The sequence below is a fragment of the Acinonyx jubatus genome, chromosome B2 (genome assembly GCF_027475565.1).
Source record: "Acinonyx jubatus isolate Ajub_Pintada_27869175 chromosome B2, VMU_Ajub_asm_v1.0, whole genome shotgun sequence".
Lineage (NCBI taxonomy): Eukaryota > Metazoa > Chordata > Mammalia > Carnivora > Felidae > Acinonyx > Acinonyx jubatus.
The window spans coordinates 125,081,629-125,153,411 of record NC_069385.1 but is presented as its reverse complement, the minus strand read 5'-3'; the positions used below and the strand labels follow the sequence as shown (position 1 = coordinate 125,153,411).

The window sequence follows — 71,783 nt, the reverse complement described above, 5'->3', positions numbered from 1 at the left end:
GCTATCATGTAAACCTTGGATGTTTGCCCAAAGCATGCCCACACAGCCACCCCTGGTTGGCCAGCTCTCTCAGACAGACTGCCTTTAAGTAAGGCCCTCTTACAGCATGGTCTGAGAAGGAGCCATGTGGGCTGTGCCACAGCAGCTGCTTTGGTGATGAGTCTGTTTCTCAAATGCCGTGCATCAGCAAACCAAGGAAACGATCTCACTTACCATCACACTGTCATCTGCTGACACTGAACTTGGAGATTCAGGAGTATAGTCAGAATCAAAGGAGATCCCGGTCTGCTAAACTTTAAAATAGGTTAGTAACAAAAAGCAAAACCTACCAGAGTAGTCTGCAATGGCTTAGCTTCTGGACTATAGCTGCAGCCCAAAATTGGTCTTCAGAACTAGCCTTGGTTCCTTGGAACATACTTAATTTGGGGGTCTGATGGTGGATAGTCCCTCAATAGTAAACTTCCCACACATACATGATCTTCTCATTCGGAAGTTTAATGTAAATGTCATAACAATTTAACAAAAACTTCAGTAAGGAGGAAGCAAACTTTCCAGTTATTCTCAGCTCCTCTTCCATCACTGGCCCGAACAGGAGGTTTTTGGAAAGCAGTGTTTTGTCCATCCCTTTAAAAATATATTTACATGTTTTTTCAGGCTTATGACTTCTGCTCTGGGCTTACTGAAGCCAGGTCATTTTGAATGTTTGAGTTAAACAGCCCTTGGGAAAAGAAACTTCAATTATTTTCCTGTCTGGATAAGTGTCAGAACAATTCATCATAACAACTAATACAAACGTACTTACTTCTATGAAAGTCAACTCCTTGAACCAAGACACTGGTATTTGTTCCATTGCCTTGAGCTTTTTTCTGATTTCAGTTCACTGAGCCCTTTATGCCTGGGCAGAATTTAAGCCCCATTGGTGAGGTCTGCATAGTCACGAGATAACATATAGCAGAAATTTGACAATTAGCTGAAATACTTGGGCTGTGCAGACAAGTAATTTGGGCTGCTACTTAAAAAATACATATTCAGGCCAACTAGAGAGAAGGAGAGAGGGGTAAAAGTAGAAGCTTTCATTAACATGGACATATCTGCATTGAACATATCTGGGGATGAAAATACAAATAGGCACAAAAGCCAAAAAGAAAATCAGCATGTGATGATTTACCTTAGAAAGGAAGGTCACCCAAGACTCTCTAAAATTCTCTTGATTTGCAGTAAGCTATCTTCAAACATTATCTTGATGTAAATTTTCCCTTATTTTCTTAGACTGACCCTCAAGAAGAGCTAGAATGTTTGTGTCAAAAAGGCAAAGAGAAAAAACAAGAGTGTTCCACCCTAGAATGGTTATCTTGAGATTCCAAAAGGAAAGCCACAGTGGTGCAGGAAATAAGAGATTATGTCCTGGAAGGAGAGGAAAGGAAGAACCCAAGTCACATGGGGTGTATGGCAGGGAACATGGCAGCAAAGGTGCTGTTGGCAGCGGGTGGGAAGAAAATTGGGACAGAAGAGGACCATCTGGCAGGCAGCACAGCTGCTGCCTGGAAGACAAATCACACAGGCAGATCCTGACATTGTGAGTGGTGAAGAGCTGTTCTACCTGTCCTCATTGGGCCAGGACCCTCATGGACACCTGCCTGCCCACTGCCAATGGACAGGGTGCTCATTTCTCCAAACATCTGCTGAGCCCTAGAACTGCCTCTTGTTTCCTCCCTTGAATGGCCTAAACAGAATTCCCCCCAAAGTAGAGTGGGTCTTTGCTACTCAGTCACGCTGTTGGAGACAAATCCAAGGCCCTCAACCGTGTGGGTGAGATTGAGTGGAAAAATATAGCTCCCATTACAAATTCCTGCTCATTCTAATCAAATTTATGGAAATTGAGTCAATCCATATCTTTTCAGAAGCATATCTTCTCCATAAAGAGAGGGGTCCTGGAAGTAACCTTGGTCTTCTTGACTAGGAGCCCTTGTTCACCTCACCTATATGGCTGATGGGTGATGTGTTAGTTTGAGAAGGCACTAAATGGACAATATTTGGGGTATACAGATATGAGCAGATATCAAATGGAGTAAACATGACCCAAATGTTTCCCCATAATTTCCTAAAGAAGCCTGAAGTGCCTCACTCTCCTTTTCATTCACTCATAGAAGAAAACGTTTGCCAGGTACTAATCTAGAGTCCCTCTGTTATATCATGCAACTAATGCAGGTACATTCAGGGAAATAGCTGTACCTTCAGGAGCATTACTAATTGTACAGCCAACATTGACTACAGTGAAATGATCATTAAAGTCCCATCTAGCTAGCAGGTGAAATGATTCTATTAAACTTTAGTTGAATATCTAACTTGGGGAAATTGGGTATAAAATGCAATGTCCTGGACTTAATTTGGGGGAGGGGGGTTCTTGTGTCCTACAGTGATGATGGTGTGCAATAAACCTGGGTATCTCAGGACCAAGGACCCTTGAAATATGGCTGTCCCCACATTCTTTATTGCCTTGTGCACAGCTACAAGTTACACACAAGAAGCAGTATTGTTTGATTTAGCTTTTTCCGTGACTTTTAACTCAGTGAATAGGAATTCCTCTGGGACGAATTTTAACATGCTCGATAAAAATCCTTGCCCACTGATGCTTATACAGAATCTGAGCCTTAATACCACTTTAAGACTATCAGCAGAAATAAATGGCTTTCAAGGCAGAAAACAGGACTTTTCCCCTCTCTTCTTGCTGATTTATGACTTACTGATTTGAAATCACATTTAGATTATCTGCATACTATAAAGGAGTAGAAATAAAAATATATTCTCCCTCTACAATTTTTTCTTTCAAAAATTTTCAAATATTCAAAAGTTGAAAGAATAAAATAGTAATAAGGGACTGCAACCCTTTCCTTGGATTCCACAATTATTAACATTTTGCTATAATCACCTCACCTATCTATCTATTTATTTATTGTGAAGCCAATTGAAAGCTAATGTTTAACATTATGGCATGTCATTATAAGGACTTTGGCATGCAAAGCCTAAAAACAAGGACATTTTCAGTACAAAATATCATTATTACACTTATGAAAACAAAAATTCTGAAATGCCATTTAATATCTTGTTCATCGTCTTTTCCAATGGTCTAAAAATTATTCTTTATGCTGATTAATAGATTTACTTTGACGTACTAGGTGTGACTTCTCAACACTTGGTTTCCTCTATTGGCAGAAAGCATGACTTATGAGATTTGAGACTGTTGTAATATGCAGATTCTCATTTCTAGTAAATGTACTCCAAACTCAGTTACTTGAAGGCATATTTTATTTGACAATGAAGTTAGCCTGGTGGGATCACCAGTAATCTAAGTTGGTTATCTGTCTATGTGCATAGGCATGTGGCAACCAATTACTAAATGTTACTCTGACCTTTTCCTAGACGCACATCACCGTGGACCATCTTGAGGGTGGACAATACCAGGGCCTCGACTGTTGTTTTGTTCAGGCAGGAAAGCAGCTCCTGGGCTATGGGCAGTTTTAGGTGTAGATCCTCCTTGCCCTACAACCATATGTGCTGGATGTTCCTCAGACATCGCAGTTATGAGGATTAATCAGATCCAGACAAGAATCCTGTCCTAGTGATTGAGAGCACATCCATGCACTTTAAAAAAAAAAAACAACAGAAAAACAAAATAACAAAAAAACAAAAAAACACCAGCTGAGCATTCAGACAGCAGGATAGAGTTCTTTCATGCAAAAATGCCTGCACTCTCCCCTGGCCAGAGTCAAAGCCTTAGCCATTTGCTATCTCACAGAGTTTCCCTGCCAGTGAGGGGACAGATCATGCCTAGTCCTCTGAAGGAAAAGAAAACACGGGAAGGAGCTAGTGATGGGTGGAAGCATCATGCTCTTTTGGTAGGGGGGTTGGGAATGACTCTCTTGTGAAATGGTGGATTTGAGTAGAGACCAGGGAGGGCGGGAGCCATCCTGCCATCCAGTAGGACACCGGGCAGCTTTAAGCTCAGGCAAAGTAGCTGTGAAGGCCTGGGGTGGGTCTGCCTGACGTATCTGCAGGGGAGTAGACTGAGGGAGTGGAAGAATGGTAGGGGATAAGCTGCAGGCCTGGGAGGGCTGGGGGGAGAGGGTGACACAGCAGGTCATGTAAAAGTCTTGGAGGACAGGCTGGATTTGGGAGCTTAACTCTCAGATGGGAAGCCATTTACAATCTGCATTTAGTACCTGAATGCAGGTCTGTGGCCTGCATATCTATGTAGCAAATTTCCTTTGCTCCTCTTTCTCATCCCCTGTATTGTTTTAGACTTTCAGTTGTAAATTATGCATTTTTTATTGCATGTATAATTTGGCAAGTCACCTGAAATCTTTTGTGGAATCAAACAAGACATATCTGTATCTCTAAATCTATCTATCTAAACAGTAACAAAATTTTAAATTATATTACCTGTTTTGGCCTAACATTTCTGGTTAATATGAGCCGCTATGTTAGCTCAAAACACTAAAACCAAGTTCAGGCATGGAAATTTTATTTTGATTCAGAATAAGGAAATTCAGAATCCTAGTAGTAACCATGATCCTTTATTTAATCTAACTATTCAAAGAGGACTGATATCTGTCCTAATATAATAGATAGCCCTCATATAAATATTATGGGCAGTCACTGTGTCTCAAGCTACAATGCCAATTCCTTAATATTTCAATTTTGGTCTTGGGGTGCCTGGGTGGCTCAGTTGGTTGAGCATCCAAATCTTGGTTTCAGTTCAGGTCATGATATGGTTCTTGAGTTAGAGCCCTATGCTGGGCTCTGTGCTGAGCATAGGGCCTGCTTGGGATTCTCTGTCTCTCTCCCTCCGCCCTTCTCCCCTGCATGTGTGCTCTCTCTCTCTAAAATAAATAAAATGAAAAAAAAATTAAAAGTATTTCAACTTTGATCTTTAAAGTTTCCTTATTTTTCCTGTATAGTTTCCACAAACAAGCTTACTAATTCTGCTCATGGTGGCCAATAGAAAACAGCTTGACTGGATGTTTTGATGAGCTAATAAATGTGAAAACAATGTTTATCTTGAAACCAGAAAATTATGTTAAATCACCTCATATATTCATGCATTTGTACCATTAGAGGAAATGGAATGGGTGCGGGGAAGAACTACAAATGTTGTGTCTGTCCACAGGCTGTTTGCTGACTCACCTCACACAGGTTATACATTGAAGAATATTTATGGAATTCCAGAAACTAAACAGTGTGAACACCATCAGCCTTTCCCAGTGGGATTTTTAGGGCTGTGACTAATGCTGATAGTCTCAAACAGTCTTGGGTTTTCATTGAATTTTCAGAGTGTCATGCTAAAAAATGGCAACTTAAATTTAGGCAAACACCTTGGCTGCAGCGAAGGGTGAAGTCTGTTATCTGGGCATTAAGTAACAAAATTCCATCCTCAGAAAAGGGAGAGTGTGAAACAATACTCAGTTTGGCAGAAGCAAAGATGAGATTGGCGGTGTAGGGGCTGAGGGCAGGTCACCTCAACATGTGCCACTTTGGCATACTGATGATTTCAAAGAAAAGTTACCTAAGATACAGCAGTGCAAGAAGGACTTTCAGACTGTCCTCCCTTCCCCTAGAAGCAGGATATAAATATCACATGGAAAAGGGAGCCTCCTTGTACCAGGAGGTAAAGAGATATCCTTACCACCAGACAGAGGGAATTCAGAGCTTAGAAGGCCGTATAAACAACTTTTGCTACTTTTTACTAATTTACCACCCAGCCCAAATTCTGTTTAGAATTTTTTTTTAAGTTTTATTTATTTATTTTGAGAGAGAGAGAGAGAGAGAGAGAGGCAGGGAGGGACAGAACGAGATGGGGATACAGAGGGAATCCCAAGCAGGCTCCACACTGTCAGCACAGAGCAGGACGCAAGGCTTGAAATCAGGAACCATGATGAGATCGTGACCTGAGCTGAAGTTGGATGTTTAACAGACTGAGCCATCCAGGTACCCCTAGAATTTCTTACTGAACGAAGCTCTCAAAGTTAAGTTTTATTCGTTCTGTCAACTCCCTGTAGATTTACGGTCTCTTTGTCTAAAAAGTATGAAAACTGCCTGTTTGGTCATTTCCTTAGTTCTTAATTTCACTGTTGGGCCTTCATGCACATTTAATAAAACTTTGGGTTTTTTCTCCTGCCAATTTGTCTTATGTAAATTTAATTCTTCATCCAGCTAGAAGAATTCGAAAGATAGAGGAAGAATTTTTCCTTTCCCACAATAGGAATAGGGTTAGGATCCCTTGGGGATAAGAAGGACGAGAGGGATTATGTGGATAAAAAGACAGATTCAGGGAGAACTGATGTGTGAGTGAGTCTCAGTGGTCATCTACAGCCTGATCTTACTTCGTAGTCAGGAAACAGAGACATTAGGAGCACAAGTGGTTGACTACACAGCTAGCTGAATATCCTTAGTGACAAAGGAGAAGTGACCATGTAGACAGTATGAGAAAGAAGCTGCTTAGATGAACTTGAACTTTTAAGTTACCTTCGATTTACTGCAGTCATGCCTGATTATTGCATGAAATCTGGAAAATACAAAAGTGCACAAAAGAAAATAAAAACCCATCACTGAGAAATAGTCATCATGAACATTTTAGTCTGTCCCTTTTTAAAACGGTTCAATGCCTGGGGTTGGATGATAAATTATGAAACTTCCCCAATGTCTAATTGTTGGAAATCAAGGGATGTCATTTTGGCAGGAGAACAGTGTTGGCTCTCTGGCTCATTCAGCCATTCCGCAGTTATTCAGTGAGCATTCATCAGGCGCCAGGCCCTGTGTTGGGCATGAGGCATACAAATATGAATAAAACAGGTATAGTTAGTCCCTGACCTCATGGAGATTACATTTCTCTCCAGGAAAACACGATTAACACTTAGGTACAATTATGAATGAATGCAGGCATTATGAGATTGTACAATGGTGTCTCTTGACATATTCCAGAGTCACTTTCTCTGGTTGTTGCTACCCAGAGTGGACTGCAGGCCATGAGCATCAACATCTCCTAGGAACCTGTCAGAGATACAGACTCTCAGGCCCATCCAGACCTAATGAAACACGATCTGCTGTTCACCAAGCTTCCTGGGGACCCACAAGCACATGAGGGTTTGAGGAGCACTGGTCTAAAGTATGAGTGGGAATCAGCAGTCCATGGCAAGTGGTGGAGGGAATGGGGAAGGCCTGTCAGGCCCATAAGTGGGCTCTGGGTGGAGGTGCCTGCCACCTGGAGACAGTGGAGACAGGCCAGTGTGGCTGGAGCAAGACCAGATGGGGCTGGTGGGATGAGCAGGGAGGCCCTCAGTCTGGGGCTTGCCGTGGGTTGGAACCACTGTAGATCCTCTTGGAGCCTTCAGTGTCCTCACCTGCCAAGGGACAATTATCCTCCGCCCCATCCCCCCATCCCCAGGGGCTGTTGGGAGGCTCAGATTCGTTAATGTGCCACAGGTGTTCACAGCTGTGGGCCTCTCACTGCTCTTCTTTGGAAGAAAAACGAAGAGCTGTGGTTTCCAGGATGCTCACTGAATTACCTTACCATGTCTGGAACTGGTGAGGTAGGACTCAAAAGTAATTCCTGGTGCTCATACAAATAGTTTATCAAATGCATACTAAGCACAGGTAGACATTCTGCATATTGGTGGAGGTAGAGTGTTAGGAGAGGGGTTACAAATGGTGGAAGCTGTGAGGTTAGGGCTGCCCCTGGGGCTAGGACTACCTCCCCCATCCCCGGCTCACTGCCTGGCATCAGCCCCCTGCTTCCTATAGTGTTGTGTTGTCAGATACAGGAGGGGGGACACAGGATGACCTGGAGAAGTGACTATCAACCTTTGCACTGTCTTCCTCTTAACAGTGAGGCCTGGAGAGAAAGGGTAGAACTTAAAACAAAGCAAAACAAAACACCACCAACAATGACAAAGCCAAAACAAAACAACAAGAGAAGAAAAATAAACGGAGAAACCAACCTCCCTTCAAAAGTAAAGGCCTTGAAGCTCATTTGCTATTATGAATCCGACTGAAGTATCTGGTTTCCATGGCTCTTACCCAGAGCAGGGCTCTTCCTGCGTTGCACCTGTGTAACTCTGCACCAGGCTTGAAAGATGGACAAGGTGAGCCGGAGAGCTCCTCTTTGTTCTCCACTTTCACACGCTATTATGCAGGCTCAGGCACTGAGCTGGCTAATCAGCTTGATTTACAGCCTGAAACCACCCTACCTCCTGTGTATCTGGTCCTAACATTTATATACTACGGGCCTCAAAGGTGTTCACGGCTCACTTTCTGCCACCTACCATGTTATCTGTCCTAGTAACAGGCATGGGCTTTTCCAAATTCTTGTTTACAATTCCTAATTCACAGAAAGGCATATCCAGGCCAAGAAAGTTTAGGTGGGTTTGAGGTAAAACAGCTGGAATCAGTCAGTGGCTCCACAGGACCAGAACTCAGAAGTGCTAGTACTTATTTCAGAGATCCATTCATCACCATCAGATGATGATATTTAAGTAACAAAAAAATACTAAGACGGAAATCTCATTAGCAGTTATTCCCACCACTGAGACGCTAGCACTGGGGAACGCTCTGGCTATGTACTACCAGCCTCCTATAGCACCCTAGCCTTTTTAAAAATTACACAGTATATGGGGCACCTGTGTGGCTCAATCAGTTGAGCATCTGACTTCGGCTCAGGTCATGATCTCACAGTTCGTGAGCTCGAGCCCTGCGTCAGGCTCTGTGCTGACAGCCCGGAGTCTGGAGCCTACTTGGAATTCTGTGTCTCCTATCTCTCTGCCCCTCCTCTCCTTCAAAAAAATAAAAATAAATAAACATTTAAAAAAATTACATGGTATGTGAATTCCTCTAATTCAGAAATATACATAAGAACAGTATAGATAAAGCCAATATCCCTCTGACACCCTCCTATCTGGACTCATTCACCACCCCAAAGGTAGCTTTATGAATTTGCCGGTATCTTTCTAAATTTAGAATTGCTTTGTCATACATATCTTTATTACTACACTATACCCATCAGCCGTTTCCACTGACATTTTGTTTCTGGGATCTATCATACTTTTATAACTGATCCATTTTTTTGTAGCTGCATTGTATTCTATCACGTGTCACTAATTTATTCATTCCACTTTTGATGAATGTTGAAGCCCTTTCCAATTTCTTACTGTGACAAACACTGCAACAATGAGTGTCTTTGTACCTTTCTTTTCCTGCCCACATGTAAATACTTCTTTAGGATAGAATCCCAGGTGTTGTTGGTTGAAAAGTTACACACATTTTCAATTTTAACAACTACTGCTAAAGTGCCTTCCAAAGAGCCTGCCCCATCTGATGCAACCAAATCAGTGTATGAAGGTATGTGTCTGTCCATAATCTTGCAAAAATCCTTATTGTCAGACATGTCCAAGTATACTTTTCAAAAGTTAAATACAACTCTCAAATGTTTCTACAAATATGGCATGCACATGTGTCAAAATTTTTTTTACTTCATCAATTAATGAGAAAATTTGTAAGATGAAAAAGTTGATTTGAAGACCATTTGAAGAAACAGGTTTATACAATCCTTAAAATATATTAAAACAATATTGCTAGACTAGACATAAAGATGGTTAATGTCCAGGGTGCCTGGTTGGCTCAGTAGGTTAAGCATCTGACTCTTGATTTCTGCTCAGTTCATGATCTCATGGTTGCTGGGATCAAGCCTGATTAAGCCCCACGTGAGCTCTGTCAGCACAGAGCCTGCTTGCAATTCTTTCCCTCTCTCTCTCTGCCCCTACCCTGCATTGGCATGCACACGTGCATGCTCTCTCTCTGCGTCTGTCTCAAATAAATAAAATTTTAAAAAATGGTTAATGTCCTACAGGGCAATAAATTATAACCTGTGAAGTTATCTTTTCTCTGGGGCGAAAATTATCTGCATCTCTACCAAGCACAAATCTACAAGTTAATATATAACTTTACAGTCTTAGCCTTTCATTAATAGTAAATAGCAACATCAAACAATGGTGCATTCTGCTAGAAAATTAAGTAATCCTTAGGCTTTAAAACAATGCCCAATAACTATGAAAGAACATAGATTGAGAGGGTGACTATTCTCTTGGCCTTCTTTCTAGATATTGGATAAGTTTCTTAACAGATTTTTAGAAATCTGTATCAATGCAATGTATTAAAAAATGGTAGTTCATTGTGTTTTAATCTGAAGTTCTGTAATTACTAGTGGCTTTGGGGCAGTCATTACTTTTTAGTTAGCCCTGGTTTTCTCTCCTTCCAGGTCTCTTGAAACAAATATCACTGATAGGAAAACACTTTCTTCTCTTTAGTGACCAGGAATGCCCGCCACAGCCTGAGGGGCAACTTTACAAAGTTAGGTCTCCCTAGCAACAGGGGCCCAAAGACCTGATTGTTCCTAGGCAAGATTTTACAGAATGCTTAAAAGCACCTTAATTCTGGCCTTTAAAGTACTAGGGATGGCTGTTCAGCCCAGTGGCAGTAAGAGAAAAAGGGTGTGTGTCCTGGGAGGGTGACCATGGGGGGCGGCGGGGGGAGAATTGGGGGGCTCAGTGGGGCTTTGTTGAGGGAGGTCAAACTCCGCCCTGCTCCACTCCTTCAGCCTCTGCCCTCAGGCCCCTGGGTGCACAGAGCAGACTCCCTGGGGTCAGCCTATCAATCACACCACACTTACTGATTGCCACCACAGTGCCAGGAGGCCATGCCAAATTGTGGAAAACCCCTTCTCCTCCCAGTTTGCACAGCAAACGGGGACTATGACCAGCACGGGGGACCGGGCGGGGGTGGGGGGTGGTTTAAGATAAACCTAGATGGTGAACCATGAAGATAGGATACCTACAAGTCACTGGAGCAGTCTGAATAAAACCTGGTGGTGGTGATGGCGTGATGGTGGTGGGAAGGAGGACACGTCTGGGTCTGGACTCAGTCAAGTGACCAGCAACCTGCCCTCAACCTCTAAAGTTTTTGTGCACTAGCTGGCCTTTCGATACTTCCTAGAACTCTGTAAAGTGCTGAAGAGCCAACCCGGTCTCTCCCACCCCTGCCTAGGGCGATGTGAAGTCACTTGAGACACTTCAGGACCCAATTTCCAATTCTTAAACTATCCCTTGAAATTATCTACCAATGAGGAACAGCCTAAGAAATCAAGGCTGCTATAGATCCCAGTTTTCAATGTGGGCAGTTAACCCACTTAGACTTCCGAAATCCCAGTCTCACAAAGGGCTACCAGGCTCCGGGGGAGGCTCTTTCAGAGGAGACGCCTTTCCCACCACCAGTTTGTCCCACTTCTTAAAAAGATTTAGGGTCTTCTTTTCCTTTTGGGGGCGACCGCTTGGCTGGCTGGCCGGACGAGATCTTAAGAGACGCCCCTTCTCAGTCTGTCCATCCCGCCGCGTCCTGGTCTGCAGCAGGCGTCCGGGCTGCTGCAGCACGACTGGAATGCGCGGGGGGACGCGGGGCGGGGAGCGGACGCGGGGCGGGGTGGAGACGCTGGGCACGGGGAGAACGCGGGGCAGGCGGGTCTCTGCCCTAACCTCGGCTCCCGGCCCTGCCTGGGGTGGGTGGGCGACGGCTCAAGGACTAGGGCGAGACCAACAGTCCCGACGCCCGGCGCGACCGGACCTCTGGCACCGCAGCCTCGCCCGCGCTCCGCCCAACCCTCGTCCCGGCCCCGGCACACGTGCAGTTTCCTTCCCGGTCGCCGGCCGGGTGGGGCGCGTAGCCCCCCACCCACGAGTTCCCCAGGACCGAGAAACGGAAGAGAAGAAAGTCTGCACCGCGAGCCCCGGGAGTGCAGGCCCGTCCCCGCCCTCCCTTCCCAGCTTCTCGTCCAGTCACCGGCCGGCGGCTCAGGGGCCGGGAGGGGAAGGAAGCGGCGGGGGCGGTCCGGGTCCGGGCCCGGGCGGGGGGCGCGGGGGAGGGGCCCGGCGCTCGGGTTTCGGCCGGGCGCCCGGCCGCCAGGGTGCCGGCGGCCCCAGCAGCGCGGGCTTCGCGTGGGCGGCGCGGGGCGCGGCGGGCCAGGCCACCCCCTCCGCTTGCGGCCCGCGGCCCGCGGCGCGTCCGCTCACCCGGAGGCGGGAGGAAGGCGGCGGCGGCGGCCTCGACGTCGACGACCGCGCCGCCCGCGATGGGAAGTGCCTTATAAAGCCGCAACTCGGCCGGGCCCGACCGACTCGCCGCCGCGCTTCCCCTGGAGTGCGCGCAGAGGCCGGGGGCTGACCCCAGACAGACCGGGGTTACGACGGACTCCGGCCCTTGACAGCCGCCAGACGGACCGCGGCTCCGGACAGACCTCGGACGGCCGGCGGACTCCGGCCCCATCCCGGGTCCTAGCGGCCCACAGGCAGACCCCGGCCCCATCCCAGCTCCGGACAGACATCGGACGGACCCTGGCCCCGGATAGACCTCAATCCCGGGCAGACCGCAGGCACACGGCGGCCCGATCCCGGCTCCGGAGACCTCGGACCGACCCCGGCCCGGCAGGCGGGCGGGCGGGCGGGGGCCGAGGGCGCCCCCGGAGGCGGGGGCATGCGCGGCCCGCGGCATGGCCTCGGCGGTGTTTGAGGGCACCTCGCTCGTGAACATGTTCGTGCGCGGCTGCTGGGTGAACGGCATCCGCAGGCTCATCGTCAGCCGGCGCGGCGACGAGGAGGAGTTCTTCGAGATCCGCACCGAGTGGTCGGACCGCAGCGTGCTCTACCTGCACCGCAGCTTCGCAGACCTGGGCCGCCTCTGGCAGCGCCTCCGCGACGCCTTCCCCGAGGACCGGCCCGAGCTAGCGCGCGCGCCGCTGCGGCAAGGTTCGGGGGCCGCGGGCACTGGGGTGGGGCCGGGGGGCGCCTCGGATGGGATCTTAGCCGGAGATGTGGTTGCATGGTCGTCTTACAGCGCAATGAAGGGAGGAGGGGAAGTTACTTAAACCGAGATTGCGGCTTTCCCCTCCATCCCTGGCACGGGATAGGGGACGCTCAGATCCTCCGCTCCCAAATGAAGGGCGCCCGAGGCGGCAGTGGTCGGAGGACAAGGAGTCAGCCCGTGGAGCTCTGGGGCCTCTGGGCCGAGATTAGCAAAACAGGCGCCCTGACTGTCCCCAGGGACGAGTCACTGACCAGTACCAGTGCAGCGGCCAGTGTTGGGGTGAACCCAGCCCCTGCTCCGGCATGGCGGCCTCCCCACCTCCCAACCCCCGGGAGGGCGGGCTGCGACCCCCGCCTCGCCCGGAAGGGGACAGGAGAGAGTCGGTGAAACATTTGGGAAGAGTTAACCACAGTGTCCGGCTGGGGTCGCGTCGGCTCTGGCAGCCGCCCCTCCGAGGGCTCCGCTGGAAGGGGCTGTGTCTCCGGTCTCCTCCGGTGACGGAGGAGCCTGGGTGCGAGGTGCCACGCAGCCTTCTGTCACTCCTCCGGAGGGGCCTCCCTTCTGGCGACTACTAGGGAGAGCCCGGTCCCCACCCCAGGGGTGGGTCCAACATTTGGGTTTGATTAACCGCGGCAGCCTCCTCCCTGGCCTTGTGACTGCCCTGGCCCTTGGAGATTTGAGTTCTCAGAGGACTACCGCGGCTTCCTTTTGCCAGGCTGACGCCCTTCCAGGGGCTGCACTTGGGAGGCAGTAGGAGAGGCGGCCGGCCGCCAGAGGGAAGGAAGCGCCTGAGCGAGGCGAGCCTAGAAGTAGGAGGGGCTGGGGGAGAGGGGGCCAGGGAAGGCTGTAGGGCTCTGAGCAACCTTCCTCCACCACCGCTTGTGACCACCTGCAGCGCTTAGAATGGTCACACATCACCCAGAGGCCGTCCTGTCCACAGTCTTCTAAACATACCTGGGGGCTCCTTTGGGGGCATTTTACTGAAGCAGAGGGTGGCTGGGACGAGTCTCCTTAGCTGCTGGTCTGCCTGAGGTCTTATGATAACCTCTACTTCCCCGGGTCGATTCCCCTCCCCAGTGTGTGAATTATATGGATAATTAGCTCAGTTCTCATGACACATCCTTTGGAAAGGCTCCCAAAGCCAGCAAGTTTGAAGGCCCTGAGCCAGACGGCCTGCCTTTCAGGGTTCTCTTTGCCCCCCAGATTCTCACATTGATTTCGGATATGGAGATAGCTTTGTATTGTTTCAGCATGGCAGAGTTTTCCTTGGATTTGCTATTTGGGTGTGGATGTTGTTGTATTTTTTGATTTACCAAATGAATGCCTGAATCAGGAAAGCTTAGATGCAGGAACAGCAGTTTATTGTTGACTTACGTCCTTGCTGGAACAAGGCTGACCATTAACACATGAGAGCCCCTGAGAGCTGGCAGAGAGCTGGCCCTCCCCTCTGTGCTCCCCCCCCCGACACACCCCCTCCACCCCTGCTCTAGGTCTCACTCTGGTCAGGTGACACAGCTCAGGTGTGTGACCCCAAGCAGGTAGATTGGCTGGAATTGTTCCCCCCTGACCCCGCCCCGTAGCATAGTACTTTTCCTATTCTTGTCTTTTTCTTTTCCTTTTTTTTTTTTTTTTTTTTGGTGAGAATTACAATGCATAGTATAGTGTCCAGCAATAGTTAGTCCTTCCTATACTCTAGTTGTTACTGTTACCCTCAGCGTCAGCACTTCTGGCAAGGGTTGTAGCCAGCTGGGAGGCCCCAGGATATGGTAGTGAAAACACCTTGCCTGGAGCAGAGGCAGGGGTGAGTGTGAGGCACCAGACTTGCTTTACACACACAGCCAGGCTCTGTCCTCTCTGCACTCACGCTCTGGATCCGTTCTGGGTTCGTGATGCGGAGACACATAGCGTGCGTCTGAAGAGTGGAGCATCTACAAGTGAGAAAGGTTTAGGAAGAAAGTGATTATCAGGGAGAAAAGAAGATCCAGAAGGACAGGATGGCTGCTCAGGTATCTGAGGGGGACTAGAACTGGGTGTTAGCCAGGCTGCTGGTAGAGGTAGGGGCGGTGGGGGTGATCAGGACGGGGACCAGTGGTTGGCTTTATACTGGAACTGTTGGCACTACCTCCTGGGCTAGAGTCCTGTCCAGTGGAGACCTCCTGCCAGGGCTGGGCTGGCACCCCCTGGAGGGGAGGAGATGGGCACTGGGACCAGAGGAAGGCGTGACCTTAATTCTTTGTTCCGGTCCTAGATTCTCTGCCTGGGGGCAAGCTGGTACTGACCCTTCCTGCACTACCTGAGTTTTGGGGCGCAATCCCAGGGGAACCCCTTTTCCTTTCTTAGATCCTCTTAAGTCCAGGGAAATTGTTCACGGAATAAAACACATAACAGTAACGTAAGAGAAGATTCTACCTTATTTTTATGCAGGTTTATTATTTGCATAAAAACATTGTCTGGATATGCAAACTGTAAATACAAAAGGTAACCAGGTGCATGTATTCTATTGGAAACGCCAGGTTTTCTCAGTATAATTCCCCATCAAATTCCCTCGCTTGAAATTTATTAAAATAGTTCTGGGCTGGGCTAGATCTGGGCTCTCTACTTTTATTAAAAATCTTTGTGAGGAAATCTGGGTTTTGGAGCTCACGCTGGCAGCCGGCTGGTAGCTCTTATAAATGTCTGACTGAACACCCTCACGGGGTGTGAAAGCCTTGGCCCCTACTTGCATTTTTGAATCTGCATGCAATTAAAGGGATGTTGAGCCCTTTTTCTTAGTCCCCCAAGTGCTGCAGTGGAGGAAAATGTTTATGTAGAGAGAATGTGCTTTTTTCTCCCTTGTGCACATGCACTGTGGTGTTAAGCTCGGCAACCGTCCGTGGGCCTTGAATATTTCACAGAGACACATGCGCAGAGATACTTAAAGCCCTGCATGGGTAGAGGCACAGTGCTCACTAATTTACCTTCCTGGCCTCCTGTTTGGGCAGGGCTGACCACCCCGTCCTTTCTTGGGCCCCAGCCTGAGAAGATGGAGACAGCTGCTTCCTGTGGATATTATCTCTGGGTGACCAAGGGGTTCCTTTTGCCTTTTCTACACCTTCTACCCAGTGGGGCTGGGTCTTTAAGTTGAATTCCCTCTGCATAATACTTGTGTGGTTCAGAGTTTCCTGACCGTGGCCAAGGTTTCCTGCCTATTACATCCCTTACATCTGGGAAGGTTTAACATGTTAAAACATCAGCATGTAGAATCTCTGATTGACCATTTGGGGCTCTTGGACTATTCTGATTTTTGTTTTTTTAATAGCACCAATATCAGGCTTTGTGAAGTCATCTGGTCATCACTGCAGCAAGAAATTCTATTTCCAAAATAGTCAGGTGATCTTTGATTCCTGACTACCGTGAAGTCAACATTTTGATTTCACATCCATCCATTCAGTGAGTATCCGCTGAGTACCTACCATGTGCCAGGAATTAGTCTAGGTGGTGGGGACACAGCAGTGATCAAAAGAGACAAAAAAAAAAAAATCCCTGCCTTCATGACTCTCATTCTCTTGTTGGGATAAATCTAATAATAAACAAGAAAGACAAATAAATAATATGTTAGATAGTAATAAGTATTCAGAAGAAAAAAGTAAGCAAGGAAAGGGCCTATGACCTCTAAGGGGAAGAGTTCACTTTCAGATAAGGTTCTCCAGAAAATCTCAAAGGAAATGAACTTTGAGTCGAGACCTGAAGGAAGGGAGGGAACAAGCCATTTTGTCAATACCTGGGGAAGAAAGCATTCCAGACAGAGGTGAGAACAAGTGCAAAGGCCCTGAGGCCAGCATATGCCTGATGGCTTCAAGAAGTGAGGAGGCAGCCCTCATGGCTGGAGTGGAGAGTAGGCTATGGAGAGTAGGTGACCAGAGAGGAGGGAATGGGCAGATCTGGGAATACTCTGGCCGCTGAGAAAGAGTGGAGGTGGGCAAGGGGGAGTCAAGGAGATGGGAGACAGGTGCTAGGGCATCCTGCCAGGTGCAGCAGAGCAGGTGTAAGAAGTAGTCAAACACTGATGTGTGTGGCTGAATTTGGTTCTTGGTCCTGTGATCTTATCCCATCGGATCTCAGACTGTGCTGTGGGCCCCCGGTGACCTGACCTAACCTCTCAGCTGGAGAAGGAGCCAGCCAGAAACTTACACAGGTGGTTAGGTAGCTTGCTTCTAAGTCATGGTGACTTTCCGCCCAATTTCCAGGGAGAAATTTGGCCTGCTTCTTGAGCAGACAGCATTGTGAACCTACTGGTGGCATCTTGGCTGCCCTTGAACTAGCCCCCTGGAGACACAGGTCCCCTTCCCTTTTAAAACAAGTCTGGGCCTCCTGTGTCTCTGCTGTCTGTTTTTACAGACACTTTTCCAAACGGTGAAAGATGTTTCTGTGTTGTGAAAAGTCAAGTAAAAGGAAGATTCAAGTGCTAGTGGATGGTGACAGTGCCATGCAAAGTTACTGAAATAATGGGCATTTGATTGGGGTGCCTGGGTGGCTCAGTTGGTTAAGCGTCTGACTTCAGCTTGGGTCATGATCTCACAGCTCACGAGTTCGAGCCCCATGATGGGCTCTATATTGACAGCTCAGAGCCTGGAGCCTGCTTTGGATTCTGTGGTCTCCCTCTCTCTCTGCCCCTCCCCCACTCACACTCTGTCTCTGTCTCTCTCTCAAAATAAATATTTAAAAAATAAAAGAAATAATAATTTGATCAGTTTGCCACTTCTCACTGAAGCTCCGTGTGGAGGGGGGTGGGATTCGGGAGAGTGAGGACAGGCTAGGAGTATGAACCCAATATGCATTTTACCCTCATGGCCTCCCCGACAGACGTTGGCCGTGGCCCACTCTTTGTGTGTCCTTGGGAGGGAGTGGGAGAGACAGTAAACTGAAGTGAGTCCTCTTCAGTAGTTGGTTGCTGGTCCACTGAATCCATGGAAATAGCTTTTTATTGGTGTTTGTGTTCACGTTTACTTTTTTGGGTGACAGTAGGCATCCACTGGACACTTTTGGTCATCATCACTGAAACATGGACCCCGTGTCCTGGAAGGGGTCTGGGAAGCTCCCTGGGGCCGCTTCATCTGCATCCTCTCTTTGATTGATGGGTGGGGCAGGGACGACGTGGGGGCGAAGGTGTCCATGCCCCATCCTTTCCTGGCCAGGCTGCAGCCTCCCTTAAATGGTGAGAGCACAGATGTATCATGCCCGGCACAGACCCATGTGCGGGGATGATCGTATTCTCCAGACAGACTCCTCCAGTCCACCCTCCTCACCCCACCCCCTAAATTGAGTCATGACTGTGGACAGAGCCACTTAGCTCTTTGGCTGATTTACACTGGCAAGTTTTCATATCTGTCTTAAGAACAAAACATCTTAATCACCCTTTGTAGGTACGTAACTTAGAATCAGCAGGAAAAATATGATGCACAGCAATTGGACAGAGGGTAGAGAGGGAGGAGGGAAGGAATAACATGTGATTAAAGTTTTTACCTAGAGAATCTGAATCCCACCAGAAGCCCCTCCTGTGTCCTTCAGGAGAAAATCCCCAAGGCCCTGCAAGATTGAGGACCCACCTGGGGACAGAGGGTCCAGGTGGGAGAGGTCAGGGTCATAGTGACTCACCTATGGATACAGCAGTGTCACCGTGGAAGAGGATCAGGCTGAGTGGTTGAAGGCATTGGCTTTGGAACCAGATGGGTGAAGATTCAGACTCTGGCTCTGTCACCTGCTACTTGCTGGGTGACTTCAGGCAAGCTGCTTGGTTCCTCAAGCCTCAATGCCTGACTGATGAAAGAGCAGTAATGATATCCACAGGCAGGACTGCTGGAGTACCGAAGCAGTGACAGCCACAAAGTACCCAGCACCTTGGTGGACACTGGAGAGCTGCTTTGGACTCAGGTCCCTGAAGCTTCTGCCCTTTGCTCTCGAACACACAGCCTTCCCTCACTGAGAGTCAACCAGATGGGCAAGTGCGAGTATCATTGCCCGGCCTGCTGCCCCTGACAGCATCCTCTCCAGGTGTGGCTCTTTGTCCTCATGTCCCTAGGAGGCAGGGATGGTGATAGCCCCTGCCTAGGCTAAAGAGAGCCCACAAAGGGGGTCACCGAAATTACCTCAGTGGGATGCTTACAGACCAGGTCTGTGGCTTTGCTTATCCAGAAACTAGAATTTGGTGTTTGACGTGGGTCATGCTTGGGGACTGTGCTCCAGGGGGCAGTTTCACAGGGGGCAGATTAGGATGGACTCCTAGGGCAGGTATATGTATTAACCGTAAGAAATAGAACTGCCAAGTGGGTAGAGTTGGGACCAGAGCCTGCATAGGAGGCCACGGCTGCCCATTGCCTGCCACGGGCAAACCCTTAATGCAGTTTGTAAGGGCCTACTTGTCTCAGTCCTCGCCTTCCAGCCTCCTTAGGGCCTCTACACTTCCTGACCCCGTTCCCTGTTCCCATCCTCCCTCCCTGCCTCCTGTATCTGCTCACCCTTCAGGCTTCCTCGCCTAGAGAGGGTGGTCTCCCTGCTGGGAGTCTTCTCAGCCCCCCATGTGACACCCTACTCTTTGTGTCCAGTGTTTGCCACAGCTCCGTTCTCCTGGCTCTCAGGAAAACTCTGGGGATCTAGGGGTGCCACAGCACCCCCACCTGACAGGGTGCCCAGCCAGTCAGTACTTCAGCATGTGTGGGTAAATACATGCTTCCTGTTTTGTGAGTGTGGCATGGGATGGGGTGCCCTGAATACCTTTGTTGGTTGAAGACAGACTGGCCGAGTGAGTGGATCTTAAACTCATGAAGTGTGAAGTTCAGGAAGGGAACTGTGCTTTTATTGGGAGAGAATAATGAAGAGGCCCAGGGAAGGAGGGATTGGGAAAGGGCACAGTAGAGACCAGTACGTTTAAGTCAAGCACTCACTCTCTTGTGCTGGTAAAAGGATGTGTCACTCAAGGGAGCACCTCCCAGGTGCAAGAAGAAACAGAGGAAGGAGGGTCTTCTTCTCTCAGCCCCTTCTTCGATCCTCAGGGAAGTGCTATTTCTTCTCTGCCTCTCTGTGTCCTCCTCCTCCTCCTTTCTGTCCCCTGCTTTTCATTCTTGGAAAGATGCAGGGAAGAAATTAATGCCCATCAGGATTCCCCCTCTTACAGCAGGTGTGAGCATCACTGAACTAGAGCAGCCTATAAGAGGGAGGGTAGGTACCACCGTCAGCTGGGAACGAGGGACAGACAGGGTTTCTGTCCTTCCAGACATGCTGTGCAATACCCCACACATGGGAACAAGGAGACCTGCATAGAGTAACCACGGGCTCCCAGGGAATTAGAACTTCCACTGAGATGCTTAAGTACGCACAGAATAACCATCTGGGTCACGCTGTCAAGCAAATCATTATTTACTTGCCACTTCTTGAATGTTGAGTACCTACCTAGAAAACAGGCACTTAGGAAATCAGCACTGAAAATTTCCCTTAGAAGATTTATAATAGTTTGCTTCTAAAACTCATACGCAACCTTTAAAGAATACCTACCCCTATGCTCCCAGGATGACCGTGCATTCCTCACCTCACCCGAGCAATCTGCCTTGCTGTACAGTGTGTTCATGGACACATTTTTTAAATGGAAAAGGACCTCTTTAAATGTAATTTATTATTTGAGTCAGTTTGAAAGGTCACTTTACAGAAAATTTCCGTAGGGCTGTATTCTGAGAATCTCCTCTAAGAGACTTGTGTTGTTAGGGTAATGGGCACTTCTTAATGTGCTTTGAAAAGGACGTTCTTCCTTCCCAATTGACCCAAGAGACACCTTGTTATTTCTGAAATGATGGAAGACGGCACTCAGGTTAGATTCCGACCTCTGAAGCCCAGCCCCCCGGGGAAGCCTGGCTCAGTTATCAGAGGAGTTCATTCCAAAGCCTCCACTTACTGAAACAGTGGGACTTTGGACCCACGTTTCTGAGGTTAGGAAACTGGTTTGTTTACATTAGCTCTTACTGATAAGTCTTTGTGCTGACCCTGAAATGTTCAGTTTGGGTTCCAAGAATAAGTCAGGTGTTTATGATTGCATGAAGAGGTTAATCCTGAAAAGTGACAGAATCACATTTTCTGTTCTCAATTTTCAGTGCCAAACTAGTTTAGGAATAAAGGGCACCCTGGATGCTCTAGGCTGATTTTTGGCCACCAAATGTATGTTAAATTGGCACACTGTAATTTACATATAGTCATATTATCAGTCTTTCGGATTCAAATCTCTATTTTAGGATAATCTGGTTAAAATCTCCACATCACAAACTGTGTAGATTGTAATTTTACAAATTGAAGTTTTATTAAGTGATTATGCTTTATCAGAAATTAGAAAAATTGCCAGGGGCTGTGAAGTTTTCTGAGTCAACTTCCTAACAACTAAAACATCCAGGCGGACGATTATCCTTCAATCCTCACTGGATTAAATCCCGTGCGTTCCACAGAGTGCTGGCCCCCTCTGCTGGCCAGTTCTGGAATGACATTCTCAGTACCAATAGATAATAAAGTTTTTCCATCCGGCTGTGCAAAATCACAGCCGTTGGCCCGCCTGCAGTTTTTGTTATTACCATCTCAGATAGTACAACGGAGCCAAACAATATCTCCACAGAATTATCATTTCATCCACAATATTTGGAATAAAAACCTAAAAGTATTTACATTGTTGTATTTAAACATATTTTTGAAATAAGTTTTAAAATTGGTATTCACTGTAAACAGTTGCTATCTGGAGAGGCTTTAGCAGCCATTAAAAACCAAAGCTGTTGCGTCACAAAGGAAAAACACAACCGTTAGGGTAGAAAACAACCCCAATGCATAGAATTAGTCTGTTTGGGATGGGCTCAGTTCTTGGCCACCTGCCACAGAAAAGTAACGCAATGACCCACATGTGGGTTCTCTTCACTACTTCACTCATCAGCAGTTGTAGCATTTTGAGAATTTATAAGAATTTCGGGTGTCGCCAGCAGCTGTCTAAGGTTTCCACCAGTTATGAAACAAACCTGAAAGGAACCCAGTGACTATGAAACAATTAGAAATTTTAAAATTTTTTTAACTTAATTTATTTATTTTGAGAGAGAGAGGGAGAGAGAGAATCCCAAGCAGGCTCTGCACTGTCAGCATGAAACCTGTTGTGGGGTTCAAACTCACGAAACCATGAGATCATGACCCAAGCTGAAACCAGGAGTCATATGCTTAACCAAATGGGCCACCCAGGTACCCCAACAATTAGAAATTTTAAAATAGATATTTATTTCATTTTTGCACTGTGGCCGTTTGGGGTGTGTCTTCTTAAAAATATTTTCCTAAAGCATTTCAGGTACCCATTGTTCAATGGGAGGCACTTTTAAAACAGTCCAGAAGAGTGATGTCCAGGGCCCAGGACAGAAGGAAAATGCAGATGTCTGGCCAGGCAGCCAGGGGCTGCTTGGAGAGTGGTGACTCCTTCATGCCCACGTTTGGGGTGTTGGGAGACTTGCTGTACTCTTAGCTCTGGTGGTGGCTGTTAGACGGCTTTCACCACATTCTGCTAGATCCATCATTTCATCAATTTCTGCCTTTTATTAGCTGAGGCCCCTGCTGGGGAAGAGGCCAGTGCTAGTTGTCACCCCGTGGATACATTTCTTCAGAGAGAGGGGGATGGCACCTTGAGGGAGCTGATCCAGATTGCCAGCGTGATTGTCTCCGGGAAGCCCTGAGAGAGAAGCAAGTGATAAAATGTGCCCCCAGCAAAAGGCCCAGAGCTTAAAAAGTAATCATCTGTCCTTTCTGTTCTTGCAGTGAGGGATTCCAGCATCTTCCTTTCCCTGGTTAAATTTCCTCAGCCTCCTTTTGTTTGGAAACATGTTTACATTTCCAAGGAGGACCATCTGGCCGCCATTCGGAAACATAAAGACGGGTCAAAGGAAGCAGTGTGGTTCCACACACTTTCACAAATAAAATCGAGCCAGACTGGCCGGTGACTCACACGGTATGCCCCTTTGCTCTCAGGCAGCTCTCCTGTGAGGCCTGTGACCTAGAGCCAGCTGGCAGGAGGTTCTAGCTGGGGTCTGGCTGAGTGTGGTGCTGAGAAGCAGGAATTAGGGTCACTGCCCCGTGGGCAAGACAGAGCACACGCTTGGAAGATAACGCATGCTTGACTCGTGTTCACTAATACTAGACTTCTGTGCTCTCTTATGCAACTTTACTCAGCAAACGGCTAACAAACATGGATCCCCTGCTTGTGTCAGGCCCTGTGCTTAGTGATGATAAAGGTGAGATGAGCCACAGGCACGTCCTACCCTCAGTTTTGCACAGTGGGCTTGGGGAGACCCAGAGGTCCAGGAGCAGTCACAGTGCCAAGTAGCAAATACTGTGGTGGGGGAAGGTCAAGGGGTTTGGGTAGCATGGACCTTCTCAATGGGCATGAGAGTATGGAGATGGCAGGGCACAGAGCTGGGCAGGTGGGGTGGGGTTGGTCATGGAGGGTCTGTGCATTGAGCTCAGATACCCATACTTTTTCCAGTATCTTCATCAGGTTCTTCATCAGCTACTTCCAGAGGCCTCTTCTGGTATTTCCTGCCTTTCTCCACTTCATTCTGGAAAATGGAATACTCTACCAGGAAGAGAGCATTGCCAGATAAAATACAGAACCCCCAGTTAACTTTGAATTTCAGATAAACAGCCAATAATTTTTCAGTAGAAGTCTATCCATACTATTGTATTATTCACTGCTTATCTGAAATTCCTATTTAACTAGGTGTCCCATGTTTTATTTGCTAAACCCGGCCATGCTTAAAAAAATCAGTATAGAAAAGAATGTATTTATCTGACTAAATCTTAGCCTTTGAGGTCATAGACCCAACCAGGGGCTGAACATTAATTAAATCAAAGATGTAACCAAAACTATATCATTAAGGCAAAAATGCAAGAATTATAAACCTCTGTGCTAACTTAAGATTGTTAAATTATGATTTATATTCTATAAAATGGGTTTGAGTATGTTGCATGCATTGATTATATGAGAGGCTAATCTTCCTACAAATGTACGTACAGAATATTAAAATACAGCTACTGTGTCATAAACTTGAGTGATTTAAAACTTATGTTCTAGAGGTAATCAAAGTTGTAATTTAGTAATAGTTTTGATCATCTTAGGATACAGAAGCATTCAGTGGAGATGATTTATTTAATTGTCCTCTCTTTAAAAACAGTTTTGCAGTGGGTTTTGCACTGGCCTTTTTTTCCTGTGTAAACTCCCCTGTGGTAAGCAGAAGATGAAAGCATTTTGGTTCCAAGGGCAGCGGCACAGTGTGTGTGTGTGTGTGTGTGTGTGTGTGTGTTTCTAAGCAGGGAATTTAGGGCCTAGGGGAGAAGCATCCTGAGAATCTGGCACTATTTTCTTTCTTTTCCCTGCTTCCCACAATATGAAGGGTGGTGTGGTAGGGCCTGGTAACCCAAGGAGAAGGGGAGAAGGCCCGGTCCCTTTCTCTAGTGACTGCTGGGATGTCATACTGGGGTGTGTGTTCGAGTGGACAGAGGCTGTAGGTTTCTCAGCAGGCGAGTCACAGCCCACCCACCTCTGGGACTCCTCCCTGAACAGCTACAGGCTGGCCACCTGGGCCTGCATGGCTGAGGAGGTAGACAGGGCCAGACGGCCCCTCTGATACCCAAGGTGGCCTGTACTTTAGGAAGTTGAGAGAACAATTCTCAGCCTTGACTACAAGTTGTCCCTGACTCAGGCTGATGTGAGGGATCCCCCTGCTACCACCCAGGCTTTCAGAAATGTCCTCACTCATGTTTGGGGGTGTCCCTGGCTCCAAGAAATGTATGTTCTGGTCATCTTATTTTAATCATATAGTTCAGGAAATTAATTTTATCATGATGTAGTCTTAGTCAATGACTTGCCTGAAAAACAAACAACCCTTTTGGGACACCTGGGTGGCTCAGTTGGCTCAGTTGGTTAAGCGCTTGACTCTTGGGTTTCAGCTCAGGTCATGATCTCGTGGTTCGTGAGTTCGAGCCCCACACGGCAAAGAGCCTGATTGGGATTCTCTCTCCCTCTCTCTCTGCCCCTCCCCCACTCGCTCTTTCAAAATGAATAAACTTAAAAAATTAAAAAACAAAGCAAAACAAAAAAAAAAAAGAACCTGTCTCCTGCAGAGCAAAACCAAACCAGAAATGAAAAACTTAGATTCAGCAAGTGACAACAGTTCTGGGGTTCTGGCGTCTGGTTTGGTCATGACTCAGGGACAGTCATGCTGGGTCACACGAAGTATGGAGAAGAGGCCAGTGCCCATGGGAATCTCCTATTCCCCTGTCTCTAGGACCCCGATGTGGAGAAACTGAAAGGGGAAGGTTTGTGTCCTTTACTGTTCCTGGGGAGAGGGAAACATACCCCGGACCTCCAGGCTGCCAGCTGTAATATTTTACAAACAAAGGACTATACTTTCTAACAGCCCCTTGGGACTTCTGGTAAGTGTAACAAGGATAGATATTCAGATTCCTGAAAAGTGCTGTGAGTCATACCCACTTTGGGTTTTTCTGGTTAAAGGTCTGATTTTTCCCTTCCAAACCCAGCATTTAAATGACTTGCCTAAATATGGGCTCCATTTACATATGCCCTGCAGTGAGGTCAGCTGAGGCTGGCAGGGCAAGCCCTTCCACTGTGTGGTTGGGGGTAGGCAGGTCCTGGGGAGCCTCCCCTGGCTGTGGCCACCACGCTGTCAGGGGCTGAGTGGTCCCCAGCCAAGCTGTGGCCTTCTCCAGGGTGTTTACAGGGCTGGCCCAGACTGTCCCATTCAGAGGAGACTTTGATATGTGGCTTACACCTACCTTCCCCACTCATTCCACTGTCCCCAGCCTGCCTGACTTCTTTTGGATGGACATTGTCCACTTCGGCACATGTGTAAATCATTCAATGGGTCACTGAAACTCAAAATGAGGTTTAGAGGAGGGCTTTCAGGGTAGGACTAAGGAAATAATCCCAGACATCTTTTATGGAGGATGGCGCAGGGCATCCTTGTCATGGGATGCCTGTTGTTCTGTATTTAACTTAGGGGCACAGTTCCTGGTCTGATTTTTTGGCTTTAAGGCATTTCTGTCTCAATTCTAGGACTGGTCGCCATAAAGGATGCGCATGATATAGAGACCAGGCTCAATGAAGTGGAGAAGTTGCTGAAAACCATCATAAGCATGCCGTGCAAAGTAAGTAGCATCTGGGCTGGGCTGGAGGTGGGAGGTCAGGACACATCTGGCCAGCTGCCCCCTCCCTTGGGGGGGTAGGAATAGCCAGGGGAAAGGAAGATTTTTGTGGGGTGTTATGGCTCCATTGTTTTCTCCTTGGGGAAGAAGCGGGAATGAAGGGCCAAGGAGGCATTGAGTAGGAAGAGACAAGGTCCTTCCATTGCCGTGGTCTTTGCTGTCTTGCCTCCACTCAGAAGCCCACTCGTGTTGCAGCGGGTGTTTTGGAAGAGGGTGTATGGGAGCCAAGAAGAGTGTTAGTAGATGAAGTTTGCAAGCTTCATGTGGGGTCGTGAGGAAGAACCTGGACTCTAGTCAGGCAGTCACCATTTGACTACCATAGCATCCGTTTCCTCACCTGTGAACAGGGAAAGTCGACACACTGCAGTTTATTGTACAGTGAAGGGACCTGTGTGTGGAACACTGGCACATACCAAGCACTCAGGAAAACTCACCAGTGTTTCCATTAACCCCATCCTATCTGTCCCTGGGGCCTTGCATTTTTGCCACATGGGGCCCAAAGTAAATGAAGAGCGTGCCATTATTGAAGCCTCATCAGTGTGGTCAGTCCCGCAGAGCGTCTGAACAGTCCGGGGACGTTAACATCAGGTGAGGCTGCCATGACGGAGGATGAAGTTTTAGTAATTAATGTACTTACTCTCAGTATTCTAGGTCAGAAGTTGTGCTCACCTTCTTTGAAAGATCTCCTTTGGATCAGGTGTTAAAAAATGACAATGTCCATAAAATTCAACCCAGCTTTCAAAGCCCAGTGAAAATATCAGGTAAGAGCTACAGGGAAGGCATGGCGGGGGGTAGGTGCTGCTGTTGATGGGTGTGGTTTCCCAGAAGCCCTTCCAGTTCAGTGTCTGTGTGGTGGGCACCCCCTTCTATGGGATCCAGAAAGACAGTGCAACAGAAGGGGGAAGATAGTGGGTGTAGCTGTGGCCTGATTTTCATGACACACTGCGTTTTCTACCTACTGACCTGCATTTACACTTTTCCTGTTTCCAAAGTGAGTGACATGGCATGTAAATTGGAACTTACCTAAGAAATAGCATAACGAGAGGCCCGAGAGGGCGGCTCAGCTGGTTAAGTGTCTGACTTCTGGTTTCGGATCAGGTTATGATCTCACGGTTCATGGGTTTGAGCCCCGAGTCAGCCTCCACACTGAGAGTGCAGGGCCTGCTTGGGATTCTCTCCCTGTCTCTGCCCCTCCCCTACTTACTCACTCTCTCTTTCTATCAAAATAAAGAAACTTTAAAAAAAAGATATGATGAAAACATTAATAAGGCTTTTTGAAGCAAACTACTGTAATCGGGAGCCTAGCGTGCTAAAATAAGATAGTTTCTATAAGGTGGCAATGAATTTGGTTTTAGGGCACCCAGGACAAACAGGGAAGCCAGTTTGGGTATCACCAGTCTTGATGCCGGGCCATGCCTTCTAGCCCCAAACAGGCAGATGTCCCAGCAGCAGGAAGAGCGAATGGTCAGCTGGGAGGAGCTGCTGGCTGGCTCAGCTGTGGGGTGGATGGAAAGGGAGGGCAGGCCTGGACTTCACCCTGTTGGGTAGCTTTCTGAATCTAGGTCACACCTGTTGCTAGGACAGTAGACTTTTATTTCTGCAGTACGATTGTGGTGAAGGCTGCTGAGGGGCATTTTGTGGGGAAAAGAGCTCTGTCTTGGGAGCCTCAGCTACGGGGCTCCCCCAGGCAGTGGATCTATTTCTGAATGGAGGAGGGAGGAGAGAAGAAGGAGCAGTGGAGGAGGAAGGCTCAGGAAGTTGATGAAGAAGAGTCCACAGATGAGAGCACATCTGAGCCCAGAGCTGGCTCATAAGAAGGCATGGGGGGTTCATGGTGATGGGGAGACATAGGACAAATCAGGATGGTGGCAGCCGATATCTTTGGTAGAAAAGTGTCCTTACTGAGCTATGCGTCACACAGCAGGGTTGAGATTCCTAGTTGTGTGCGGTGGCGGTGTGGACAGGATGGACAAGTCCTGGGGCCCTGGAGTGGAAAACACGTTTGGATATGGCTACATGTAAGCAGGATGGCTGTTAGGCCTGGGTTTGTTGGGGTCTGGTGCTTTTGATGTCTTCCTGTGTGTTCTTAAAAGAGCAGGGTTGTTTGGGCATCTCTCCTTAGCTGGCACCTGGCACCCAGAAACTCCTTTATAAGAGAAATGGCAGTCACTTATCTTGGTTGGGTGTCTACGGACCCCAGTCCTGCAGGGCACAACCAGGACTCCGGGAACCTAACTGTCAGTCATGTTGGGCTTTACTTGCTGTCACCAGGACTGTGGGCAAGTGTCTGTTCTTTAGCCCTGAGCAGAAAAGTCCCAGAACTGGTGTCTCTGTTTTGCCTTATTTCTTTCTGTTTTGAGCAAATAGGACAACAGAGAGCCACAGAACCCTTTCAGACCTTGTGTTGGTGGCTGAGCTGCATGGAGTTGCTTCTGATTCATTCCTGGAGTGCAGCAAGCTGGAACACTCCCTTTGTCTCTGTGTCCTGTTTGTACCTGTGGCTTGGATAAACACAGGACCCATGTTTACCCTAAAGGGCTGAGAGTAATGAGGTGAAAATTAACAGGGGCAACTGTAGTGTCCCAGGTGAGATTTGAACTACATTCTCTGGGTCTATTTGCGAGGACTCAGGACAGGTTTCAGCCTGCAGGGACACGGCAGTAGGTGGAAGAAACTGGAACAATTTTGGCTCCACACAGAACGCTTTGTAACAACTGTGCCTGCCTAACAATGAAGTCTGTAAACATCTATTGTAAGTCTGTGCTGAAAGACTTACACTCCGTGCAAAGGCCAGGGGGCCTATCAGAGGCATCCCTCTCAGGGTTAGCAGGCTGTGAGAAGCCTCTCCACCCCTCCAGGGCTAAGATTCTCTGACTCCTGGGGATTTTATCCTATTCATCAGCTCTGATCTATTGGGCACCAAGTCTGGGGCTTCTCCCTTGGAAGCTTCCCAGGCTTCCCATCTTTGCTCCAGGAGTAGCCAGCCCTCACTCTGTCTGAGTGAGTGCTTCTCACCATAAATTAGTGTGTACATGTGCAGGCAGTGAGGGGGCATTCCCCAGGAAGTAAGATGTACTTTCATTATTCACAGAGGGAGGAAACCAATCCAGTAAGACAATGAACTATAGTAAATTCAAAAATACTTTTCAGTGAAACTTCTACTTACAGTAACACAAACAGCCCTTTTGGGAACTAGCCTGCACAGGGGCAAGCCATATTATGCTGGCTGGTTCCCCTGTGTGGGTGTTTATGGATTCGGGGAGCCTCAGGCTCTGGAGAGCATGGCCAGCCTGGGAACATGCCCCAGGACACACCCTGAATACTGAGGTCGGTCATAACTCTGACTTCCTGGGCTCACCCATTTTCTCAAGACCTTACACTCATGGTAAAGGCCAAGTGCCCTAGTCATTCCAGGCATGCCAGAGTCTGATCCTGTCACCATAGAACCCTTTGCTCCAGACCCTCAGCCTCCCCTCAGTGGGGCTTTGCAGGGCTGTGGGCCCCTGTCTTCCCTCTGTTCACACAAACTCTGCCTGTCTGTCACATCCTGCTAAATTCCATTCGGTGGTAAAAACCCACTAAATTGCACTCAATCATGAAAATGTCCTTGCCTCCTGCGACTCACTGCACCCTTCCTCCTCCTCTCCTGTCTCATTTCTTAATGTGTTTTTATGCTGTGGATGTGGCATTTATGGAGGTGGCACCATGGGGGACAGGCACTTGACCTAGGCTGTCAGAGGCTTGCTTCCCTTTATGGGTAGGCAGGCACACAGCCTCTTCTTTCTCCTATTGAGACCGCCTTGTGGTCAGGGCTCCACTAGATGGTGCCAGGTGCTAGCAGTGTGGGAACCACGCCACGTCCTGGGGCCCAGGCAAGGCAGTCAGGAAACTCTGTGGTCCCTTCAGCAATGCTTTGGGCCAGTACAGCCTTAAACATTGTTCATCCTATGTTAATCTAAATGTTTATGGAATAAAAAAACCCTAAATGTTCTTTTCTACACTGTGGCTGTGTCTGTGCTTTTAAGCATAAACCCCAGCTGAGATCTGGCTACTTGGATTAATCAACATAAGCCATAAAAATCTAATTATTCAGGTTTGGGGGGCCTGGAAATGACCTATAATTTCATATTTCATTAACCAAACATCTGTACAATCTCAACTCTAACTTTTACCTTAAAAGGTTAATCTGATTAGCCAATTAATAAAAAGGTGGTGCTTTGGATTTTGTTCTATTGCTGGACTACACTGAAAATATAACGGGAGAGAGGATTTAGATGGAGGGTGGCTACGCTATGAATGCTTTCAGGACTGAGCTAATGTCTGCTGAAAAAAGGAATGTATGAATTACTGAACTGAAGGAATGATGGCCTAGGGGACATATGAAAACATGGCTACAGATAAAAATATAGAGAAGTTGCCACTGGGCAAACACCACAGTAGTACAGTTGACCCTTGACCAACATGGGGGTTGGGGCACCCACTCCCCACAGTTGAAAATCTGTGTATAACTTTGACTCCCCCAAAACTTAACTACTGGTAGCCCATTGTTGACCAGAAGCCTTACCAATAACATAAACAGTTGATAGCATATATTTTGTATGTTATATGTATTACACACTATATTCTTATAAAAGTAAACTAGAGGAAAGAAAACATTAATAAGGAAATCATAAGGAAAATACATGTACAGTACTGTACTATATTTATCCAAAACCAAATCCACATATTAGTGGACCCATGTAGTTCAAATTTGTATCATTCAAGGGTCAAGTATAATTGTTGCAGTAAAGACCCTATCTTTCCTGTTAAGATAGTAGGGCAAAGTTTAAGGTTTTACACACTCTCAATGCATCTCCCCTGGGATATTTATTAACTACAAAGAGAAAGAGTAAATGTGGCAGAAACTTCTTATGCAAGTGATCCTGATGAACATCCTGGAAAAAAGGCCTGTTGACATCAGACACCCCCTGGCAGGATGCATGGAGGGGACACAGGGTCACCCTGCAGGATTCCTGCCTGGAACGCACCACCTGGGTCACATCGCAAAAGCATCAGGCAAATCCAGGGACCTTCGATAAAATACCTCACCAGTCCTGCCCAAAGTGTTACTTTCATGAGAGATGAGAGGAGAGATCGAGGGACCATCAGAGGTCATACAAAACTGGGACACAGCAACTCAAGGCAATAAGGGATCCTGGATTGGGTCTGGAACAGAAAAAAAAGAGGGACATTAGTGAAAAAGCCTGTGACACTCAAGTAAGGGAAGTATTTAGTTATATCCAGCTTTCTTCACAGCACCATAGTTATGTAGAATATTAACATCAGGAGAAGCTGGGGGGAGTGCCATGAGAACTCTGTACTATTCTTGTAACTTTTCTGTAATTCTAAAATTAGCTCAAAATAAAAAGTTAAGAAATGGCAAAGCAGAACTCTTCATGTGAAAAAAAATATGAATGCAGAAAAGTAGCTTGAAAGTGAACGGCTTCGTGGAATTAGTCAATTATGTGATTAAGGCAATTACATTGGCCAGTGATTTTTGCTATAGGTACTAAGCTGACTTCTAAGAAATTCACATTTTAAGTATGTTTGAAGATCGCCTTCAGAGGTTAGCACTTTTCTGTAATAATAACATTTTCTTTGGTTCTTTTTATTTGCTTGACATTAGCAATAATGATACCATCATTACCATTTTTCAAGCCCTCCACATTTGTTAGATTCTTTACAAATACCATCTCATGTCATCTCCACCTAAGTCTTTTAGGATGGGCACCATTATTCCCATTTTGCAGATGAAGAAACCGAGCAAGAAGTAACCTGCTCCTCATGCACAAGTAGCAGAACTAGTTTCCAGCTTGCCTTGTAAAAAATTAAACCACATGACTATGTACAGAGGTTTCTTTGCATAAGCAGTTAAGGGATGATTTGTTACAAATCTGTTTTGGGGGGCTGGCAAAGATTCCATGTTTTAGAGTTCCAAATTTCATACTTAAGAAAAATTAGGAAGTTCAAAAGTTCCCAAGCAAGGTAACTCTTCAGAAACATGTTCAGAAATGTTTTGCTGCACGTACATTCGTTTTCACTTATAGGGTTTTCCCCTCCAAATTCCCTTAGCAAAGGGGTGGGAGAGGGGCTGGAAGCTATTAGCTGGCTGAGGTTTTATGTGCTTCTGAGACAGATTTGAGTCAGTTAGGAAAACACAATAAAGAAAGTGGTTCTGTGCTGCCATAGATTTTTATTTGAGCAGCGAGGGAATCTTAATCTTTCCTGTTAAAAGTTAGTCATCTTCAGAGTCTGTTCACTGAGACTTTGGTAAACATCTTCTCTCACATAGAAATGCTGTTGTTCCCAGAGGCTCCAAGCACTGACTTCTCCTTGGGTTTTGATGCCCTTCTCGTGACTTTAGGCTCTCCGTGCTTGTTCTTGCACAGGGAAGGCAGGTGGGCTTCAATCCAGAGGGGTGGGGTGGGCAGGAAGAGCAATGTGCTGTCACCCAGAGTGTGATTAACTGGGCTGGTGTTTCAAAAGACCAAAGGCACTGGACCTGTCACTTCTGCAGAAAGTCAGGAGGAAATTTTAGCAATTACTTGGCAAATCTGGTTGAGGAAGAGTCATTTTAGTCCTGTGGGGTAAGGAGGAAATCTTCTGTTTTTCTTTGTTCATTTTTGTGTGGTTTCCCTAATTCTCTTTGTATGGAGAAAACTTTGAAGAACTGTGAACCAAATACCTAGAAAGATTAAAAATAAACAGGAAGTTGTAATTATACTTATGAAAAAAGCAAATCCACACATGGGAATAAAATAACCTAAATTATAACAAGATATAAGAAAAAAATATAAGGAAACAATCCCCTAAACAATTGCATCAGATGCCCACTGAGACTGTGGATAGTGAGGAATGTTCTTGTTGGCTGGGCTGGGCCAGTAGGAGAGGAAAGCTATTTAGAGCTGTGTGTGTTTCTATGTGTTAGACCTTGAATGGGGAGAGGATAATCCTTTGAATTTGAGAATGCCCCAGAAATTTGGAGTCTATTTTAAGCCTTTTTTTTTTTAAGTTTATTTTTATTTATTTTGAGAGAGAGAGAGAGAGAGAGCACAAGCAGGGATGGGGCAGAGGGAGAGGGAGACAGAATCCCAAGCAGGCTCCACACTGTCAGCACAGAGCCCACCATGGGCTTGAACTCACGAACCATGAGATCATGACCTGAGCTTTGCTGTCAAGAGTTGGACGCTTAACCAAGTGAGCCACCCAGGCACCCCTTAAGCATGTTTTTTAAGATGAGGTAAATAGAGGGCCTGATTTGAGAAGACAGACAAGGGCCATAAACATGGAGCTTAGCTAAGAGCCGAGGTTAGGGGCTAAGCCAGCCTCACAGAGAGATGGAGAACTACAACAACAAGGAGAACTGGTAATGGCTACCAGATATATTCTTGGAGTATGTTTAATCTACTGAAGTGATTAGTAGATTACTAATGTGTGGGCACCCCACACATTCCTGGGGCAAGGTAAATAAAAGCTACACCAGATATTACAAGTGAATCAAGCCACATTGGCTCCTCATACTTAAATGGACCAGATGACGTGATGGAATCTGGAAGTTCATGGGAGTTCAGAGCAGAAAGGATCCTTGGAGATCACCCAGCAGTATTCTGAAACTTTCCAGTTGAGGATACTGAGTCCCAAGACCATGGAACTCATTGTTGGGCTGAGGTGCGGTGTCCAGGCCCCAAGCCAGTGCTGTTTCAGCTACCACACATTCACGCATCCCTTTTCTTTCCTCTCCCAGTGCTGGGTAAGCACCAGCCTTCCATCCTTGGAAGCTGTCCCCATACAGCCAACATAGACATATGAAGATGTATTCTTTGTTGGCCTTTTTAAATTACCAAGATTTGTGCTTACAGATAAAAAAAAATCAGTTTTTTTATAGAATTATATAAAGTAAAAAACTGAATTTGCCCATTGGTTTAAAGTGCATACTGATCTCAGGGCACCTGGGTGGCTCAGTCAGTTAAGCGTCCAACTCTTGATTTTGGTTCAGGTCATGATCTCATGGTTAGTGAGTTTGGGCCCCACATTGGGCTCTGTGCTGACAGTGTGGAGCCTACTTGGGATTCTCTCTCTCCGCCCTCTCTCTGCCCTTACCCTGCGCGCACGCTCTCTCTCTCTCTCTCTCTCTCTCTCAAATAAATAAACTTAAAAATATATATGTAGATAAATAAAATGCATACTTATCTCATTTGACCCTCCCAGCAACCCAGGGTGGTAGACAGTGTTATCCCCATCTCAGGCACGGGGGAGACTGGATACCCTGTGCAGAGCCTCATGGCAGTGTGTGCCAGACCAATAGATGTGAGCTCAGTAGTCTTTCTACCCCAGCTGTAAACCAATGGGGAAGGCATTTGGGGAGGGTGCTGTGCAACCACAGCATCTTTCTCGGGGGAGTGATGTGGCTTTTGGCTTGCATGGGGTCCACAGGTGTGGTTTCTGTGGAGGTTGGCATCAGCTCCTGAATCTGTGTGGTAGAGCTCCAGAATGGGCCTCTGGGGTGCAGAACGTTCTCTCAGAGCATGGGGGAGAATCTGGGGCAGTAGATGGAGGGGGAAATAGGGAGATTGGTATAAGCTCAAAACTTCAAATTCTGGCCTCTCCTGAATATTTACTTTGTTGCTTTCATTTTTCAGAAATCATGAGGTCCAATGGATTTTGCTTAGCAAATACAGAAACAATTGTTATTGACCACAGTATACCAAACGGAAAAGACCAACACCTGGGTGTGGATCCCACAGAGCATTTGTAAGTACATTGATTTGAATATAGTTTTATAGAAGGGCTGCCTGAATGGTCAGCTGGTGCCAGGGACTGGATTTCTCTCCCCAGACAGAGCTCTAGAGGAAGTAGATGTGGCCAGAAACATTGAGCCATCCTATCTGTATTTGGATACTTATCCTAAGTGTTTGCCTCTTCTAGAGGATGGTGAGAGCTTGATTCATAAACTTTGTGGGACCAAGTGGCTGGTTGTGAGGGGGCATTGAGGAGAAGTTGCCAGGCTCATATCTGTGCTGGGCCCTGAGGGGCTATAGGGGCCATAAGCCTCTTCATTCAAAGGGTCTGGTCTCCTGGGATGGGAAGGAGTGTCACCTGCATGGTCTTACATCGCAGGGCTGGAGGTTCTCCTGACTCTGAGGTGGCCTCTGTGTGGCTCATAGGCTAAGGCCTGGGCCTGCTGATTAGTGCAGTCTGATTAGTGAAGGTGGGACCACCAAAGACACCACTGCCTTCCCTGTTCTTCTTTCCCCTAATAATGGGGAACTTTGACCATGATAAGTGCTCTAGGAAAGCCCAACCCTGGGGTCCCTAAGGGGCACCTTCATCGTTGGTTCACTTCCAGGTCATGTCCTTGGGAGTCCTTGGGAGTCAGCTTGAGGGGACATCACAACTTGGCTTCTGTTGACTGTCAAGGCCGATCCCAGGGCTCTTCCTGGTTGTGTGAGCTTCAGAAAGCTATTTAACCTCTTCTGGCTTTTTTTCTTCAAAGTGGGGCCCACTCTGCTCTCACAGGGTCACTGAAAGATCTCAGATGGTGACTGAGACATTTGGCTCAGGAGCCCCTGAAGGCAGCTCTGGGTGCTCAGGGTCTCCCTGTGGGTACATGGGCAGCTCATCCCGGGATCAAGGGGCCTTGGGGTCCTACATCCTGCCCCACCCAACTGAGCTGCAAATAAAAATGAACTAGGAAAACTCATGTGTTGAGACACACCCAGACCAGCTGAATGCAGAACAGAGCATTACCCCAGGATGTACAGGTGACTGGAGCCTCCTCTACTGGACTCTTCCTGTGTGGCAGAGCACAGCAGGAGCCCTGTCCAGCCCATGGAACTGGCTCTGGCCAGCAGCACCCACTTTCCCAGGTGTCTCTTAGGTGGATGGCACAGGGATCCCTCACAATGGTGATGTCAAGAAATACTTGTTTAAAAGGATATGCTGGTGAGGCTGCAAGGGGTGGCCCTTCTCTGAAGTGCCATTGTCTCTTCTGCATGCCTTGCCATGACACCACATGGCATCGCACCCACTATATGTGTATATAGGTAGCTCATTAGTTCTTGACCCAAGGGTCCTCCGTGCTGGCATGGGGCTGGCATCATGGGGGAACAAGATGGCTGTGTATTAAGTGGGTGACAGGAAGGAGAGGCCCTTTACCTTCACAGGAGGAGCTTCTGGAGAGAGCTTGTCTTGGTGGAGGAGAAACAGGTGGAGACCCTCCCTCATCACCCTGCAGGCCCCTGGCTCTGGCCCCACAGTATTCCCAGGGGGGACCATTTCCATCGTCAGGAGGCCTCAGGATGCCATCTCTGCACCTGGCCAGATTTGACAAGCAAGCTGAACCTGTGGATAGTTTTGCCAAGGAGAGGCACACAGAGAGAAAGCAAGGGTCGTCACGTGACCCTCACCCCCCCCCCCCCCCCCCCCGTGGCTTTGCATGGACAAGCATGACACAGCCCCAGTATGTGGCCCCCTGGCTCCAGGATGCCCAGCTGGCAGGAAGCCAGCAAGAAAAACCTCTGTGATCCCAGAAAAGCTTAACAAAGAAACGTCTGCCTCCAAATGGCTCAGAGGAGCATTTAGAGGAAATTCCTGACTCGGGCTTGCCAGGATTTTCTCTAGGTGCCTAATGTAGAGCAGCACAGCTGAGCTAACGGTCTGCTGCTGGAGTCACTCAAGAGCAGCCTGTTTTAACACTGCACAGGGCTGCAGCAGGGGAGGGGGGTGATGATGGGACAGGAGGTCGCAGAGATGACGTTTGAGTAACAGGGCTGTGCTTCCCTGCCACAGCCGTCCTCAGTGGTACCCGGGAGTTACCATTTGGCCCTGACACTGGGAATTTGGTGCTGTTGAGCCTGCCAGTAGGACCAGTGCTGTAAAGCCAAGCAGACAGGACAGAGACCCCACTGCACTCAGGGAATGGGGGATGGGGTATGCCTAGCACAGATGTGAGTCAGCGTGACAGTGGGGCCTCTGCCTGGTGACCATCCTAGCTGGCTGGAGTGGTGCCCAGGCTCCCAGGAAACTCACTCAGGGATGAGGCAGCCCCCACCCTGTCCTCACAGGATAGGAACAGAGGTATCTGCTCCTGGTCACTCACCTTCCCCAGCCTCCCAGCCTCCCCTCCCTGCCTGGGTTTTCAGGGTCACCTGATCTGAGGGCAGGCGGTGTAGGAAGGGTGAGAAGTTGTCCCCACAGGGCTGTATCTTGGTCCTGTCCCTCCCCTGGCTTGAGCCTTACCCTACACTCAAGTCCTCTTTTAATTCATTCCAATGCTGGTTTTCCAGAAGAGACTTCATATCCTGTAATAAAGTTGGAGAGTTGGTCTTCCCTCCACCAGACATGCTGCCTGGCTGGCTGCGCACACTTGTGTCCATGCTACATCTCTTTATCCACAGCCTGGAGCTACCACCTGGGTGGGCAGTGTGGGGAGGAGTAGCTGAGCCCCCAGCCCTTCCCCTGCGGGTGTGGGGAGGCCCCACGCATCCACACACACACCCCTCACTCTGGAATTAAAGGAAGACATGCTTCTGTGGCCTTTTCTGTCCAATTTCGAACCTCCTCCAACACTTTTAAATTTCAGCTTCCACTGAGAGGAAGCCTGCTTCCCTGGGAGCCCCACCTCTGCATCTGCGGGATTCTGCCCAGTATGCTCTGCAGGCACGGGCTGGGCTCCTTCTCTGCACCCCATGCAGCCCCCTGGCCCCCTGGCTGGTGCAGCCAAGCAGACTCCCCTTGCTGTCTCCTTTGCTCCGTTCGTACCCTTCCTGGTTAGGCCAAACCTTTCCAGGTACAGCGGAGCTCTTACAGCTGTACTGCTTAGTGCCGGGAATCAGCGTAGGGACACAGTGTGCACTGTGGCCCCCGCTTTCCTGGGAGAGCCGAGGGGAAGCCTGCATCAGCCCACCTCTGCCCTGCCCCGCTTTTTGGGACTGATCCTTAGCCTAGGAAAGTGGAAACAGCCCAAGCAACTTCTCTGTTTCCCTTCCTGGGGAGAGTGTCCTTCAGGTGCTTCTTTCTCTTTTAGGCATTTTTTTTTTTAATTTGGAGTCTTTTTTTTCTAGCTTAGGAGGCCTTGTCTGGGTTAGACAGGGATTGGAAATGGTTTCAATTCATGGGGGAATGTCAGGAAGGTGTTAGTCACCTTACATTTGGCGTACATACTCACCTGCCTCCCCTCCCCCCAGGTACACCCCCCAGTCAGATGAAGGCCCCCTCTAGGAGGAGCCCTCCCTCCATGAACCTCCCCTGCCCCCTGCCCTGCCCACACCTCTCTGGACCGCTGCTCTCAGTCCCCGTAGTCCCCTGTGCACGTGTCCCAGGGATGTGGTTAGGTTGTGAGCTTGTGACCACAGGGGCTTCTCTCACTCATCTTTGCTGTTGTCTGCGTTCCCACAGACCCACAGACCCACTCCCTGCCTGGCTAAGTGCTGTGTCCCCAGACACAGAATGGATCCCTAGATAGAGAAAAATAATCACTCTGTGAATGAATGAATGCCTCAGTAAATATTGGCTAATGAATACAGATAGCAGTCTCTAAGGCAGTAAAAAGCAGAGCTATCACAGTCTTTAGAGAAGGGTCCATTTCACCTAATTAATTTGTAATCATGGTTCTTCCCCATACTTCATGCATTGAAAGGACTGTGCCTGTTGGTCTGATGCACCTGTGTATCCTGAAGAGCATTGTGGACAGGCCCTCTCACAGTGTGTGGCATTGACCCTGAAGCGCCCTCTTGCCAATGACCTTCTGCCCTTTATTTCTCCTCTTCAGTGGTGGTGGGGACTCAGTGAGCCAGCCCCAGCCCTCACCTCTGGACTTTTCCATTTCAGGTTTGAGAATGGCAGTGAGTTTACCTCAGAGCTGGAGGATGGCGATGACCCAGCGGCTTATGTCACCAACCTATCCTATTACCACCTGGTCCCCTTTGAGACGGACATTTTGGACTGAGTCTCTATTGGGCCCCCACTGCTCCCCAACCCTTGACTGCTGGTTCGGCACTAGCTGCAGTGGGCAGAGCTGCTGCCCCAGGCCTGGGCAAGGTGGTGCCTCTGTGGGGATAGTGCCTGGGAGGCCCAGGTGTCCTGCCAGTGTAGCAGCAGGGTTTTCTGGAGTGAGGGCTGACTCGCAGGTCAGCCAGGTCACCAGAGTCCCGCACAGCCTGCTGCTTCTGAGGGCTCTTCTCTCTGCACCCGACACCACCAGCCTGTCTCTGCACCCCTGGGACTCGCTCCTCACCCTTGTGTGGGAGACCCACAAGTGCCTGCAGGACATGTGGGTGCCAGGGTAGACACCCAGGGCCCGGCCAGGTTCCTCCTTTCTCCGTGACTGCTTCCTGGAGAGGAGCCTTCCTCTGGGTGCTGGGGGCCCAAGGCCACCCGGCCACCCTCACTCCCCACCATTCCTTCATACAACAAGTGCACAAAACATTGCCTGTGAGATTGTGTTGGGTTGCCAAGTTCTGGACGACATACACGGGGAATGTTAGGTAATCCAGGATTTCCCTGGGAACCAGGATGTGTGGCTTTCATTTCTGTTTTTCATCTTCTATCTGGAAACTGTGGGTTTTGTGTCAGCCAAAGGGGCTCTTCACAGAAGAGTCATTGTGAATGGCGCATATTGGCTGTGGAGACGGGAAGCCGTTGCTGAGCAGGTGCCCGTGAGCGGATACTGAGAAGTGCTGATTCTCCTCAAGAGGAAGAGAGTTCCTGCCTGGCCTGCCAGCGCCTCTTCAGCCCTGCAGTGTGGGGTAACAGTGCCGTAACCCCTGGACCGCGGACTGTGGGAGGTTCACCTCTCCTGCTGTATACCAAGCTCTCAGTGATGTCATGCCATATTGACCTGCAAGGGGGGGATCAACAGGAAAGCGCTAAGTCTCCCCTTTGCCCCTGGGTGGGCGGGTCTGGGTTCTGTGTGCTCCTCTCCTCATGGTGTCTACTAACGACCAACATTTGCTAATGTAAATACTAGTAAATTATTGAGAATCCTAATTCTTTTACACAGTCTGTTTTTTAATCTATTTTAATTAAATAAAGTGTATTACTCTACTCATGGATTTAAGATGTTTGGTGTGTCAAGGTATGTCTCTTTTTATTCCATGCAGCCTCAGAGCTGGCCACGGGGCACTCTGGTCTCATTGTTCTGCAGGAAATGTGTTCAGTTCTCACCCTAGGAATAATCTGTCCAAACTGAAATGTGAGCAAACAGCTTGTGTTTTGTGTGTGTGTGTGTGGTTGTTTTTTTTTGTTTGTTTGTTTGTTTGTTTTTACTTCAGGTTGTCCACCTTCTCCATGTTCCTTTTGGCAGTCCCAGGAAACCTCCTCCGTGACCCAAGTGCATAGCGTATGGGATTTCCATGGCACCTACGTTTCCCTTCTGCCTTCCAGCTGCATTTGGTTTAATACACCCTGCTTTCAAATAGGCTGTTGGGTGGCTGATGGCGGTTGACCAGTTGCCTTTCTTATCTTGCAGGGTGAAGTGCATTCTTTCCAAGGATAGGGCTGCTTGCCTGGCAGTTAAGACTGGAAATCAATCACCACATTTAGTTAATCACCACCTAGATTTCGGTTGTTGATCCTCATTATCCCTGTTACCCAGAAGTGCTTCTCCTTTCTGTCCAGCCACTGTCAGGCAGCTGCCTGTGGTTCTCAGCTGACTTGGACTGTATTTCCCCATCAGGTCCCAAGGTTGGTTCCAGAAGCTCCCTATCTGCCTTCACTGAAGAAGCTTCACTATTTCCAGTCAACACACCGTAAGATTTCTCAACTAAGAGTCAGCTGTTGGCATATTTGTTTTTCTATGAAGCACATCAGAATATTCTCTGGTTTCCTTCCCCCCCCCCCCCCCCCGGCGAAAAAACACAATGTAGGCTCATTCTTCATGTTCCCACATTTGAAACAGTCAGAAGTACAGATAAATAGTTCTTTAAGTGGCATGGTAACTGGTTGCTGGCACTCAACCTCACTGTGGGAAGGGCAGTGTGGAGCAGTGGGGACTGGAGCAAATGCACAGCTTGTGCACTGTAGAAAGGGACCCATTCCCACCGCTCAGTTTAGCGGACTGTTCCAGCCAGTAGTGTGAGCCCAGTGTGGCCAGTTCTCCCGGTTTTTCAGTAGGAGCTGGAAATTGGGACTTTTCATATGAAATATTCCAGTTTTGAAGGGCTACAAAAAACAACAGTGATGAGAAACTTTTCCAAGTAAAAGAATAAGGAACTTTGAGCTTCTAAACCATCAGTTCAGAGAATCAACACCAGAGGAGTTCAAGTTCATGTGGGAAGTTTGCACTCTTGCCCTCACATGTTTCTCCAGAGAATGCTTTTAGAACAACCTGCCTCTCATCTCATTTCTTCTGTGACATGTCCCTTGTGCTGCCCTGGTAGCCAGGAGGCCCTTGGCAGGGGTGGCCTGGATACTGCCCTTTATTACTGAATCCTGAGGACTACTGTCAAGAAGTTCATTTACTCTGCTAGAGAGGCCCCTGCGAAGGGGTATGCAGTTAAAACAATTTCTTAGCAAATCAAATGAAAGTTGCCTAAGTTTCCTATTCAATAGGAACCTTCAGCAAAGGCTATAGGTGGGGGTGGGGGTGGTCATCTGCTCTTTGTGTCGTAAATAGATGCTGTATTTCACGGAGGAGGTTTGCTTGAAGGGAAGATGCACAATGAGGACATGATCTAGGTCTGCCCTCTGACGAGCCTGCAGAGTTGACATGCTGAGCAGGACGCGTCCTTGCTGTGGGACAGCAGACAAGCACAAGCTACCTGGTAATTGAGCAGACTGGGGGCTGATTAATAACCACACAGTTCTCACAGATAGAACATTCATTAATAGCAATATATGCAGGGGTGTTGGCAGCCAAACTGCCCTGAGCAATGTGTCCTAACCTTGGCTGCAGTCTCCTGCTGGGGATAGAATGCACTCTTGGTCTTCATTTAAGAGGGCATTCTGTCAAATTACAAGCATTTTTATTGCAGGTGAAGTTTCTGACCCATGTCGGGTGCACTAATGTGTCCGCTGCAGATCAGTATTCTACTCTAGGGTCCTACTGTTTTAAAATGTAGATTTTACAGCAGGGGGAGAGGGGAAGGGAAGGTGCATGGGTGGCTCAGTTGGTTAAGAGTCGAACTCCTGGTTTTGGCTCACGTCATGATCTCAAGTTTCATGGGTTTGAGCTCCGCATCAGGCTCAGTGCTGCTGGTGTAGGATACTCTTTCTGCCCCTCCCCTGCTCTCTCTCTCTCTCTCTCTCAAAAAAAAAAAAAAGAAAGAAAGAAAGAAAAAAAATTAAAATGTAGATTTTATGGTTATACAGGTATGGCAAGGCCACCAGATCAGATGATTGCCATGGAAAACATAGTTTGTTACTCACAGATCCCAAAAGGAGGGAGGCACAACACTATGTAGCACCACATGGAGAGACACTAGAGCTGGTCAGGAAACAGAGAAGGGAGGGCCTGGGGGCAAGAGCCTTTTCGTTATTTCTACAGACAGAAACAGAGGCAGGGTAAGCAGCTTTAGGATTGGCTAGGTTGAATAATTTCAGTGGGCTCTGGGGCACAGGGCTGTCCCTACTTGTAGGATACCTGGCCTTGAGGAGATTATGGCAGGTGGACAGTGACCCAAAGTATGAAAGCCCATAAAGGAGGTGGTGAGGGTGTGGACTCTACATTGGTTGGTTTTCATATACTCAAAGGCAAGTTGTTCACTATCTCTAGGACTTGGCTAATCCACGGAGGGGCAGCCCCTCCAATATGAGCAAGACCTCAAGATGTCTAAGCATCAAATACAGAAACTAGAAGATGCTGTTTTACACATATTAATCCCTATGAGTCCTTGGTCTACAGAGGGATCTGATTTTATCCCCTGATGAGGACACAGAGAAAATCAAACTTGCGGCATGACATTGTGCTTCATGCAAAAATCTTCCAACAGGTACAGTCTCCATATAGATATAGACATTACTTTTTCTTAAATCTTTTTTTAAACTTATTTATTCATTCTGAGAGATCGAGAGGGAGAGAGAGAGAGAATGAGCAGGGAAAGGGCAGAGAGAGAGGGAGACAGAGAATCCCAAGCAGGCTCCGTGTCATCAGCACAGAGCCCAATACAGAGCTTGATCTCATGACCGTGAGATCATGACCTGAGCTGAAATCAAAAGTCATATGCTCAACCAACTGAGCCACCCAGGCACCCCATAGATGTTACTTTTTCTTCATTTGAATAGGTAATATATTCCTGTGGTGCAAAACTCAAAATGATTTAAAGGGTTTTGCACAGAAAGTATCATTCCTATTCCTGCCTCTATCCTATCTTCCCTAATACCAATTAGTTTCTAGGCAGGCTTCTAATATTTCCTTATGAAAATACCAAACAAATATGAATATACCTATTTTTTTAGACAATAACTAAAGAAGTCTTCTGAAGTCTATATAACTTAGCATTCATGGTCAATAACAATGTGTCTTGAAGCACCTCAGAATTCAATAGTCTGCTCAAACTTGATAAATTTTGCTCCTAATCAGAGAGTGTGAACAGCTAACTGACTTGGCAGGTGTGCAGTGTATCAAATCTTAGACATGCTTAATTTTATTAGATTGTTGGGCACAGTGTTAGCATTTCTCTTATTTGCTCCTGTCTGTTTTGGGGGTGGGGGTGAGGATAGGAGTGGTAGGAATTGACAGATGATTGTGAATTTGCCATAAGCTAGGGGCTGCCCTTGGTTAAGACAGTAAATCCCAAGAGCAAATTTTTTCTGTGGGCATATTCACGTTAAACAATCTTGAGACAGATGTCTAAACACCAAAGTGCCTGGTCATTTATTTATTTACATCAGAGACAACTGATCCAGGAACCAGAATGCTTAGAAGTTATGGCTGGCCAGTGCCTTCACTTCTGGCAAGTGAGAAAAGTTGAATAATGATCTAAAGCTTGTTCATGAATATGGAAATTAGAAGAGAGATTAATTATATTAAATGCCACTAGAAATAGCAGTGATACCAAGACTCTAGAGTTTTATGGAAGGCATTTTGACACCACACAGAGTCAACAGATTCACAGTTTTTAAAAGTGACTATGTTTTTTTTCTCATCTCTCTGCAGGCAAGTAGACAAGCAATGAATTATTGGAAACCCAAGAGTTGAATGAAAAGACAATAGAGATGACCTCACCAATGTTACAAGCAGTAACATCTCCAAAGTCAGGATGGCCTTGCCTATCTGACTCAAATATTCAGATGAGGATTATGGGAGGGTAGACCCTCTTCTTGGCCCTGCAGCATCCTTGCTCAGCAGGGAAACACTTCTCCAGGAAGAGTTTGTTGGTGGGAGGTGGGGGCATATAAATTTTCATCCTTTATGTTCTTTTGGACGGAACAATTATGGCTTCCTACTGGACCAAAAACTCAGAGTTGGTTGGGTGGATCAAGATTTTTCCAATGGATGGTGCTTGGTAGGCACTGAACAGATTTGCTTCTGCAATGCACTTCTTCTGTGAGACACATTCTTTCTTCAGACACTTGAATATATTCAGACATGTCTTGCAGTCAAGTCTTGGGATCCATTCTTCCTATTAAATGAGAATTCACATATCTTAATTCTAATCAATTAAGTGTTAATTTTGGAATGTAACTCTCAATGGCAATCTTATTTGACTTTATGTTCTGAGTAGATATTGTTTGCACATGATACAAAATTCAAAATAATACAAAGTGGTGCTCTTTGAAAAGCAAGTTCCTGCTCATCCTTATGCCCTAGCTACCCTAGGGACAATGATTATGACCAGTTTCTTGGGTATACTCCAGAAGTATATATGAATGTATATACATTTTAATGTATGCACCTGGCTCTTTAACATATGCACATATTGGGGGTGATCTTATAGGCCACAGTAAGGTATTGGCTTTACTGTGTGATTGAACCCCAGGGAGAATTTGAAAGGAGGAGTAATAAGATATGATGTATATAAGGGTCATTCTGGCTGCTGGGTAGAGAATAGGACTGAGGGGGCAGAGTAGAAGTAGGGAGATTAGTCAGGAGGTGTTTCAGTAATCCAGGAGGAGATGATTGTAGACCATGGTGGTAACACTGGAAATAAGGAACCGTGGTTGGGTTGGTCACTGGGTATGAGAGGGTAACTACAAGATTTTGAGCGCAAGCACCAGATCATTTGGTTTCCCTCAACTGAAATACCAAAGGCAGAGCAGGTTTTGGAAAGGAAAAGCAGGAAATAATTTGGACATGTTAAATTTGAAATGACTATCACTATTACTTGGCTTTGAAGTTCAGGAAAGAGAGCAGATCTGAGGGTGGATATTTGGGAATTACCAAAATAAAAGACAAACTATTTAAAGCCATGGGACTGGATTTGATCACCATAAGAGTGGGTGTAGACAGAAAAGAGTTCCGAAGATTATTCCCTGGGGCCCTTCAACACTGAGAGAAAAGAAGAAAAGAGAAAACAAGAATCAGATGGGCCAGTGAGGTAAGAGAGAAACTGAGAGAATGTGGAGTCCAGAAGCTAAGCAGAGATGGTATTTCAGGAAAAGAAACAGATCAAGTGTGTTCAATGCTCCTGATAACTAAGTATGGTGACAATGGAGAAAAGAATATTGGATTTTAGCATAGTGGAAGTCATTGTTAACCTTAACAAGTGCAGTTTTGGTGGAATAATGAGGGAAAAAACCTGATTGGAATAAAAATATAACCAATGAAAATTTTCCTTCCTGTCTCCCCCATATACCATTTCCCCCAACCCTCTACCCCCAGCTGGGTAACCACTTTCATTGTTCCTCATCTGTCGACCAAGAGTTTTTATATGAATATAAGCGTACATTTACCCATTTTTTTTGTACTCTCCACTTTTTTTACACAAAAGGTAGCATACTATGCACACTTCTCTACATCTTGCTTTTTTACTTAAAAAGATACCTTGAGCGTCTTTATCTATCAATTCTGAAAGAGCTTCTTCATCCTTGGCTGGCACAACATTTCATTGTGGAAGTACTCTATCTAACCAGTTGTCCGCTGACAGATGTGTGCATTATTTCCAATATTCTTCAGTTATTACAAACAATATTGCAGAGAAGAACCTTTTTACAATACACATCTAGGTATATCTGTAGAGTAATCCCTCCAAAGCAAGAGATCTGGGTTACAGGGTACATTAATTTATAATTTGGTAGACATTGTCAAATCGTCTTCCTCAGGAGCTAGACCAGTTTGTACACCCACCAACAATTCATGTGAATATAACTAGGCCTCTATTGATGGAAAGTGAGATTGCTTCAAAAATTTTGCCATTGCCACAGTAAGAAGCAAAAGTATACCTGAGCATATAAAATTTCTCATGAATAAGAATGAATGTATTTGTTGAATAAAGCCTTATTGGCGGTAGAAGTATTTTTACATGTGAAAGATGTGTAGGAGTTTTTTGTTTGTTTCATTTTTCAATGAAGGAAATTAGCCTTTGTATCGCTTAGCTTTTGCTGCATAACACAAGCTCCACACTTAGTGATTGAACTGCTATTTATTTAGCTTCCAGCTCTGTGGATCAGCACCATGTCCTGGGATTCACTGGGTAGTTCTGCTGGTTGGGACCCCTCTGGGCCAATCTTGGCTGGGCTCTCTGCAGGAGAGCTGGTGTAGGAGAGCTCCTGGGATGGCTCATCATTCCTGCTCCATGTGTTCTCTCCTCCTCCAGCTGGTCAAGTCAAGCTTTTTCACATGGGAACTCAGGATTCCATAGGCAGAAAGAAGGGAAGCCCCAATGTGCAAGTGTTTTTCAAGGCTGTTTCCATAACATTTGTTTCAGGTCCATGGACTCAGGTCCATGTGGAAAGACACTACCAACAATATGGGTACAAGGAGGTTTGAACAAGTTGGAGCCATTACTGCAATGAATCCACTATATCCCTTAAAGGCCCAATATTAATTCTCTGTTTTAAGTATTTGGGGTCAGTCTTGTCCCTATTATCAATAAAGCCAGGTACTGTGCTAGGGTGGAAGACACATGAGTTATGATCTCCAAGCCCTGGACTCTAAAGCAGTTTCAGGTCTAGAATATGAGCTTTTTTGCTCTGGAGTTTATTTCTTCTGAAAAGACACAGATTTAGTGGGAGTGAGACCCAGGGAGGAAGGCTGCTACCCAATGTGGGATGCACCTCATTTTTGTGGTTTTGAAAATAAAGTTTTATTTTATGAACAGTTTGTTTTCCTTCACTCAAAAGGAGCTTAATGACCAGGTATCCCTCAGGCATCCCATGCAACCCAGAAAGATTTTGCTGATTTCAGCTGATAATGTGTTTAAATGGAAACAACATTCATGCTAGGGCTTTCAGAAATGGACTGGAATGGCTGGATGATTAGATTAAAAGTTCCCCAGTGACTTGAAATTTTGACTCATTGAGAATAGTCTGATTGACACTTCTCCACCCAATTTATTTCTTTTCATATTGTGAGTGGTGTTGACTTGATTAAGTCAGCCCAGGAGCCTCCTGTTTGGGAGAGAGAAGCCTGCAATAAAATCCATGAAATTAGTCCTCTGAGAATTTAGGCAAACAGCTGACAATGACCTCCCAACCCCTGAGGCATGAGGGTTGGTATGACATGACTGTTGTCATCCACATCCAGGCCTGGGAAACCATGGAAGGCCCTTGACAGGGAGTGGGAAGAGGAGGAAGAGAAGGAACATTTGTTGAGCATCTATTATGTCTCAGGTACTGCTCAACACATTAAGTGTCCAGAGGTGTCTAAGATGCTAAGTCTTGAGTAGACAGCAGCTAGCCTGTGAAAACATGAAACAAAACATAGTAGGAAGGAGGAAAGGGAGAAGAAGGAGGAGATAAGTAAGAAGAAAAAGAAGAACAAGAAAGAAAAAGAATTCCAGAAAAGCAAGGATAGTGAGAAGGTGTGTACTAACTGCCTGGTAGGGCATTTGAAGGTGCTCTTTAACCATTGTAGATGGGCCCCGACTCCTTCAACCTCTGCTTGGTTTCAAGATACTAGTCAACTCACAGAACAGTTTGAGCTTTCAATCTACCTCTGAGTGTGGGGCTGGGTGCACAGTGTCCACAGCCTGTGTGGTCTTTATGCTTGAGTCTGGTCTGCACTCTGAGCTAGGATTTGCGAGTTAGAGTCACAAGCCCAGGAACTTCTTTCTTTAGAAGTAGACTCCACTGGTATGAGATCGGCATGCAGACAAGAGCCGAGCACTTTGAAAATCTCGGGAATTCCTTCAGGGCGCCTGGGATCTGAGTGAGACCGGTGACCCAGTGTGTCTTGCTCGCCTCATCATCCCAGCCTTAGAAAGGTGCCTTGCACACAGGGAGGCGCTAAGTGGTGGCATGTCGTGAGAGCATGTCATTATGGCCGGAATGGGTTAATACTTTTTCCCCAAACACCCACAGTGCCCTGGGGAGTTATTTATTCTCTCTGGGAATCTGGTTCAACTTGATCTTCAGTATTCCTGGTGGGGGTGGGAGCATGGGCCCTGGCTTGTACGTGTCCCTCACCAGAAGGAATTTCTCCTCTCGCTCACCACAAAGAAAATAAGAAGAAAGAATGAGGAAGCATAAACCATACTTTCTCTGTGTCTGGCTTATCTGCTACAGGAAAATCCTTGTGACTGGCACCTGAGGATGACAAAGACCCTGGGTGTGCTCTTCTGGGCTGTGGATGATGGGTTACTTAGCTGCTTGGATCACTAGAAGCAACATACAAGTTTGGATTCCAAAGGTCCCAGCTCTTACAGCAGGTAGCAGCTGGGTACTCCAAACTACTCCCCACCAGCAGGTGGGCGTGGTCTGGGTGCTCAGGAGCTGCTGCCTTTGATCCAGCCCCTGGCGCATCTGCTCTCTGGAAAGGCAGGACTTTAGTCTGGGTTTGCTGAAGTATCCAGGTGCCTGAGGGGTGGGGCCTTTCCTGAATCCAATTTGTCCTGTGTGGAGCTCTGACAGCCTGCCCATCTCCTGCCAAGGCACCCTGCTTCTGCAGTTCAGCTGTGGCCACAACCCTGTGGCCCACGGTCCCATCATCCGCCAACAGCAGAGCATTGCACCACCATGAGTGGGGCTTCTGACTTCCAGTAGATTTATCACCTGGCATGTTTTGTTTAAAACCTTCCCCCCAAAGCCCCCAAATACACTGCCTAGAACCCACACAATCCATTCTGTGTTGCTGGCTCTGTCACAGTGAGATAAAAATGAGTTTTGGTGATGAATTAAATGGAGAACTCCTAAGAAGTTTTATTTTCTCCAATATTTTCTAAAAATCTAAGAGCTTGATTAGATTTCACAGTTTATTATCCTCTTGAAAATTAATTTTGGGGCACCAGGGTGGCTCAGTCGGATTTTGGCTCAGGTCATGATCTCACAGTTCATGGGCTTGACAGTGGGAAGCCTGCTTGGGATTCTCTCTCTCTCACTCTCTCTCTGTCCCTCCCTCACTCGCACATGTGCTCTCTCTCTCTCTCTTTCAAAATAAATAAACTTAAAAAAATTAATTTTGAAAATCAATACCAAGCAGGGCCAAGATTAGGTTGGTGTCGGTGGGTTTGGGGTGGCCTGATTGTTGGTGGTAGGTATCACCTCTTCTTCCTATGACCTGGCTTTTTCCACCAAACCTTTTCTGTAAACCATAATTTATTACTTTCCCTCTCTGATTATCCTAAGTAGACTGGGTTCAAGTGCCAGTCTCTTGTTAGGTCATCGTAGTTCATAATTGTTACCCTTTAGTGGGGCAATAGTAACTATAATTCTTCTTTTATAGTTATGTATTAAGGACAAGGTTCAAAGTTGCTGTGATAACTTACAAAGCCAGCAATATAACATCATAGTTGTAGTACAGTCCTTGGAGCCAGATAGACCTGGTTCAAATCTCACCACACCACTGAATGGCCATAAATTCAGCTGGCTGCATGATCTCTCTGAGTCTGAGTTTACTCAGCTGGAAACATGGACAATGGTAATTTCTTCATAGATTTGTTAAAGAATTTTAATGAAATAAGGAATGTGAAACTCTAGGGTCTAGGAAATAATATGTGGGCAATAGATGATAGATTCTGCTCTATGCATCTATTTTGGAAGCAATGTATATTGGAATTTGGTCTAGAGCAACTTCTGTTTGCTTTCTTAAAGATGAAGCACACTGTTCATATTTATATATACAAATTTCTATTTCTAAGTGAGTACCAGAAGGATTCAGTGACTTGCAGTTTGTATATCTACAGCTGTGGCAGGGGGAAACTGAGGAAGTGGGCACAGGGACCTGTTGGCTTTGAGGTTGGTACAAATGCTGCCTTCTCGTGGGCATCTCATGCGCCATGCTGGTGACTGTGAACTGGACAGATCATCCAACGGACTCATGTCTGATGTTTTCATGGATAGTTCAGCTGAAAACATTCAGCATGCATCTGAGGAATATGCTCAAGGAACAAAAGGAAAATAGGGTGAAGACAAAGGGTGAAGGACTCTGTGTTTTGCTTTGACCATCTTTTGTTATCACTATGCAAACTCAGAGAGGAAAGGTGTTGGGCGCCATGTAGATCTGCAATCTCTCTCCCCATGTCAATCATCTATCTGTCGTCTGGCCCTGAGTCCCCCACACATGTCCTCACATACAGCCTCTCACAGCTCCCAGACTGCTTATTTCTCCTGGAGCACCAAAGCTTGACTAAAGTATAGGGAGTCATCCCTCCTCTGGGTATTAAAAGTTTTACCAGGGGATCAAAATCTCAAACCAAAGGGCGGATAGAGGGTGGGACTTCAGGGCTTGGTCTCCGTGCACAGGGGATGAATAGGGGATTCAGTATCACAATAACACCCAGAGGCGGACACTGAAATAGTGTTGGGCATGGACCCTGAATTGTCTTAGCACACTGTGATGAAGTGCCAGGTGTTGCCTCAGGACTGTGAGGAGCCATATGCCGATGATTGGACTTGACCCTGGGGCAAGCGCGTTAGGCAAGCCCTTGCTCTACTACTGCCACCTCCAGCTGGCAGCTTCTACAAGCGTTCAGGAGGACACTACGATTTTAGTTCATATTAAGCCACTTACATATTATAGCTGTGATCATGAGCACTAAAGTCCTTCCTCCCCTCCCCCTCTTCTGCTGCCATTTGGTGTGGTCAAAAGCACCTGAGCTTTGGAATCCGAACCATGCATGTTTAAATCTTCATTCCTACCTGGGCTGAGTCATCCTGTAAGTATGTGAAGGGCATTACAGCTGGACCAGACCCCAGGGCTGCAAGCATAAAAGGACAGAAGAAGACCCTCACCTTGAGGTAGTTTGCATTCTAGCAGGAGGAACAGGGACACAGGGACACATCAGGCAGTGTTTAATCACAACAGGGAAGCAGAGTTGAGCAGGAGCTTATGTAAATCGAGGAAGCTGGTGTGGCCCCAGGGTCTGAGTGGGCTTTCTGAGGGAGTGACAGGTAAACTGAAATGAGGAGGGAAGATTAGTGAGGGGGTGGTGGTAGGAAAGAACAGCTCCAGAGAGGGAATGGTAAGAGCACAGCCCCTGAGTAGGAAGGATCTTGACCCTGAGTGTTTGGGCACACTTTTGTTTACCAGCTTTTCCCCAAAATTGTTCAAGAGGACAAGTGAAAGGCTACGGTGAATATGAAGTGTCTTGCACAGTGTTGGCCTGCTACCCTGTAGGACTGGCTGCCTTTCCCCCAGTACTCTCTTTTTTCTAAGAACTGTGAATGCCTATCTTCTCCTTATTTTTAAAAAATGTTTATTTAGTCATTTTGAGAGAGATAGAGAATTAGGGAGGGGCAGGGAGAAAGAGAAGGAGAGAATCCCAAGGAGGCTCCACCCTGTCAGTGCAGAGCCCAACACAGAACTTGATCTAATGAACTGTGAGATCAGCACCTGACCCAAGATCAACAGTTGGATGCTTAACCGACTGAGCCACCGGCAGGTGGGGGGGGGGGGGAGGGGTGCCATCTTCTTATTATTAAAACGCTAGTAAAATTTTCTCCCCTCACAAAGAGTGAATGTTCTGGAATTTAGAAAATTTTGCCACCACAGGGATTGAGGAAGCCTGAAGTCTCACACAGCACAAGGAAACACCAGCTCCAGAAGGACTGGGCTGTAAAATGATAAGGGGGTGAGATTGTGTAACTTTGCCTCGGGGCTGGGCAGCAGGTGGTTGATGCCTCATCTGGCTCCCTGTGGGACTGGCCACCTGCATGAGTATTTCCTACTCTGTCACTGTACCTTTGTCAAAGAATTCTTGGTTCCTTCCATTACACTGCATGAGAAAGCCTAATGACTGTAGGATTTCTCAGCTATAGGTCTCAACTGAGCCTTAATTATTCACATGTGCTGGATTAATTATTAAAGACGACGAATTGGCGTGTGCAGTGCGGGTTTACTAGTAAACAAGAGGCTATGTGAACAGCGTTTGGCAGGGGAGACAAGGCCTCTTGATGATTTCATTCGTGTATGGAAAGAAGGGTTTGTTCAGTGATGACTTATGCTGACTTCAGGATGCAGCTGTCTGCTGGTGTGAAAAGCGACTTTGCCTATACTTTCTGGACAGGGAGGAGAAATGTGCTTAGACCCTGTCTCTGGGCCATGGCTCCTGGGGCCAGATTATATTTGATCTTCAACTGGTGATAGCTCTGCCAAGATTTCTTATGTGTTTGCATTCTTGATCGTTTGTTGTAAAATGTGTTCATGAAACAGATCTTTGGCACAAATTCTCCTCCCAGCCTGGAGTGCATGAAATTGGAAACCAACAGAGCCAAGGACATGGAGCTCAATCCTAAGACAGATATGGACTCTTACTGCTGATGAGGTGGCTGAGATTTTCCGAGATACCCCATCCAGATGGCCGGAGCAGCCTCTCAGGGTCCCTGCGCCCCTTCCCTGCCCGACTTCACCTCACCCAGCAGAGCCCTGGTTCTGCCCCAGAACCCCTTTCCCTGCACCCACTGCAGTGGAGAATGCTCATTTTCCTACAGCCCGGGCGTTCCAAACTTTGCACCTTATCCCAGGCTGACCAAAAGCTCCCTCCCGATGTGAAGGAGGCTGGTGCCTCTCTACCCCCAGTCATGCCTGACCTCCAGGGGGCAGCACTGTTCAAAGTCCCTCTCCTCAGTCACAGGGATGGTGACTTTGCAGCCTTAGCTCCTTGATCTCTTTCCTCCCAGTAACATCTCATCCTGCTCCCCCTAAGCCACCCACTGTCATGGCCACACTCTAGACTTTAATGATATAATTACCAGCTCCAAAATAATAAAACCAAACATGTCAGTCTCTGGCCACAACTTCCTGTTCTTTCTAGCTCGCTGGCTCACTGATTCTCATTTTTAAAAAAATTTGTGGTAAAACATACACAACGTAAAATTTACCATTTAAACCATTTCAGGTGCACAGTGCTATGGCGCTAAGTACAGTCACATTGTAGTGCATCCAATCACCACATCCATCTCCAGAACTTTTTCATCTTCTGAAACTCTGTCCCCATTGAATACTATCTCCCCACTCCCACCTCCTCCTCCTAGCCCCTGGCACACACCATTTTATTTCCTGTCTCTGTGAGTTTGACTATTCTATAGGTGCAATCATACAGTATTTGTCCTTATTTGACTGGCTTAGTTCACTCAGCACAATGTCGTTAAGATTCCTCTGTGTCGTAGCACTTGTCAGACTGCCTTTCCTTTTTAGGACTCAATCATATTCTACTACGTGTTGGGACCACATTTTGTTTATCTATTCACATGTTGATGGATATGATCATCCATCATATGTTGATGGGTTGTTTCTACCTTTTTGGCTACTGTGAATAATGCTGCTATGAACATGACTATACAAATACCTTTTTGAGTCCCTGCTTTCAGTTATTTTGGGCATATACCCAAAGATGGCACTGCTGGGTCATATAGTTCGGCTTTTTGAAGAGCTACCAAAATGTTTCCCATAACTGCTGTACCATTTTACATTCCTACCACTAATGCACGAGAATTTCGGTTTCTCCACATCCTCACAAGCACTTGTTATTTTTGTTTATTTCTTTACTTACTTATTTACTTACTTACATGTTTGTTTGTTTACAATAGCCACCCTCATGGGTGTGAAGCAGTCTCTCATTACGGTTTTGATTTGCATTTCCCTACTGGCCAATGGCGCTGAACATCTATGTCTTTATGTGTTTACGGGCCATTTGTTTGTACACATTCTTTGGAGAAATATCTATTCAAGTCCTTTGCCAATTTTTCAAGCAGGTTTTTTTGTTGTTGGGTTGTAGGGTTTTTAAACATACATATTCTGGATATGAATCCCTCATCAGGTATATGATCTGCAAATATTTTTGCCCCTTTTGTGGGTTGCCTCTTCATTCTGTTGACTGTGTTCCTTGATGCACAAAGTTTTAAAATTTTGATCAAGTCCAAGTTATCTGTTTACTTTAGTTGCCTGTGCTTTTAGTGTCATATCCAAGAAATGATTGCCAGATCCAATGTCCTGAAGCTTTTGCTCTATGAGTTTTAGAGTTTAGCTCTTATTTTTAGATCACTGAAATATTTTGAGTTGATTTTTATATATAGTATAAGGTAAGGGCTCAACCTCATTCTTTTGCATGTGAATATCTAGTTGTCTCAGACCTATTTGTTGGAAAAATTGTCCTTTCCCCATTGGATGGTCTTGGTACACTTGCCAAAAGTCATTTGGCCATATATGTCAGGTTTATTCCTGGACTCTCCTTTCCATTAATCTATGTGTCTGTCTCTATGCCAGCACCATATTATTTTGGTGATTGTAGCTGTGCAAATTTTGAAATTAGGAAGTATGAAACTTCTACCTTTTTTCTTTTTTCTTTTGTTCTTCAATATTATCGTTACTATTCAGGGTCCCTTAAGATTCCATATAAATTTTAAGATGAATTTTTCTATTTGTGAATTTTTTTTTTTTTTACTTTGGAGCTCTTCCAGTCTATCAACGCTTTCATTCGGTCCCTCTTCCATGGCCCATCATTATCACTGGTTTCTTGCAAACATTCTCAACTCCCTGGCTTCTCCCTCTCCTCTTCACATAAGCTTGGGTGCCTAACCATCTGCCTTCTCCCTGCCTGAACTGATGCACCACTACTACTCTGATTGCCACCACTGCTGCTGTGAATATTACAATAATAACAGCCTAACACACACTGAGTGCTCACTGTGAGCCCCACACAGTTCTAAGCACTTTATGTGAATTAACTCATTCAGTCCTCTTACTTCAGTAAGATGTTTCTGGAGACAGCAGAGCAGACTCACATCACTATAAATTCATAATCATTCTCCCAAATGAATACCTAGCACTGCCCTGTAGTCTTACTATTTTTTTCCACTAAGCTGAACTTTCCACTCTCCAAAATGATTATTTCTTACCTTCATGTTTTCCAAAACCTCACCTCTCCACATTCTTTCTCAGCTGATGACCTTGCTTCACACTCCAATGGAAAAAAAAAGCCATCAGATGGGAGCTCCTGCTGCCAAATCCACAGACCTATTTGTATCTACTCTCCTCTTCTTTATTCTTTGAGGGCCAGAGTCTCTCAACATGGAATTCCTGATCCCATCCATTCTCAATCTTTCAAGAATCTTACTCCCTTGCTGTTTCCTCTTATATCCTCTTCAACCTCTCTATCTACGGGATGCAGATATGGTGTAGTGTTTACTACCACAAAAAAAAAAATCCTCCTTTCATATTCTTCTGGTTAACATGTCTAAAGCAACTTATCTCTCTATTCTTCCTTCCTTCTTTTCTTCCTTCCTTTCTTTTCTTTCTTTCCTTCCTTCCTTCCTTTTTTCTTTCTTTCTTTCTTTCTTTCTTTCTTTCTTTCTTTCTTTCTTTCTTTCTTTCTCCTTTCTCTCTTTCTTTCTTCTTTCTCCAAACCTACTTTCCCCCAAGCAATCTCCATCTTGGTGAACGGCACTTTCATCTACCCATCCAGAAACTTGGGAACCATTCTTGACACAGCCCCAACATTTTCCTACCCCACACTCATGCCATCAAGAAATCCTATAGATTCTACTTCCAAATTAGATCTCACATCCATTCACCTCTCTTCTTTTCCACTGCCACCTGCCACTGGCTAGTCCCATTCACCACCATCTCTTTTCCAGACAACTATAGCAATCTGCTCACTGCTTCTCATAAAGGGCAAACATCGACAACACCTCCTCAAATCATGGCAGAAGTCTGTCATGATTCCAGAGAGGGAAGTGAAGTTCTAGGATCCATCCTGGTCTCAGAAACTGTAATAGAGCAGGGGCACCTGGGTGGCTCAGTTGGTTAAGCATCTGACTCTTGATTTCGGTTCAGGTCATGATTTCATGGTTCATGAGATCAAGCCCAGTGTCAGGCTCTGTGCTGTCAGCACAGCAGATTTTTTTTCTCTGGGAACCTATGGATTGTTGTATCTGAATAAAATCAAGTTTTCAACCCAGGGTTCTATATATACTTCCAAACTCACATTCTCTTGATCTGAGAGGCTAGGTCTCCTGGGGCTTTAGCCCTCCAGGTGGCATAGAGAAATCCTTAAGGAGCAGTTACTTATAGATTCTGTTTCCATAACCATGTGCATGAAAGGAGAAATGGGAGAATCTGAAGGGCTAATTCAGCTTATGGGCTGCAGTCACCCTGCATGCTGGGTTGTGAGTGCACTATTTCTCCAGAGGTGGTAACTCCTGAAACAGCTGGGGGAGAATGTGACTAAGAAAATGGCTCCCACCTCACCTCTGACCTTGCCATTTCTTTTAACATGCACACACACATACACATACACACACACACACACACACACTCAGCAGATGTGTTATTGAAGTCTCTTTTTGTCTTTGTTTTAATTCAGGAGCCTGGACAGAGTTCTGACTATGGCCAGAGGAACCGGCCAGGTGGTTGGGAGTAGGCTTTCCTTGTTACTACTTGGTCCCTGCCATTTTGGCCACTAGCAGACAGTTGAGCTCAACCAGCTTAATCCAGTAATCCATGGCACTTAATCCATCCACTGCAGACCTCAGAATTCACTGGCTGTCCTCGTGTTGGGATGGAGAGGGAGAGGGATGAATTTCCCAGCAGTCGCTGGAAGACAGGACAACAGTGCTGTAGCTCCATCCTTTCCTGGAAGAGCTGGTGTCTGGGCGAGGCAAGCAGCTCCCAGAAGTGCCAGCAGACCATGTACCAGATCCAGGGACAGCTTATAGCAAACACGTGGGTGAGAGCAGTCTACACTCAGCTCCTTAGAGTCCCTTTTGCACTGTCCCATTCTTCTCCTAGGGATCCTTCAGGTGTCATTGATCCTTCAGGTCTTGGCTTATTGAAAATAAGAAGAACTCACGTTTATTAAGAGTGTGCCCTGTGCCATGGGCTTTACAAGCATTTTCTCATTTAATCATCAAAATAAAGCTATCTCATCATCATCACCACCACCATCATTATCATTACCATCATCACCATTTTTTCCTTCCTTTTAATTTTTAGATGAAGAAAATGAGCTCAGTAGTGAATTGGTTCACTCCAGGTCACACAGGGAATGAGATTTGGCTCTGAGCCTAGCTCCGATCCTAGAGACATGCTATTGGCTCCTTCACTCTGCTGTCCCTGCCCCCACACTTTGGCTTGTCTGGGCTGGAGATGCCTCCATGCTCTGGAGAACCAATGCTCTGCTCCAAGGCGGGCAGCCGAGTGCCTGACTGGGGCTAACATTCAGCACTCTATGGCCTGGTGAGCAGAGGCAGGCAGCCTCCCAAAGGTAAGGTGCCTCTTCACTCCACAAGTCCTGCCAGTCAAGCCCTGGGCCCACTTAGAGGGACACATCTTTTTAATTCACACGAAGGCACCATATAGGCTAAGGAGCTCTTGCATTAGCACCCCATAATTACCATCTTGTAGCAATTACCACAATTATCAGAAGTTTTAGATTTTCATCAACTGCCTTCACGCAGGTTTTATTATCATCAAGAAAAGTACCGCAAGGATGAGACAAGTGTGCAGAGGTCCTAGTAGCTCAGCTCTCTTCTTACTAGCTATGGAAACCTGGTCACATCATTCAGCCTCTTCTGGCCTCAGTTTCCTTATTTCTGAAATGGGAACACTAATGTCTACCTCATAAATTTGTTATGTTGTTTAAATGAAGCATTCCTGGGGAGGGTTTAGTATAGAGGCTGGTACAAATTACCTACTCAGTATACGTTAGCAAAGTATAGGACTATACATACATATATTATTATTTTAAATTTTTTTTAATGTTTATTTATTTTTGAAGGAGAGAGAGCTAGAGCATGAGTGGGGGAAAGGCTGAGAGAGAGGGAGACACAGAATCTGAAGCAGGCTCCAGGCTGTGAGCTGTCAGCACAGAGCCCAACCCGGGGATGGAACCCATGAGCCGCGAGATCATGACATGAGCTGAAGTTGGACACTCAGTTGACTGAACTATCCAGACCCCCCTAACCATTGTCATTATTACTGTGTGGAGAGCATGGCCATTGAATCCGAGTTGCTTAGACTCTGAACAAAACAGACACATCAGCAAAGGAACAACATCCCATCAGTCCCAAAGGTGTGAAGCAGACAAGGAGGGCTGTGGTAGCTGACATGAGGGTGGGAGCTTTGGGACTCAAGCGGGGCAGGGAGAAGCATATGGAAGGTGACTCTGAGTCAGATCTGGAGGGACGGGGGAGGAGGAATTCCAGATGCAAGAGCCGAATGAGTGAGCACCAAAGACTAAGTATTCCCCTCACCTCTTCAACACATCCATGGGTCTCAGCTTAAGTGCCATGACTCAAGCATTCCTGGACCCTCTCAGTAGGCCTATTCCTCTTGTCACGTGCTGCTGTATTCTGATGCCAATTCTCCAATGCCAAGTGGGTGTCCTGCAGCTCAGTTTAACTACCTGGTGTCAGCGTCAAATTGCACACATCAAAAGGCACAGTCTCATCAGGACTATCCTCACTTTACATGGGAGCTGCACTTTGGGGGTTCCCAGGCCACCTACATTCTTTTTTTCTGGCTTGACTACAAATTCAGGGGTTCCCACACCTCCCTTTAGGTTTGATAATTTCCTAGAGAGACCCACAAAACTCAGGAAAGTGCTATATTTATGATTATAATTTTATTGTAAGGGATACAAATCAGGACCAGCACAGGGCAAGGATGGGGGAAGGGGGGAACACAGAACTTCCATGCCCTCTCTGTGGAATCCGGGCATATCACCCTCAAAGCACATCAGTGTATTCACCAACCAGGAAGCTCCACTGAGCCTCACTGCCTTCACGTCCATTGGGGTGTCATTACATAGGTATTGCTGATTAAATCTTTGGCCAGGCAACTGAACTCAATGTCCAGCCCCATTGCCTTCCCTGAGGGTTGGGCAGCTAAACATTCCAACTTCCAAATCACGTGGTTGGTCTTTCTGGTGACTGGTCCCATCCTGAAGCTCTCTAGGAGCCACCAAGGTTACCTCACTAGCATAACAAGGACACTCCTGTCACCCAGGAAATACTAAAACTTTCTGCAACTCTGTGCCAGGAACTGAGACAAAAACCAGATACAGTTTTTCATTGTACCGACAATACCTACAGCACTTTTCCCAGCTAAAATGGATTATTTGTGCAATTCAGTGTTGAATATTCCTTTCTCCCACTAGACTATGAGCCTCATGAAGGCAGGGATTTAGTTCTTGTTCCCCTATAGCCTCAGAATGTAGCTCAATTCCCAGCACCTACAATGACTTAATAGATATTGACAAAGTGGATGCGTTGTGGGGAATAAGACTAGAAAGTTATATGGGGACCGGATTGCAGAAAGTCTGCCTGCTCTGTGGCCTTAAATGTTTTCAGCATTTCTCACATTTCATTGAAGCAACTTCTGGGAAAACATTGCTGGGAAGGTTTATGAACTCATCCAGCCTACTCTGGCTCCATGATGTTCCTCTGCAACATGAATCTTATGAAGTCTGGGAAGGAGAGGGTGGCAGGAATGAATGACTCAGCATGTAATCACAGTACGGGGTGTGAACTTATCTCTAAGTTGAGGGAAAATGGCCAAAAATACAAAAAGTGGAAAGATTAGTCTCTCTCATGTTTAACAGCCTGAGAAGCGATTTTCAACAAAAGAAAAAGAAGAAAAAAAAAAAAAGAAGGGAGAAGTGCCATAGCCCATTGGACAGGGAAATGGGGAGACAAGGTCTGGTTCCTACTAAGCGTCAATAGACATGGTGGGGGGGGAGGAAAGCCTCTGCGGGAAGGAATCCAGGTTCCCTAGGAGGACCTGACAGATGCCTTAAAGGCTCAGTTCACAAGCTTCCATCGTCTCCTGCTAACGGCCAAGCCAAAGGAAAAAAATATATAATGTCTATTCATAAAAATAGCAAAAGAACAAAGTGAGAGACTGATGACATCATGATGTAGAGATGGGCTACTGTTCTAATCCAGACTGTTGAATGCACCCCCCCCCCTTTTCAGAGCAGAATTTCAGTGACTTTAAATATTCAGATAAAGTCTTCGTTCTTCACTTTGTCTGCTTGTGTGGTCTTAGCTTTGTTTTCTAGAAAGCATACAATAATTGACTATTAGATTTGGAAGAAATCTCAGATTCCATCATTTGGAGCCCTAGTAAATTGCCAGGGCCACCCAGGCCCAGTCTCCATATGGATTGCAACTAAAAACCATAAGCCCAGGGACACCTGGGTGGCTCAGTCAGTTAAGTGTCCTACTTCAGATCAGGTGGTGATCTCACGGTTCATGGGTTCAAGCCTCACATCAAGCTCTGTGCTGACAGCTCAGAGCCTGGAGCCTGCTTCTGATTCTGTGTTTGCCTCTCTCTCTGTCCCTCCCCCACTCATGCTCTGTCTCTTTCTCTCTCTCTCCAAAAAAAGAAAAAATATATATATATATGTAAAAAACAAAAACAAAAAACAAAGAACTTTAGCCCAGAGGAATAATAAAGAAATGCAGTAGACTTGTTGTTTTAATGAGGCTCCTTCTAGGGGTTTGCACAGTGTACCAGAGTGTACCATAGAGTAAGCCTCTCAGAAACCTTTATATGTTATTCCCCTCCAAAGTTCCATACTGGGAGCAGCCACTAGATCTTTCTCCTTCTCCCATCTCCTGGTTTCACACTGCCATGCTGCTTCCCCACCCACTTCCTGTTTTTCTTCTATCTTGCCTTCAACTCACCCCTACTGCAGGGTCCCCTCAGGAATTCTGCTGCTGGCTTTCTTGCACATTGGCCTTCATTAACACTGAAAACTTTCCTCTAAGAAATTCTTACTCAGTATGTCTGGTGAACAAAACTATCTAGTTACTCTCCTAAGAAGTTGTCTCAGTGCTGGGCATGGCACAGGCAGTACTTAAACCTTGATGGATGAAGGACTAAAAGATTCCACTCTTCCAAATCACCAGAAGACTATCTGCATCTCACGGACCCATGAATTACTTATTTTATGCTAGGGGAAATATTAGAATGACCTGCTGGTAGAACTAGAAAAAAGTAGCTCTTAAAATTTTAATCATAACTTACTCTGGAGAGACAATTAAAAACATGGTGAAGCTTTAATACTAGATAATAATAATGTAGGAAATGGAAGAAAGCTTAGATGTCCTTGACTTTTTGAAGAATAAGACAAACATATTGATTAGCTTTTTGCCTTTTTAAAATATAAATTATAAATGCATGTCAAAAATAAGATAATCAAAAGAAGAATAGAAATTGAGTGTTTAACTTTAAAAATTATGGAAGAAGTATGCTGTTAGTATTTGGGGTATATTCCCATGATTCATTGCTTCCATACAACACCCAGTGCTCATCCAAACAAATGCCCTCCTCAATGTCCACCACCCATTTTCCCCTCTCCCCCACCCCCATCAATCCCCAGTTTGTTGTCTATTTAAGAGTCTTTTATGGATTGCTTCCCTCCCTGTCTGTTTGTAACTATTTTTCCTCCTTCCTTCCCCCATGGTCTTTTGTTAAGTTTCTCAAGATCCACATAGGATCTCTGTCTTTCTCTGACTGACTTATTTCATTTGGTATAATACCTTCCAGTTCCATCTACATTGCTGCAAATGGCATGATTTCATTCTTTCTCATTGCCAAGTAGTATTCCATTGTATGTACAAACCACATCTTCTTTATCTATTCATCAGTTGATGGACATTTAGGCTCTTTCCACAATTTGACTACTGTTGAAAGCACTGCTATAAACATTGGGGTACATGTGCCCCTATGAATCAGTACTCCTGTATCCTTTGGATAAATTCCTAGTAGTGCTATTGCTGGGTCACAGGGTGGTTCTATTTTTAATTTTTTGAGGAGCCTCCACACTGTTTTCCATAGTGGCTGAGCCAGTTTGCATTCCCACCAAAAGTGGAAGAGGGTTTCTTTTTCTCCACATCCTGGCCAGCACCTGTTGTTTCCTGAGTTGTTAATTTTAGCCACTCTGACTGGTGTGAGGTGGCATCTCAGTGTGGTATTGATTTGCATTTCCCTGATGATGAGTGACGTTGAGCAGCTTTTCATGTGTCTCTTGGCCATGTGGATTCTTCTTTGGAAAAGTGTCTATTCAGTCTTCTGCCCATTTCTTCACTGGATTATTTGTTTCTAGGGTGTTGAGTTTGGTAAATTCTTTATAGACTTTGGATAACCCTTTATCCAATATATCATTTGCAAATATCTTTTCCAATTCCATCGGTTGCCTTTTAGTTTTGTTGATTGTTTCCTTTGCAGTGCAGAAGCTTTTTATATTGATGAAGTCCCAATAGTTCATTTTTGCTTTTAATTCCCTTGCCTCTGGACATGTGTTGAGCAAGAAATTGCTGTGGCTGACATCAAAGAGGTTGTTGTCTGCTTTCTCCTCTAGGGTTTTGATGGTTTCCTGTCTCACATTTAGGTATTTCATCCATTTTGAGTTTATTTTTGTGTACACACTGTATGTTAGCCAATTTAACAATAAATTATATTTTTAAAAAGATCAGTTTAATGTAGTTTAATTAATTAACTTAATAATAGCTGGAAAGACTCTTTAGTAAAGTCTCTTTCCAAATAAAATCACATTCACTGATTCTAGCAATTAGGATGTGGACTGGACATATATTTAGCCCACTACCTGCTGCTAAAGAAGTTTAAAAATTTCTGATATTAAATGATGAATGTGAAAAATAGTTAAAAAATAGGGGCACCTGGGTGGCTCAGTAGATTAAGCATTCAGCTTCGGCTCAGATCATGATCTCACTGTCCATGAGTTCGAGCCCCGCATCAAGCTCTGTGTTTACAGCTCAGAGCCTGGAGCCTGCTTCAGATTCTGTGTATCCCTCTCTCTCTGCCCCTCCCCTGCTCATGCTCTGTCTCTGTCTAAAAAATAAATTTTAAAAAAACATTTAAAAATTAAAAAAAAAAGGAAAAGGTCCCTAACCTTTGGGGTTTTCTGCTGGAGGTAGAGAAAGACACGTAGGCCACAATTTGATGTTTGAATATTAGGTAGATACAACAGGACTGGAAGGTGATTTGAATGGCGCAGAAGTGGTAGTACACATATGTGCTGGTTGTCTGCCTGAGGGCCCTTGGAACCTTAGGGTTCCATCAGTGAAGGCTCAACTCACTCACTTTCACTCACAGTCCCTTGCCTTGTTTCTCAATACTGAATGCTGATGATTTTGAAGGAGGATCAGGTGGGGCTCAATCTGGATGTGGCATGGTTCTCTAACAAAACCCAGGCTTTATGGAAAGGGTAAAGGGAGTAGTTAATTATGACCCTACCTCTAGGTGTACAAACCTAGTGTGGTAAACTCAAGCATAGCATTTATAACAAAGATGTATGTGATACAGTCAGTGGGATCTGATCTTATTCCTCATTCCCTTCCTAGTAAGGAATAAGTGAAAATCTTTGGACATGTTTGAGGGAACAGCCTGTATTTTGTTCTGCTTTCCCTACTGTACAGTTATTATTTGTCCTTTTGTAATTTTTTTTCAATATATGAAATTTATTGTCAAATTGGTTTCCATACAACACCCAGTGCTCATCCCAAAAGGTGCCCTCCTCAATACCCATCACATACCCTCCCCTCCCTCCCACCCCCCATCAACCCTCAGTTTGTTCTCAGTTTTTAACAGTCTTTTATACTTTGGCTCTCTCCCACTCTAACCTCTTTTTTTTTTTTCCTTCCCCTCCCCCATGGGTTTCTGTTAAGTTTCTCAGGATCCACATAAGAGTGAAAACATATGGTATCTGTCTTTCTCAGTATGGCTTATTTCACTTAGCATAACACTCTCCACTTCCATCCATGTTGCTACAAAGGGCCATATTTCATTCTTTCTCATTGCCACGTAGTACTTCATTGTGTATATAAACCATAATTTCTTTATCCATTCATCAGTTGATGGACATTTAGGCTCTTTCCATAATTTGGCTATTGCTGAGAGTGCTGCTATAAACATTGGGGTACAAGTGCCCCTGTGCATCAGTACTCCTGTATCCCTTGGGTAAATTCCTAGCAGTGCTATTGCTGGGTCATAGGGTAGGTCTATTTTTAATTTTTTGAGGAACCTCCACACTGTTTTCCAGAGTGGCTGCACCAATTTGCATTCCCACCAACAGTGCAAGAGGGTTCCCGTTTTTCCACATTCTCTCCAGCATCTGTAGTCTCCTGATTTGTTCATTTTGGCCACTCTGACTGGCGTGAGGTGGTATCTCAGTGCGGTTTTGATTTGTATTTCCCTGATGAGGAGTGACGTTGAGCATCTTTTCATGTGCCTGTTGGCCATCTGGATGTCTTCTTCAGAGAAGTGTCTATTCATGTTTTCTGCCCATTTCTTCACTGGATTATTTGTTTTTCTGGTGTGGAGTTTGGTGAGTTCTTTATAGATTTTGGATACTAGCCCTTTGTCTGATATGTCATTTGCAAATATCTTTTCCCATTCCATTGGTTGCCTTTTAGTTTTGTTGATTGTTTCCTTTGCTGTGCAGAAGCTTTTTATCTTCCTGAGGTCCCAATAGTTCATTTTTGCTTTTAATTCCCTTGCCTTTGGGGATGTGTCAAGTAAGAAATTGCTACAGCTGAGGTCAGAGAGGTCTTTTCCTGCTTTCTCCTCTAGGGTTTTGATGGTTTCCTGTCTCACATTCAGGTCCTTTATCCATTTTGAGTTTATTTTTGTGAATGGCGTGAGAAAGTGGTCTAGTTTCAACCTTCTGCATGTTGCTGTCCAGTTCTCCCAGCACCATTTGTTAAAGAGACTGTCATTTTTCCATTGGATATTCTTTCCTGCTTTGTCAAAGATGAGTAGGCCATACGTTTGTGGGTCTAGTTCTGGGGTTTCTATTCGATTCCATTGGTCTATGTGTCTGTTTTTGTGCCAATACCATGCTGTCTTGATTATCACAGCTTTGTAGTAGAGGCTAAAGTCTGGGATTGTGATGCCTCCTGCTTTGGTCTTCTTCTTCAAAATTACTTTGGCTATTTGGCGACTTTTGTGGTTCCATACAAATTTTAGGATGTTTTAGCTTCGAGAAGAATGCTGGTGCAATTTTGATTGGGATTGCATTGAATGTGTAGATAGCTTTGGGTAGTATTGACATTTTGACAATATTTATTCTTTCAATCCATGAGCACAGAATGTTTTTCCATTTCTTTATATCTTCTTCAATTTCCTTCATAAGCTTTCTATAATTTTCAGCAAACAGATCTTTTACATCTTTAGTTAGGTTTATCCCTAGGTATTTTATGCTTCTTGGTGCAATTGTGAATGGGATCAGTTTCTTTGTCTTTCTGTTGCTTCCTTATTAATGCATAAGAATGCAGCTGATTTCTGTACATTGATTTTGTAGACTGCAACTTTGCTAAATTCATGTATCAGTTCTAGCAGACCTTTGGTGGAGTCTATCGGGTTTTCCATATATAATATCATGTCATCTGCAAAAAGTGAAAGCTTGACTTCATCTTTGCCCATTTTGATGCCTTTGATTTCCTTTTGTTGTCTGATTGCTGATGCTAGAACTTCCAAAACTATGTTAAACAGCAGCAGTAAGAGTGGACATCCCTGTCGTGTTCCTGATCTCAGGGAAAAAGCTCTCAGTTTTTCCCCATTGAGGATGATGTTAGCTGTGGGCCTTTCATAAATGGCTTTTATGATGTTTAAGTATGTTCCTTCTATCCCGACTTTCTCAAGGGTTTTTATTAAGAAAAGTTGCTGAATTTTGTCAAATGCCTTTTCTGCATTGATTGACAGGATCATATGGTTCTTATCTTTTCTTTTATTAATGTGATGTATCATGTTGATTGATTTGCGAATATTGAACCAGCCCTTCATCCCAGGAATGAATCCCATTTGATCATGGTGAATAATTCTTTTTATATGCTGTTGAATTCGATTTGCTAGTATCTTATTGAGAATTTTTGCATCCATATTCATCAGGGATATTGGCCTGTAGTTGTCTTTTTTTATTGGGTCTCTGTCTGGTTTAGGAATCAAAGTAATACTGGCTTCATAGAATGAGTCTGGAAGTTTTCCTTCCTTTTCTATTTTTTGGAATAGCTTGAGAGGGATAGGTATTATCTCTGCTTTAAGCGTCTGGTAGAACTCCCCTGGGAAGCCATCAGGTCCTGGACTCTTATTTGTTGGAAGATTTTTGATAACTGATTCAATTTCTTCGCTGGTTATGGGTCTGTTCAAGCTTTCTATTTCCTCGTGATTGAGTTTTGGAAGTGTGTGGGTGTTTAGGAATTTGTCCGTTACTTCCAGGTTGTCCAGTTTGTTGGCATATAATTTTTCATAGTATTCCCTGATAATGGGTTGTATCTCTGAGGGATTGGTTATAATAATTCCATTTTCATTCATGATTTTATCTATTTGGGTCATCTCCCTTTTCTTTTTGAGAAGCCTGGCTAGAGGTTTATCAATTTTGTTTATTTTTTCAAAAAGCCAACTCTTGGTTTCATTGATCTGCTTTACAGTTTTTTTAGATTCTATATTGTTTACTTCTGCTCTGATCTTTATTATTTCTCTTCCTCTGCTGGGTTTAGGCTGCCTTTGCTGTTCTGCTTCTATTTCCTTTGGGTGTGCTGTTAGATTTTGTATTTGGGATTTTTCTTGTTTCTTGAGATAGTCCTGGATTGCAATGTATTTTCCTCTCAGGACTGCCTTCGCTGCATCCCAAAGAATTTGGATTGTTGTATTTTCATTTTCATTTGTTTCCATATATTTTTTAATTTCTTCTCTAATTGCCTGGTTGACCCATTCATTCTTTAGTACGGTGTTCTTTAACCTCCATGCTTTTGGAGGTTTTCCAGACTTTTTCCTGTGGTTGATTTCAAGCTTCATAGCATTGTGGTCTGCAAGTACGCATGGTATGATCTCAATTCTTGTATACTTATGAAGGGCTGTTTTGTGACCCAGTATGTGATCTATCTTGGAGAAAGTTCCATGTGCACTTGAGAAGAAAGTATATTCTGTTGCTTTGGGATGCAGAGTTCTAAATATATCTGTCAAATCCATCTGATCCAATGTATCATTCAGGGCCCTTGTTTCTTTATTGACCGTGTGTCTAGATGATCTATCCATTTCTGTAAGTGGAGTGTTAAGGTCCCCTGCAATTACCACATTCCTATCAATAAGGTTGCTTATGTTTGTGAGTAATTGTTTTATATATTTGGGGGCTCCTGTATTCAGTGCATAAACATTTATAATTGTTAGCTCTTCCTGATGGATAGACCCTGTAATTATTATATAATGCCCTTCTTCATCTCTTGTTACAGGTTTTAAAGTCTAGTTTGTCTAAGTATGGCTACTCCAGCTTTCTTTTGACTTCCAGTAGCATGATAAATAGTTCTCCATCCCCTCACTTTCAATCTGAAGGTGTCCTCAGGTCTAAAATGAGTCTCTTGTAGACAGCAAATAGATGGGTCTTGTTTTTTTTATCCATTCTGATACTCTATGTCTTTTGGTTGGTGCATTTAGTCCATTTACATTCAGTGTTATTATAGAAAGATATGGGTTTAGAGTCATTGTGATGTCTGTAGGTTTCATGCTTGTAGCGATGTCTCTGGTACTTTGTCTCACAGGATCGCCCTTAGGATCTCTTGTAGGGCTGGTTTAATGGTGACGAATTCCTTCAGTTTTTGTTTGTTTAGGAAGACCTTTATCTCTCCTTCTATTCTAAATGACAGACTTGCTGGATAAAGGATTCTCGGCTGCATATTTTTTCTGTTCATCACATTGAAGATTGCCTGCCATTCCTTTCTGGCCTGCCAAGTTTCAGTAGAGAGATCCGTCACGAGTCTTATCAGTCTCCCTTTATTTGTTAGAGCACGTTTATCCCTAGCTGCTTTCAGAATTTTCTCTTTATCCTTGTATTTTGCCAGTTTCACTATGATATGTCGTGCAGAAGATCGATTCAAGTTACGTCTGAGGGGAGTTCTCTGTGCCTCATGGATTTCAATGCCTTTTTCCTTCCCCAGATCAGGGAAGTTCTCAGCTATTATTTCTTCAAGTACACCTTCAGCACCTTTCCCTCTCTCTTCCTCCTCTGGAATACCAATTATGCGTAGATTATTTCTCTTTAGTGCATCACTTAGTTCTCTAATTTTCCCCTCATGCTCCTGGATTTTTTTATCTTTTTCTCAGCTTCCTCTTTTTCCATAATTTTATCTTCTAGTTCACCTATTCTCTCCTCTGCCTCTTCCTTCTGAGCTGTGGTCATCTCCATTTTATTCTGCAGTTCATTTATAGCATTTTTTAGCTCCTCCTGACTGTTCCTTAGTCCCTTGATCTCTGTAGCAATAGATTCTCTGCTATCCTCTATACTGTTCTCAAGCCCAGCGATTAATTTTATGACTATTATTCTAAATTCACTTTCTGTTATTGTTTAAATGCTTTTTGATCAGTTCGTTAGCTGTTGTTATTTCCTAGAGATTCTTTTGAGGGGAATTCTTCCGTTTTGTCATTTTGGATAGTCCCTGGAGTGGTGCAGACCTGCAGGGCACTTCCCGTGTGCTGTCTTGAATAACTTGCGTTGGTGGGCGGGGCCGCAGTAAGACCTGATGTCTGCCCTCAGCCCACCGCTGGGGCCACAGTCAGACTGGTGTGTACCTTCTCTTCCCCTCTCCTAGGGGCAGGATTCACTGTGGGGTGGCGTGGCCCGTCTGGGCTACTTGCGCACTGCCAGGCTTGTGGTGCTGGGGATCTGGTGTATTAGCTGGGGTGGATCAGAAAGGTGCACAGGGGCGGGAGGGGCAGGCTCAACTCACTTATCCATCAGTGATCCGCTTCAGGAGGGGCCCTGCGACACCGGGAGGGAGTCAGACCTGTCACCCGAGGGATGGATCCGCAGAAGCACAGCTTGGGTGTTTGCGCGGTGCAAGCAAGTTTCCTGGCAGGAACTGGTTCCCTTTGGGATTTTGGCTGGGGAATGGGTGAGGGTGATGGCCCTGGCAAGCGCCTTTGTTCCCCGCCAAGCTGAGCTCTGTGTCCAGGGCGCAACAACTCTCCTTCCCATTGTCCTGCAGCCCTCCCGCTCTCTGAGCAGAGCTGTTAGCTTATAACCTTCCAAATGTTAAGTCCCGCTTGCTGTCTGAACACACTCTGTCTGGCGCCTCCGCTTTTGCAAGCCAGATGAGGGGCCTCTGCTTGGCCAGCCAGCTGCCCCACTGCCCCTGCTCCCTCCCTCCAGTCCGTGTAGCGCGCGCCTCTCCGCCCTTCCTACCCTCTTCGGTGGGCCTCTCATCTGTGCTTGGCTCCAGAGAGTCCATTCTGCTAGTCTTCTGGTGGTTATCGGGGTAAATTAAGCAGATGTGGGTGGAATCTAAGTGATCAGCAGGACGCGATGAGTCCAGAGTCCTCCTACGCTGCCATCTTCCTAAAATCTGTCCTTTTGTAATTAATAAGTAACTTCTGGGGAGACACTTTGAGACCATATAAATAACCCATTCCTTATCAAAATTTCCTTTCCAGATTTAGCATCCATGGAGGATTTTTTCTTGCCTCAATCTCTGCTGTGGTGGTTTAAAATGGTTTTTACTAATTCTATCATTCCTTCTATATTTATTTGTCAGCATTTCATTAAAAGAAAGAGATTTCCCCTTTAAGAAAATAAATAAAATAAATAAAGATTATGGAAGAAAAATGGAATAAAGAAAACCCATAAGAAGACAGGAAAGGAGAACAAAGAAAGAGAAGGAGGGAAAATACAGTAAATAGAAGATACGAAAGAAGATGGTAGAATAAGTATAAGTATATTCATAATTCAATCAATATAAACACATTAAACTTATCTATTTTAAAACAGAGACTCTTAACTTGGATAAAAAACAAAGTCCAGTCAATTGATGTTATAAGAAACACACCTAAAATTTAATAGTCAAAAAAATACCATTACTAAGAAGGAGGTGATACAGAAGAAGTAATATCAGAAAAAAATAGGATATAAAAAAAGCAATAATATGGATAAAGACAATCATTAGTTAATGGTAAAAAAAAACCTCCAAAAATATGTAAATGTGGCACATTTATATGCTTTTCAAACATAGGCTCAAAATATGCAGAATTACAAGGAGAAATTTCCAAACTCATAATGATACCTGGAAATTTTAATGTGTATGTCAGACTTTGTTAGTTGCCCTTTCTTACTTGATAACAGAACATCATTCAGAGGTGGCAGAGGAGTCAACTGCTCCAGAAAAGCCCTGGGCAGACAGTGAGAAGTTCCTACCTCAATTTCCTGAGACATATGTTTCAAGATTTATGCATGGTGTATTGATTTTAAAAGCCATTACACTGTGGGGGTGGGGTTCCCACAGATCCACCAATTCTCTGCAAAACAAGTTGAGTGTCCTACAATTCAAGTTAGTACTAACACTATCTGCTTGGAGATCACATCCTGCAGGTCAAGAGCTCAGTCCCACAAGACTGCCCTCTCCCCAACTTCAGATGCCAGTTGAAAGCCCAGATTATCACTTGTGCTTCATACTGGCCAGCTATAAATTGAAGGTTCTAAAGTCCCTCTTCCTTGGATTTGATTAATTTGCTAGAGTGGCTCACTGAACCCAGGAGAACACTTACTTACTTTTACCAGTTTATTAAAGAATCTGATGAAGGATACAGATGAGCATCCAGATAAGGAGATATATAGGGCAAGGTCTGGGAGGGGCAAGAATGCAGGAGCTTCTGTCCCCATGGAGTTGGGATGTGTCACCCTCCAAGCGTGGATGTGTTCAACCACCTGAAAGCTCCCTGGACCCCATCCTTTTGGGACTTTTGTGGAGGCTTCATGTAGGCATGATCAATTATTACCTCCATTTTCAGCCCTTAGTCCTTCTCCCTTCTCATGAGAATGGGAGTGGAGCTGAAAATTCCAAGCTCCTAATCATGGCTTGGTCTTTCCTGTGACCAGCCTTCATCCAGGACCTCACCCAGAGTTGCCTCATTAGAACAAAAGACACTCCTATTGCCTCTGTGTTTTCAAAAGCTCTGTGTCAGGACCCAGGGTCAAAAAATGCTCCTGAGCTCTTATCACTTATGAAATTGCAAGGGTTTCAGGAGCCATGTGCCAGGAACTGTGGACAGATACCAGTATGTATTTTCTATTACCCCACACATGGCAAGATTGTTTCCTAATGAG

General features: G+C 45.7%; 1 protein-coding gene across 1 annotated transcript; it reads left to right on the top strand.

Moving 5' to 3' along the window:
- The first annotated feature begins 12,162 nt into the window (after positions 1–12,162).
- PXDC1 (PX domain containing 1) lies at positions 12,163–40,239 on the top strand. Its single transcript, XM_015073556.3, has 5 exons — positions 12,163–12,842; positions 26,009–26,100; positions 26,801–26,918; positions 34,836–34,947; positions 39,025–40,239. The coding sequence occupies exons 1-5, from the start codon at positions 12,587–12,589 to the stop codon at positions 39,140–39,142; spliced, it is 696 nt and encodes a 231-aa protein (XP_014929042.2). The 5' UTR covers positions 12,163–12,586; the 3' UTR covers positions 39,143–40,239.
- Positions 40,240–71,783: the final 31,544 nt, after the last annotated feature.

What these genes read in the sequence shown, in the direction of transcription:
- PXDC1 (XM_015073556.3), top strand. Translation starts at nt 12,587, where the DNA reads ATGGCCTCGGCGGTGTTTGAGGGCACCTCGCTCGTGAACATGTTCGTG. An exon ending in GCGCGCGCCGCTGCGGCAAG is followed by an intron (nt 12,843 to 26,008) that starts GTTCGGGGGCCG and finishes TCTCAATTCTAG; the next exon opens with GACTGGTCGCCATAAAGGAT. An exon ending in AAGCCCAGTGAAAATATCAG is followed by an intron (nt 26,919 to 34,835) that starts GTAAGAGCTACA and finishes TTCATTTTTCAG; the next exon opens with AAATCATGAGGTCCAATGGA.